The sequence below is a fragment of the Gymnodraco acuticeps genome, unplaced genomic scaffold (genome assembly GCF_902827175.1).
Source record: "Gymnodraco acuticeps unplaced genomic scaffold, fGymAcu1.1, whole genome shotgun sequence".
Taxonomy (NCBI): domain Eukaryota; kingdom Metazoa; phylum Chordata; class Actinopteri; order Perciformes; family Bathydraconidae; genus Gymnodraco; species Gymnodraco acuticeps.
In genome coordinates, this window is record NW_022990023.1 from 2,247,039 (window position 1) to 2,319,127 (window position 72,089).

The 72,089-nt window shown below is 41.1% G+C and overlaps 3 protein-coding genes across 6 annotated transcripts; all 3 read right to left on the reverse strand.

Annotated features, from left to right (window-relative positions):
- Positions 1–345: 345 nt before the first annotated feature.
- On the reverse strand, positions 346–6,180 carry LOC117545016 (DDB1- and CUL4-associated factor 7-like). The gene is given in 9 exon segments (XM_034214654.1): positions 346–1,494; positions 1,496–1,573; positions 1,576–1,604; positions 2,257–2,374; positions 3,061–3,270; positions 3,404–3,522; positions 3,603–3,714; positions 3,968–4,126; positions 5,725–6,180. Coding segments are annotated over 9 exon segments (1,029 nt in total). The 5' UTR covers positions 5,863–6,180; the 3' UTR covers positions 346–1,428.
- Positions 6,181–12,664: 6,484 nt separating this feature from the next.
- Positions 12,665–41,012, reverse strand: erbb2 (erb-b2 receptor tyrosine kinase 2). Of its 4 annotated transcripts, none has more exons than XM_034214578.1 (28): positions 40,705–41,011; positions 34,811–34,852; positions 32,387–32,538; positions 31,756–31,936; positions 31,404–31,544; positions 30,680–30,745; positions 30,457–30,572; positions 30,208–30,349; positions 29,781–29,909; positions 28,153–28,294; positions 27,502–27,575; positions 27,173–27,263; positions 26,070–26,272; positions 25,416–25,545; positions 24,352–24,442; positions 21,970–22,124; positions 21,837–21,884; positions 21,618–21,756; positions 19,784–19,906; positions 19,578–19,676; positions 19,308–19,493; positions 18,766–18,921; positions 18,598–18,673; positions 18,011–18,157; positions 17,723–17,820; positions 16,798–16,989; positions 16,307–16,697; positions 12,665–16,215 (listed from the first exon to the last, which is right to left on the reverse strand). In XM_034214578.1, exons 1-28 carry the CDS (start codon positions 40,775–40,777, stop codon positions 15,863–15,865), a joined length of 3,936 nt encoding a protein of 1,311 aa, XP_034070469.1. In that variant the 5' UTR covers positions 40,778–41,011; the 3' UTR covers positions 12,665–15,862. The 4 variants fall into 4 exon arrangements, with proteins under 4 accessions (XP_034070469.1, XP_034070468.1, XP_034070471.1 ...); XM_034214577.1 differs by having other exon boundaries at positions 16,307–16,700; XM_034214580.1 differs by having other exon boundaries at positions 16,307–16,700; positions 34,768–34,852; positions 40,705–40,723.
- Positions 41,013–43,445: 2,433 nt separating this feature from the next.
- Positions 43,446–49,156, reverse strand: pgap3 (post-GPI attachment to proteins phospholipase 3). Its single transcript, XM_034214655.1, has 8 exons — positions 48,745–49,156; positions 47,616–47,713; positions 47,339–47,491; positions 47,174–47,236; positions 46,818–46,879; positions 46,406–46,542; positions 46,036–46,240; positions 43,446–45,479 (listed from the first exon to the last, which is right to left on the reverse strand). Exons 1-8 carry the CDS (start codon positions 48,962–48,964, stop codon positions 45,416–45,418), a joined length of 1,002 nt encoding a protein of 333 aa, XP_034070546.1. The 5' UTR covers positions 48,965–49,156; the 3' UTR covers positions 43,446–45,415.
- Between the last annotated feature and the right edge of the window lie 22,933 nt (positions 49,157–72,089).

Here is a 72,089-nt window from a genome sequence, read left to right on the forward strand (position 1 = left end):
AGAGTGTTTGGGGCTCTCGCTACGAACCGCTTTCATTTAAAGACACTGTGCTCCAGAAATAGAACAGCACATAACACCCTGCAGGCAAGCGGTTTCCCTGTTTTCAGACTTTGAGATAAGCTGAACTAGGAAGTGGTATTAACCCTCCCATCTGGGTCTCCTTGAAAAATATAGAAAAGCTTGTCCAGAAATGTCAAACTGTTGCTTAAAATAAATCTGATCCTTTCTGTGGTGATATACATTTTCAATAATATCTCATCAACATTTTTGCTAAGTATCCATTCATTTAGAATATTACATTGCAGAACAATTTCAAAATGCGATGATCAGTGAAAATGAATCGTGAATGTGTTTTCTGACTTTATGTTGAGCAAATAATCACACATCATGACCCCGTACTGAAATACCTACAACAAGTAAGAAATAACTCCTGTTCACTCCCACGTCTTCACATCCCCTCCCAACCCCAAATATCACAACAGAACTTAATATCACAACAGGACTCACAGCATTTGTTATATAATGTCAGTTTTCTAGGCTGTTGGACAAAAATGTAGGATTCTCTAGTGTAAAGATGTTGGTTGATGTATTTCAGGCAGTGTTTTTCAGTTATGTACAGTGAAACCTTTTCTAACTGTAAATCTGTACTATAGATTCTCACCATTATGTTGATGATTGACAGCTCACTGTGAAAAGGTTTTTGTTTAAAAAAAAAGAAAGATCTGTATAATGGTTTGAACTGTGAGGGACGGTTTATTCATGTATAAAATAAAATTGTGATATGAATAAAATAAGTGGTGCACAAAAACAAACATGTGTTATGGTCAATACTAGTAAATTGTTGCACATATAATGTATGTATAACAGAGATGTTCTTCATATCACAAATGATATTCAGTTGAATAAAATAAGTATTTATAGGTTTTAAAAAAAACTACTGAATATATGAACACTTAAAAACACATTAACCACATTCAATCCACTTTTAAATGTGGCTAAACTACATTTTGCTGCATAATGAAAATGAATGGTTGAGGGCGTTGTAATGGGTAGTAAGAGTACTCAAACAATGCCCCGTGTAACATATAAAAACATGAAACTGACTAGCCTTATTGTCTGTGAGAAAACATGCTGACGCTAGAAGGTTTTGGACCTTTGTTCATGTCTGCACATGACAACAGTTTCTTGAGACTTTGTTACCATTTCTGTTTTGGTGCTCCTGAGTTTTCTGATACAGGACATCTTGATATTGTATCAAAAAGACAAGCGCAGAGAGACTCTAGTTCTCACTCGGTTGAAAAAGCTTTACACACATAATCTGTATCGACAGTAATCCAATGCGAGCACAAACTCAATATTGCTCTGTCCTTCTTTAACAGCGTGTTAATCCAACTGAGAGTGTTTTTGATTTGCCTCATTTCTTGGAGCTCAGACTCGGAGGATTTCCAGGCAGTTGTTGTAGCAGATAGCAATCCAGTCGGGCTGGGTGGTGGCCCCACTGGACGTTATTGATCTCTCCCTCGGCTGGTGTAGGCCGTATAGGGTCCTCGATGGCCCGCGGCATCTGCTGGATTTGTCCCAGATTAGAGCCTGGTGGTCCTCCGCTAGACAGAGAGCAGGGGAGGAAGTTTGATTTGTAATTGATTTGTCTTATTTAAACAGGAAGAACTAACAATACACGTTACTGGCCTGAATCTGGTAAATAACTTTTGTTTTAAAATCGGACTTTCTTTCTCAGCAGGACACCAAAAGAAGATCAGTAGTAAGAAACAGCACAGCAGTGTTTTGTAATACAGGCCGGTCTGATTTGGCTTCACTGTAGGCTTGTTTTGGACAAGGTGCTATATGGCACCATTTTAAGGAATTCTCTGTCAGTATGAGTTCAATCAGATCCTGTCGATCCATTCTGCTACTAGAAGAATGTCTGAACAGCTGCCTCAATGTAGAGGTTTGTTCAGTGATTCCTTAACCCTGAACAAACTCAAAGTAGATTTTGATCTGCTATTAGTGGGGATGGACTTCAAATACAAAGTGGTGGACACTACACTAAATTGCAAGGACACCTATCTCCCACAAACTCCTTTATCCAACGTGTATATTTACTCACACAAAGCTTTGTTGCGTAAACATAAATAGCGTAAGAGCGGCTCCCCCTCGTGCATATTGACAGTAATTGCAATAATTCATTGGCAAAGCCCTCAAACTGCAAATAAACGTGTGGGTGAATATTGCAAACTATGTGTTAAATCTGCATACCTGCTGTGCAGATGTGACAGGAGGAGTGCGGCGCCCAGGCGATGCCATTGACGCAGGCCCTGTGGTTGTTGAGTCTGGCCACAGGGGTACAGGGCACACGCACATCTAAGATCACCACCTAAAGAGAGAAGAAACAACAAATGTACGGTCGTTAAACAAAGAGAGCCTTAGTATGAAGACAAAGTAGTAAAAAAGTAGCTTTATTTAAGTAGATTTATTAGTTAAACGTTTAAAAACTACCCAAAGAAATTGAGATTCTCAACTATTAAATGAATTTGGCTTTTTAATGCAGTACGTGCTTACAAGCAAACTATTAACAAATGAGGAAAAAACTATTATTTAATATTATCTTATATCATCCTAAATTCTTGCTTTTCTACAGATGTACAATAACAAAGTCAAAGAGAAGTTTCTAGGCTTCAGCTTTGTAGCACTTAACCTGTTGCCCAGAATGAATATCTTCACTTCTAAAAAGGGGTATATGAATAATTGTTTTGATCAAAGCAAGAACACATCTGTGAGTTGGCTGTAGAAGTGTCAGAATACAATATAGATGTTGCTGTGTCAGAGTACATTCAGATGGAACATAGTAAACACATTTCAATTCTAATCTCCGCCTAAAAGAAACCATTACTTATAGTGAAAACCACCCTTGAATGCATAGTAGCCAAACACCTTTAGGGATCCAAACCGTATCTTAAGTACCCTGTGTCAAGATTGATGCTAATTTAGTGAAACTTTGTAAATATGAACTGGTTCTACATTTACTTATCTGGTTGATTAGAGTCAAATAAAAAGACTAACCTCCATGCTGTCCATGGCCATGGTGACCAGGTAGTTGGGGTCCTGCTTGTTCCAGCAGAGGCGGAGCAGCGGGTGGTGCTGCGGGTCTTCATAGATGATAGTGCTGTGCTCGAGGTGACGGAGGTCAAACATGCGGACCGAGCCGTCCGCTCCCACTGAGGCAAACATGTCCCTGCCCCCCCCTGCTCTGCTGAAAGAGATGTCATACACCTGCAGAGCAAGCACACAGTGATCAGTGAGTGACAACATTTTGACATAAAGATAGGAAACTTTAAGATTATCTTTAAACACCATTTTAATTAACAAAACATTCTTGAAGGTTTGATCTATCTATAACATTTACCTCTTTGTCATGGGCAATAAGCTGCGTCTTCACATGACCCGACACTAAGTTGACCCGGCCCAGCACCTGCCCAGTCTCCAGCCCCCAGATTGTACAAGTAGTGTCGATACTAGAAGTACCTGCACAGAAAACAATGTCATTTTCAAATAATGACTACTGTCAGTTTGTATTTTTCATCAAACCTACATTGAGTTTTTACCTAACAGATTTGGGTCCACCTCGTTCCAGTCAAAGGATGTGAGTGGTGCACAGAAGTCAGAGTTCTTGTTATTGTTGAGCAGGCACTCCAGTCGGGTCTCTGTATCGCCCACCTGTCAGCAGAAACACATTGTCTTTGTTAGTTCATACAGACCACAAGCAATACATCGTTGAAGTTTCCTGCTCTGGCATATAGAGCAGAAGTAATGAGCTGGACACTGGCCATGCACGATTCACTCTGAACCTTTACTGTGGATATAAACGTAGCATACTGTGTAAAATACACTACACACTTGGTTGTTCTCTGAAATGTCTTTCTATGACAAAACGAGTCCATGGGCTCAGGTGTGAGACTGGTCCTCTTACCCTCCAGATCCTCAGGTAGTCTCCGCTGGTGGCCAGCAGGTCAGGGTACGCTCCTTTGCTGTCGGGAATCCACATGACCTTGGTGGTGGGGTATGGGTGGTCGAAAGTGTTTCGACATACGAACTCTGAGTTCTCCTCCTCCAGACCAACTATCTGAACCTGTGGAAACAAAACAATAACTCAGCTCGAGTGGGTCCACGCAGCATTACTGAGGAAGAGGAGCAATACGGTCAGTGTGGGTCAAATAACTTCATTTCCATAATAAAACTGATCTGACTTATTCCAGTAATGCAAGATCTAAGAAAGCTAAAGGACAAATCTAGTCGACTAATGATTTATGAAACTAACTTTTTCAAATGTATGCAACTCACTAATGCCATTGCACTGGTACATGTTTACACTCATGATGCTATTCTCAAATGAAGGCACCAAAACATCATTTTATAAAAAGGACAGGGATATCAATGCTATTTATTCTAAATAATCGCATTAAAACAAAGTTGTATCCGGCATCGTTTTAATATCCATCCATCCATCTTCTTCCGCTTATCCGTGGTCGGGTCGCGGGGGTAGCAGTTCCAGCAGAGAGCCCCAAACTTTCTTTTCCCTGGCGACATCAACCAGCTCTGACTGGGGGATCCCAAGGCGCTCCCAGGCCAGCGAAGAGATATAATCCCTCCACCTGGTCCTAGGTCTACCCCTTGGTCTCTTCCCAGCTGGACGTGCCTGGAACACCTCCCTAGGGAGGCGCCCAGGTGGCATCCTAACTAGGTGCCCGAACCACCTCAACTGGCTCCTTTCGATGCGAAGGAGGAGCGGCTCAACTCTGAGTCCCTCCCTGATGACCGAACTTCTCACCTTATCCCTAAGGGAGACACCAGCCACCCTGCGGAGAAAACCCATCTCGGCCGCTTGTATCCGCGATCCGTTTTAATATCAATATAATATATATTTAGGTATTCCTCATTGGGATATGATTACAGCTGAGATTAAAACCTGCTCAGATGTTTACACTTTTTCCCATGGTGCAAACTAGTCTAGCCAACTTGAGAAGTTAGTTTAAAGGAATAGTACTAGTATTTATATTTTATACATATATATTGTGTTTTAATTGTGTGAGTCATAGGCACTAGGAAATGTGTAATGTGTGTACCTGGGACTGCAGATGGATATGAGCTATAAGCTGCCATATAGCATCTCTTCTCCTTTTGAGATCAATGTATTTGTATGCATGGTCCTTGTTCAATAAACACATAACATTATATATAATATCTATATACTATCCTTTGTATATGTTTCTGCTCCTGTAGTTTAAGTATATGTTTCTATTGCTGCAATATTTTGGTTTCTATATTATTTGTGATATATGTCTTTTTAACTGTAGATATGTTTGTATTTGTTGTTTTTTATTTGTCCACCTTTCGAATAATGTTATGACTGAACACACTGCTGCTCAAACTAAATCATTTCCCAATTTTGGATCAATAAAAATATCTACCTATCTATCTAATAATAATAATAATAATGCTTATCCACTGGAACCGTTACTATAAGCTGGGTGCATGGTGGTAAACAATTATAATGCAAATTAATATTATGAGAGTAAATCTCATCCAGTTTGTTATTATGTTTAAATCCCTGGTCCTGTCTGCCTTTAGAAAGCCCCATGGGACAATATGAAGTTACTTTGTTATTGTACCAGGTGAAGTTACCTTGTTATTTAAAGGTGCTATATAAATAAAGTGTATTATTATTACCTTGTTATTGTACTCCTCCACGAAGCTACCGAGCGCCAGGCGGAACCGTTTGTCCGGTCGGACGCTCCAGTTCATGGCGTACACCGTCCATGGCGCCTCGTACTTGTAGATTTCTTTACGTTTACCGTGTAGTGACATCTTCAAAGCGTACACAAATAAACCTCTACTGGAGAACTAATTACCTGCAGGAAAACAAGAGCATGAAGCACATATGCTAGCTTGTTTTAGCTAGCGTAGTGAGCTAACGTATTGTCTCTGCTAAGGTTGTGTAATTTGTATTACGTTGTAGTAGGCTCGCCAACGGTTGACTCCATGTAGTCAGGACGGTTTCCCGGTGGTGAAAGGCTTCACGTTATAAACAAAAAAGCACTTTAATGTATCCAATTATCTGCACACAGCTGCTAAAAGATGTTCGTGATATGGCAGCAATGGCGGCGACAGGAGGACAAAAATAATGCGACGATGAGCGTCACAGAGGCGGCTGGTGCTGCTTTCACGAGATGGCCCGAAAATCCTATATATCACGATAAAGCACAACAAAATGCACAACATGTATTTTTGTAAAACAGTATGTTTTTTAATTCATTTTACTGAGGGGTTTGGGTTATAGAGAGTCAATATATAACTAATGTGATGCCTGATTTGCTCACAACTTGAATGTCAACAACATCTAGATGCCCTCACAAGTTCACATCGGGAACGTTTCCGAGATACCCTGAATGCACCACCACAGCAGCTTTGCTCCAAATTCTGGGGAAAAAAGGCTGCCTTTGTGCCAGAAATGCTGAGTTTCACGGGGTTTTCCCCATTTGGGACATACATCTATTTTGAATCCAGAAAGAAACATCACTAGTGTTTATTATGTTCTCCCTTGGCCTGCACAGGCTTCTATTAAATCCTGTTAATAGAAGTGTGTGAAATGCATTCTCCTAGTAGTTTGCCAATGCCTACAGATGCTCATTTTCATTTAATTCAGTGACCTCTTATTAACCTAAGCAATACTTTCAGGATTCATTCATCAGCAATGACAGCACATCTGTACTAAAACAACCAAAATGTGACACCTACTTTGCCTATAATATCCAGGATGTTCAAATTACACCCTATTCCCCTCACCTGCTAGCAGCTAAAACAACATGAGTATATGTCAGGTATCACTCAAGGGTTTTATAAATGAGTTTCCATAACACATTGTTTGCAGAGCATGATGATTATTTGCATCACTTTTGACGAACAGAGGTTAATGGATTCTATGGCATCATTCATTCAATGTGTTCACTTAAACATTACAATAGTTATCAAGCAATGGTATTGAGATGCAATTTAGAAATGTTCATAAATATATGATTTGCAAAACTGCGCCTGGCATCAGCTCAATCATTTGTTAAAATCTACAAACACATGCAGCAGCTCCCACGGATGTTCGATCAAGGCAAGAAGACACAGTATCACGTTAGTACAAATTCCAGACTCTAAAGCCTCAATAGAAGCTACATTATGTTTACTATGGAAGCTTCTAGCTTGCAGTATTTTTTGAGCGTGTGTGGACTTCATATCAATGCTCAACAGAAGTATCATTTTCTTGCAGGTCTTTAATCTCCAACTTTTCCCATGATGTTGTTTAAGATCGATCTTTCTTTCAAGCATCATTCCAACAACTCTGACACACATGGGTTGGCAGACTTTTATTTTAAAGAGTGTAAAGAGCATGAAGAGGGCAAATATATTTGTTTGTTTTTTACAATATTGTCCTTTGTTCTTGGTTTTCCTGCATCTATTTCCATTCTCTGGGAGATCTTCAAGACTTACAAGAGAGGGACCCCTTTCACACTAAATGATTTCTTCATACTGAACCTGTCCATCATGGATGTTATCTTCTTGGCCTTCATCCCTCCCGGAATTTTGAATCACTTCATCTGGATTCCGCAAGCCGAATTGTTCTGGAACAGTACCTTTGCCTTGTCCAGTTGTGGGAGAACCCTGCTGATGGCTTGTATCTGTCTGGACTGTTACCTGTTACCATCAGCTACCACAAGAGGAAGGGTCTCACTCCCAGGGTTGTGATGGCTGGCATCGTTTGGATTTTTACGGTTGTTTTTGGTGTTTTATACATTATATACGACTGGTTACATGTCAGCGTGATTTATTGTGCTCCATCCACTATGGTACTAATAATTATCTGTGATATTTTCATCTTCCATACATTAATTAAGTCAGACCCTGGCAGACAAAACATCCACCCCCATAAGCAAAGAGCCATCAGGACCCTCGTCAACAGCCTGGTGATGATGAGCCTGTCTTACCTTCCTCCAGTGCTTCTTTTAGGAATTGGGTTTAATCTGATGAGTTATACTACATTTGTATGCATTATTGGTTATCTGATTTCTATTACTTCCATTTTGGGATCCGCTATCATGCCTATTATCCACCTACAAAATTGTGGGAAATTGGACAGTGTGAGGCTTGGATGCTGCAGGAAGTCTTAAATGATGCGTCCTTTGCTTTCTGCCTCTCTTTACAAAAGTAGTCGCTGTAGAAGCTTAAGAATATTTTACCTTCAGAAGTCATTTTTAGTTAGCTCGGATATGATAGAAAGTTGAGATAAATCCAACTTAATTCTCAAATAAGCCATAGTCCTGACTCAATAATGCTTTTATCATTTGCATATTTAGATAATGGAAAATGTCATGCTAGAATCTCATTACGACATGTTTTTAGTGGGATTTTTTCCTTGATTTTGCTTTGATGGACAAAGATTTCTGCATATTGTTTGATAATAACAACAATAATTGAATAATTACAGCATTTGATATTTATTCAGTTCAGGTGTCAAGATTAAGCAATGAGCAAGTACTTTAAACTTGCATTTGTCCTAATAGCCAGCCAATGGTGACTTCTCTGGTTGCAAATAGACATAGTTCTATAGAAGTCTATGAGAAAAAACCCTACTTCTCAGTTTATTTATTACCTCAGTAAACATTTTCCACTGACTATAGTTCTAAGTCTATTTCAATATGTCATGATTTGGAAACTATGGTCTCATTTAGAGTGAAATAACGATAAAGCAGGGCATGCTTTAGGCTGTGTGATTGACATCGGTGTTTTCCGTTCTGGGAGCTCACAATGTTTTCACCCCTCAAATGTACCATCTTGTGTAACTGCTGTTTGAAAAGAAAAAACAATAGTGACTGCCTGAATGCCTTGATTGAGACTTTTAAAAAACATAGTCCCCATACCTATTTTTGTCCTCACAGTTATTATGTCCACTTCTTCACATGTCTTGTTCAAGATCAGATGTATTGTTAACTTGTAAAAAGTCCTTTTGAGTTATTATTAGTGGCACATATAATAGATGTGATTATCATTTAAAGTTTTGTAGTGGTTCTTTTTAGGCCACCATGACATTCCTGGTCCCCAGAGGATATATTTATCTGACTTTGATGATTCTCTGACTCAAGAGCCACCAGCAAGTAGACAATTACGTGAAATATTCTAACAACATCTGGAAGGATCACCAAGAACTAAATATCCAGAGGGAGAATCCCACAGTACGGACCTTGGTGCTCCACTAACTCGGCGTCTACGTAATGGATTGGCACAACAATTACTGGATGGACTGCCATGAAATGATGTACATATTAATGCTCTCACTAGCATGAAACATGTTCGCTTTGTCTTGCTGTCAGGTCAGAATACATCTACTGACAGTGCAGTGCAAACAAACAAAAGGTTGTTTTGTATATATCTCTCAACATGGTCCTCTGCGGTTCTGCTCTTTTCCATAAGTACATGTTTTGCAAGAGTGCCACTAACAGGTCATAAGTTTGACGGCTGATATACATTCACACTTGCAGTGTCTCTCACAGATGTTTGATACTTCGTCCAGGCAACAAGACACAGCAGCACCTCAGTGAAAACATCCATACACAAGCTCAGAAAAAGGTACAGTGAGTCCTTTTCTTATGAACCATTGTGCAGTCAATCTTAAGCTGACAAACCAAACAAAGGCATGTTTTCTGTGTGTACGTTTCCAGCATTTGTGTCTCTTCTTTTACTATTTGTAATGTGTGTTGTCCACAGCATGTTGTTCATGTTTTTAAATTCATTTTTTCATTTCTTTCAGTTCTTCTATCCTCACAACAACTCGGCTCAATGATGTTGTATCAGATTGATCCTTTTTCCAAGCGTCTTTCCAACAACTCTGACGCATCCGGATTTATCTGGGAACAATTTGATTTTGATGTTTGTGAAAGCCGTGCAGTGGGCAGACATATTTGGGCTGCTTTTACAATATTGTCCTTTGTTTTTGGTTTTCCTGCATGTATTGCCATCCTCTGGGAGATCTTCAAGACTTACAAGAGAGGGACCCCTTTCACACCAAATGATTTCTTCATACTGAACTTGTCCATCATGGATATTGTCTTCTTGGCCTTCATCCCTCTGGGCTTTTTGAATCATTTAATCTGGAAAAATTGGCCGCTTGAAGCAACTTGGAACTGTATCTTTGCGTTGTCCACTTGTGGGAGACCCCTGCTAATGGCTTGTGTCTGTCTGGACTGTTACCTAGCCGTGGTTCATCCCATCACCTACCACAAGAGGAAGGGTCTCACTCCCAGGGTTGTGATGGCTGGCATCGTTTGGATTTTTACGGTTTTTTATGGGATTGTATACTTTCTTATTTACAGGTTCTACTTTAGCATTTTTGCCACCATTCCATTTGTAATATCTATGGTACTAATTGGTATCTGTGATACTTTCATCTTCCATACATTAATTAAGTCGGACCATGGAAGAAGAAGCATCCACCCGCAGAAGAAAAGAGCCATCAGGACCCTCGTCAACAGCCTGGTGATGATCGGCTTGTTTTACTTTCCTCCATTCCTTTTGTTTGCAATCGGGAGGCCAGTGATGAGTCTTGGTACCTTCATATGCACTATTGGCTATCCAATTTCTATTACTTCCAGTTGTGGATCTGCTGTCATGCCTATATTACATATTAGCACATGTGGGAAATTCGATTATTTGAGGGAGGGGTGCTGCAAGAAGTCCTAATTCATGTCCTTTGCTTCCTGCCTCTCTGTCTGAGCTGAAGAGCATTTTAAATTTCAGAAGTCGAGTTTCAGTCAGCACTGATATTATAGAAAGTTCAAATTACCACAACTTGGTTACTCAGGTGGTGAAAGGAGTACTCACATATCTTACTGAAGTAAGAGTAAGTCAGGATTCTTATGATTTGTCACGTTTGTAGTTTTGTATGTCTGGTTATGGGTATTTTCCTCCTTGTGTATTGTCTGGTCCTTCTTCCTGTGTTTTCCCCCTGTCGTTAGTTTCCCTGGTGTGTCTAATTGTCTGATTGTGTTCACCTGTTGCCCTTGTGTTTCTCCTCCCCTGCCGGCTGTTTCTCGTCTTGTGATTACCCCTCCCTGTATTTAGTCTGGTCTCGTCCTGTGTTCAGTGTTGGTTCGTCTTTTGTTTGTGAATGAGTTCACCGGTGAGAGTTCTGTTTTGTCCAAGTTATTTTTATTTTTATCCTTGAAATAAAGGCTTTTTTCAGCGTTATCTGCATTTGGGTCCTGCTTGCTTCACTCACCGTAACAGAGTAGCAATGCTATAATCATATATTAGATTACCTTATTATAATTATTGACACATTAATGTGTTCATCACAGGTAAAGCTAAGTTTATTTACTTTACACACTGCTGCTGGATATATTCTTAACCTATATATTTGTCATAGTTTATTAATTTGATCATTAATATTTTGTATTTCATAATCATTTTAATCAGTAACTAGTTACTAAAGTTGTCAGATAAATGAAGTGGAGAAAGAAGTGCAATATCTGCATTCAAAATATAGTGTAGTAGGATATAGCATGAAATGTAAATACCCAAAGCAAAGTACAAATACATTTCTTACCCTATAATTAATATTTGTAATGTAATGTTGTTGTTTTTCATTATGTCCTTTTGTGTGTGTGTGATGATGTGTGCTCTAATGATTTATTTTTGCCTTACATACAAAAATAAGAGTGGAAACTATACTGTGTAAAACATATATAAATACATTGATATTCATCAGGTGCTGCTTTAATGCTTGGGTGTCTGTGTATTTAAATGAATGTTGATATTGTGATTATATATCAGTAGTTGAATGTACAATAAAGCCGCTGAAGGCCATTGTTTTTCTTGTGATTATTGATGATAAACCACAATTCCTCCATAGTGGAGAACAGGCAACTTCTGTGTATAATTTTCTATAATTTCAAAACCTTAGAAATGGACATCAATCCAAAATCAAAAAGGTAATGAATAGTGACACGTTTTCTTCTTGGTTAAGGACTAAAAGTGTTTCCAAGATAATCTTTAGTTTCCTTTACATCATTTATCAATTTTAAAAAATGTGTCTTTCTCCTTAGAGTTTGCATAGGTCTTTGATCGGGGAATGTACATTTATATAATTCTTTCACATAAAATGAAAGATACAATTATCAGAGCAAACAGGAAAATAGTTTGTATAGAAAGAAAATCTTCTTTGGCTCAATACAAATATCTGAAAGTAGACGAACAATACCGCTGCAATTCCCTTGACCAGCACTGGGTGGCAGAAAACGTCCTTTTTAAACATTCAGGGTTTTTCATTTGTGCAACTAATGTGTCACGCGCCAAAACTTGTTAGACCCACACACTTAATACATTTAATCAGTATTGTGTGTCAATGTAAAGGTAGAATTGTTGTTTTAAATGACAGTCTTAATCATAATGGTGTTTATTTTTGTCAAAGAAATCCTGACTTTACTGTAATGGGCCTATTTATTTCCCATCAGTGCAGTGAAATCCAGTTTACACAAGAGGCCTGGTGTTATAAAGTAAAATAAAATAAAACTGAATACAGAACAATGCAGTTGTTCACACTGTAGAGGTTTAGAAAACATTGGAGTTGTAAGTTGTCGGTATGAGTTTAATGAGACACACAATGTATGCAAACAATTACAAATAAAATGACCATTTCTTCATAAATTATTTTCTTATGAATACAACTCCCGCCTCCCTCCACATTAGAGCCACTGGTCACAATGTATTCAATCAAATTAGCTACCAAAGTGATTGTTTTTATGTATGTACACTACACATTTACATCATGCGACTCACTGACCAAATAAGAAAGGAAACATTTTTTAAAAAAAATCTCCCAAAAACATGGTTGTTATAATTATTCATGTCCTGTCACAATCACACACACTGTGAACGGTTAAAAAAATATTCACATGAAAAGTATAAAAGATACATTTTCTTCAAAATGTATATTACAGGTATTTAATTTTATAAAACCTTCAGCACACTCTCATTAGTTCCTTCTTTCCTTTTGGGCTTATCTCTGGATAAAAACATGCAGGTTCTTACTTCGGTCACATTTGAGACTTTTTAACAGACTTTTGTCGATGTTTAACAAACGTACAAAACAGTTACAGGCCTCATTCTCATTCAGGTTAAGCTTCACAATTAAAAAAGCGACAAACAACCTTTTACTCTTTCCACATTTTGCCCGAGAAGATTTAACGTTACCATAAACCAAGTCACCAGAAACATGACAAGAATCAGCTCTCCAGATCTGCCTGATTTTAGTACAAATGAACAGTTTTTAATAAAAAAACACAGAAAAAAAGGACACGTGGTTTTAAGGAGAACAGCAGGTCGATCCTCAGCTGTGAGATCCATTGGTCATGTCATCTAAAAGGAACATGTTATACATGAAGACGATGAAGACACTACAGTGTAAACACCAGTACATCAATAGTGATTGTACAGAAGGTCTATTAATATCCGTGAACAAATATATCACATTCTTAAGGAAGCCGGGACGTCTTTTTTTTTTTTTAAATGAACGATAGCACCCCCTATCGCCCAAATGTCTTCACACAGTTCAGTTGAGAATTGCAATTGTTTATACAAATATTAAGGATTCACTGGTGTTACTGTGTAGTATAAGAAGACCCGGGGTGCACCTTTAATTTATTTTAAGGGTTGTAACCTCAGAGAAAAACGTTTTAATCAATCTAAAGTCTTTTTTTATTTGTAGATAGGAGGTCTTCACCGGACAGCTACGGTAAATGTGAAGGGTTTCATTCCAAAACACTATGTATATATATATTTATATAAACTGTTATACGAGTCCTATCACTCAAACATATTCAAATTCAATCTAAATGGTGTAATTATATGATAGTTGATCATTAAAATAAAGTCTTATCACGTTTTTAGAAAAATATGTTATATTTTTAAAGAAATTCTTATATAAAATCACTTATTCTGGAACAAAACTCTTCAACACCCGTATGAGAACATCAAGATAAAAGACTTTCAGAGTAGAAACCGATGTGTTGATGGAGGGTCGTACGCATTTCAACAACCCAGTCAATTTTTCAAGACTTGTTTCAGGATTTCAAAGCCCCCAAACACTGAACCAGGTCAAAACTTCTGCAGAAAATAAACTCTTACTTTCTTTGCACGCTGTGACAACAAAAGTGCTCGGGACGCACGAGTCAGAGAGCACTGAGTTTCCAACATGGACATGAGGGTGAGACAATGGCTCCATTGACGCGGGGTTGACCAGCCCCTACACCAGCTAACATAAAAAAAATGCTGTTGATTATTAACTGGGCGCTTAGTGTCTTCTCTCCGAGTGGAATTCTAGCCATGCATTGATTATCCAGACCCAGCGCAGCAATGCTTCTGCCTCCTCAGATTCAGCTCCAGTGCAGAGTGCATTGCTTACTTTTACACAAACAACACAAAAAGGCAGGATTGCTTTTTGTTCCATAACTGGGAGCAAACCCAATGTTTACATACATACATGCACATTCTTCTCTTCTTGTTGAATGTAATCATCAATAGCTTGTAGTGCGTTTCTTTTGCAAAGTAAAAGGCCACCAACATCGAATGGCTCATTGTGATAACACAAGCCTGGGGGACACACGCAGCATCCTGCCACGTAGTGCAGGATTCAAAATGCACAAAATATTCCCTAATTAGTTAAAAAATAATCCCTGATTCGCTGGCTCTAATTTAGTCATAAATACACTTTGTTGTTCAACACGAAAAACATAATTTCGGAGAGTTTCCCAGACCTCGTATCTCATGGGTCGTACCACAAAGTAGCTGCAGCTGAGACACACACACACACACACACACACACACACACACACACACACACACACACACACACACACACACACACACACACACACACACACACACACACACACACACACACACACACACACACACACACACACACACACACACACACACACACACACACACACACACACACACACACACACACACACACACACACACACACACACACACACACACACACACACACCAGTGTTGCACAATGCCTCTGTCTTCTCCATACAGGATGCCTTTCTTTCAGGGAGCATGCTTACTGGCCAGATGGGCTGCTGGCCACTCTCTGGCCAAAACAAAATGGCTTTGAGTGTGTTGAAGACCCCCATCAGGTCGGAGACAAAGTGACCAGAATACTAAACACCACTTTCAATACAACTCACTTTGTCAACGTGTACTATTCTCTCTTTTTAGCTGGGCTGAGTCATGACCTATAGCACCAGGGAGCTGAAGGAAACACAGACAAATGCTTCACATGTAGTAGAAACAACCACAGACATTAAAGACAAAACAAAACAAAGTGTCAAATGTTTGATTCTGTGACAATCAGACTCTTGTACCTTGTTGTGTTTTGACAAATGTGAACTCCTCTGCTTATCGAGTCCTGCGTTATACACAGAGGTGGAGGGAACTTCTTTTTTTTGGCACTTTACATTCACATAGAGAGGACAGATTTCTGAGAGGAAGACAGGAATACGAATGATGCCACAGACACCAGATTAATGCTACACGGTGTGTCACAGCTGGGGCATTTGGTGACTCTCACCGGACGACATCGACCGGTTATGATTCAGGTGCATGATTCAGTCACACAGGCACCTAATGTTCCAAATATAAAACACCCAGCTCGTTTGTGTCACACACATCTTCCCTTTCTCTCGCTCCTCGTTTCCCCTCAGTAGAACACAAGCTGTGGTTCCCCTGGAGTTCGTCACATTTCTCCCTCTCCTCAGGTATGTCCACTCCACGTGTCCGCTAGTCCCAGATACTCTGGATTCTCTGCCGTTGAGGCCATAAACCCGTTTAGCTGCCTGGGCCCTCCTCCGTCTCTCTCCTGTGACTCCAGGCCGTCCCCTGCAGCAGCGACAGCGTTAGCTTTGGCCACGAGGTCCAGGTAGTACGGGTTGTCGAAGGCTGGAGACGTGGGGCCCCCGGGGACCAAATACCCCGGGTTTTCCACGCTGTGCCCGGAGTTCAGGCCGTTGGGGAGGCGCCGGTCCACTCTGGAGCCTTTACGGGGCAACGTGCTTGGCCGGTCGGGAATCCCCGGTCTGAGATCCTGAATCTGATGGTTGACGTACTCTAAACAGATGCAGGAAGCAAAACAAGTCAAAACACGTTGGGATTTATTTATAAAACACATCATCACACATTACACGTTTCTCCCGCTTACCTGGCTGGGCTTGATTATGATTATATCCATGGTTCCGTCGGGGCAGTGAGTAATGATAGGGTTGGGGGTGATGGAAGCCGTTGGGCCCGTCAGTCTCCAGGTCGCCCTGGCTCCCGTTGGAGTAGGTGGGGTCTTTGCAGTAGCGCCCGGGGCTTGCCGGGGGCAGCGAGGGGTCGTCTGGGGGTCCGTCCAGGAAGACATTGTCAGATTGGTCCCCGGCTGAGGGACTGCGAGCCAGCGCTGGGTACTGAGGGACCCAGACCCCGTTGGAGGCGCTGGCTCCGAGAGGTAAGGTGGGGTACTGGCTGCGGCCCAGAGTGCTCACAGAGGAGTACATGCTGCGGGGGCCGCCGGCAACGGAGGGCTCCACGTCTAAACCCGTATCTCTGCTCTGCTGGGGAGAGGAGAGAGGAAACACACACACAAGGTGAACTCAAGTTTCCTAAGTCTCCATGGATGTGTACATTTAAACATCGTCCCCCGTCACTGACCCTGTACGACTGGTGTCTGGACGGCCCGTTGGTCTGGGCCCCGTCCCCCTGCATCCTGGGGAAGTGGTTGGGCTGAGGCACCAGATACTCCTCAGCATCCAGCAGCTCCCTCATGTTGTTCCCTTCCTCCTCCATGAGCATCCGGAAGAACTGGCTGTCCACAGGGCTGTTCATGCTCATGTGCTCTTCATTCTGCAGGACAGAAAGACATGGATGAAGTAAGAAGGGAGTTGTGTTACCAGTGGGCCTCATGTGATTTAGAAATGTTTCCCCATGTGTGTTTTCGTGCAGCGGATTTTCACAGGATGAGCGAAGGCTGTAACTCCAAATATCTGACATTTATCACCCAGATCTGGATGTCAGGTTCTACATAACAGTGTCTTAATTAAAAAGTAGTACATATTAAATATACAACAGTACAAATATTAAATAGGCCTTTTTATGTGTATATAATAATGTGAATGGGTTCCCATGCCGTGAAGCAAAGGATCCTACCTTTACCCAACTTTAATAAAAGCTCCAAAGAAAACAAAAAGGTTCTTCAAAAAGAAAAAATATGATTCAAAATCACAGAGATGAGGATTCTCACTGGACTAATATGACCTGTGGATGTGGTAAAATATGGTAGGTAATCTGCTGCGGAATTATTACTTGACAGATAACGGATATGCCAGATTTGTACAGGATTAACATTACAGACATTTATTACAACTATTAGAGGTCCCAAGGTAATACTAGTCTCATGCATATAGTGGCTTAGTCTTTTATTTATCTCTATGGACCAAAATATACTTTATCTCATTCAAGGAAAAAAACAACCGAAGGCATTAGACAAACACCGTGCTACAATGCAACATTCACATCACACAATAACTTCTTGTCACAAAAGTAAAACATTTGTAGCATTAAGCACACATTCACATACCGGGATGACTACATAGCGAGAAGGATCTCTGGCCATGGCAGAGAAATCATTCACCAGATCTGTGAACCTCGGTCTGCTGTCCGGGTCAATCATCCAACCTGCCGTCCACACAGGAAAACACAGGTGTCAATCAATCATCTTCATCACTAACAAACAATATGCCCACAGATACTGAGGGGCGGCTCACATTGTTATATTTATAGTTTGTGTTAAAGTTATAGTTCTTTGTGTGGCCAAAGTATCAACTATTGAATATGGATCATCATCAATAGATGTTTAACTACTAACATTTGACCATGATCATGTAGACGTCGATGGTGCAGATGAGAGGCTGGGGGAGCCGTTCTCCTCCCTCCAACACCTCAGGGATTTCTCTGGCTGGGATCATGTCGTACGGTTTAGCTCCAAACGTCATCAGCTCCCACACCGTCACGCCTAAAGAGGAAATGTACGATTACTTTTACTACTTAACAACAGATGCAACTAAGCCATACGTACATCTGTGTCAGTTTTAACACCAAATAAGGAACCACTTATTAGGAGGGGATTGATCAGCAAACATCAGGTGACATTCATTTATAAAATATGAACTAGCAGCAGTCTGGAAACTCAATAATTGCGTATGCTACTATTTGGTTTTTTAAAACTATTATTATAAATACTACTGCCTTTCTTAAGTTTTACAATCAGTACTACACACGCTATCACTTCAAAAATGAGGCTGCTGTTAAACATAAAAAAACTAAAACATTTCACTTTAGAGCTTATGCGACATGAACAAAACTAAGTTAAACAGCCAGCTCTAACCTCAGTGTTAGTGTGTTACTTTGACCATTATGTCTTTAATGTGAATTCAAGCACCGCGTGATACTGACCATAGCTCCAGACGTCGCTCTGGTGAGTGAACTTCCTGTGCAGAATAGACTCCAGGGCCATCCATTTAATCGGCACCTAAAGAAACAAATTAAGAACAGAAGTTAAAAATAATAAATGATTGATAACGACCCGGTGCAGAGGGTCCTACATTCTCAGCCCCGTCTTACCTTTCCTCCGTCAGCGTGATATTCAGTCTCATCGATGTCCAGCAGACGAGCGAGACCAAAATCGGTGATCTTCACGTGGTTCGGGTTTTTGACCAGAACATTTCGGGCGGCCAAATCTCTGTGGACCAGCCGGACTTCCTCCAGATAACTCATCCCCTACACACACATACACACACACACACACACACACACACACACACACACACACACACACACACACACACACACACACACACACACACACACACACACACACACACACACACACACACAGACACACACACACACACACACACACACACACACACACACACACACACACACACACACACACACACACACACACACACACACACACACACACATTTCCATGTTTCCACAAATATACAAACTGATACCACATCAAACATTTTAAGAAAAAATAAGGCCATGAAGGAATAAATGAGACAGTCACAGTGCTGTTTACCTAAGGAAAAGAAAAACACATTACACACATGTAATTCTACAAGCCATAGTATGTGTGTGTACTTCCTGTTACATACCTTGGCGATCTGGACACACCAGTTGAGGAGGAACTGGGATCCGATGCGGTCCTTGTTCTCCCTGACGTAGTCGAGCAGGCAGCCGTACGGCATCAGCTGAGTGACCAGCTGCACCGTGGAGGTCAGACAGATCCCCAGCAGGCGACACACGTAGGGGCTCGCCACTCCTGCCATCACATAGGCCTCCTGAAGGAGACAGAGGACAGATGTTGAGGGGCTGAGAACTGTGTTTATGTTTGGTGTAACTGTGTGTATCTGGTTTGCACTCACGTCAAGGATCTCCTTATTGGCCTTAGGCGAGGTGTTCTCTCGTAACACCTTGATGGCCACTGGTATTTTCACATTTTCCCCTTCAGGTGCCCACACACCCTAAAAAAACAAAAACAAAATAATTAGAAAAACTCAGCGGTGATGTAACACATTAACGTTTTCTCAAGTCAAATGCTATCATTCTGCATCTATGATGGCTCACATACCTTGTAAACGGTACCGAAGGCCCCTGCTCCGAGCACCCTGAGCTTTTTCAACTCTGTCTCTTTCAGAATACGCATCTGAGCCTGATTTGGCGACGCGCCGCTGGGTGTTAAAGGCTCCACCAGCTGAACACATGAAGGAAGCAGATGGCAAATTTCCTCATTACACACTACATCACCCAAAGGGAATCTAAGAGTCTCTTTTATGTTAACCATTTAACTTTCCGCTAATAAACTCCCACATGTTACAACAACACAAAACAAGTATTAACACCTCTGCAAAACCTCTGTGTTTGCAACTTTGATGCACCCATATTGATGCAGCAGACCGATACTGACTCAGATACCTGGATCAGGTATCGGTGACAATTGGGCTGATCTATGTCATTCCATTCAGTGTTTATATATATATATATCTATTTATACATAATATACTGTAATTTGTTCTTTTATAAGTTTAGTCAATTTGCTGCTGCATTAGGAAAGGAATACAATCCAGGTATTATAATCCCAGTGAATTGTGTAGATATTTTTACCAAGTTGCTGAAGTCCAATAAATGGGGCGAAGCCTGCGAGCTAGTTCAGGCAGTCAACTCGAGCACTTATGCTGCATTCATACATAACGCCCCCTTGCCACTCTACAACCAACCAATCAGAGTCTCCTTAATATGCAGCTCTATTTAACCTGCCAGATCTCTCTCCATGCATTGCTTGCTGCTGCTATTGCTGCAGCAACCTCTACGTCGCTGCTGCTTGCACCCCAGCTTCCACCTGTAGGCTCGGGGGTTAGTTATTTAATCATCACTCATCGTGCTTTGTATATCTATGGAGTGATGATGCCCGAGCCTAGTCGCCAAACTCAACTATATGCTGCTTCTAATAAACATGTTAAAGGAACACGTGAGTCGTCTGACTGAAATGTATATTGATGTATTTACTTGTTGATTTTCGTTATTTTAAAAGATAGGAAAGCAATGTTGAAGTCAAGGTTGATGTTTTCCGAAACAAAACGTATGAATTGAAATATGTTATCTGATCTGTACTCAATATCAGCCATTACCCAGACCCCATCGGTTTCAGGACTTAAAGGGGACCTATCATGCAAAATGCACTTTTATGTAAATATGTAAATATGTGTCACCGGTGTGTCGGGGAACTCACGCAGCGTCAGAAAATAAAACCCTCTCTCTTTTCCTCCGTACCCAAATCTCTAAAAACGGGGCTACAACGGAGCTGATCCAAATTTGCGTCCGATATGACGTAATTTCGGAAATGTAGGCTGGCTTTATCAGAAACGTTGCGAAACAATGCCCGACTGTTTTGGACGTAATATGGTCGGTGCATGTTTACATTAGCATCGTTAACACTCAGAGCTAACCTGTACGGCACAGAGCATGTGTGTGAAGAAGCAGGAAATAAAAAGGAACTCACCTTGTGGTATAACCGGCAAGAGAGAAAGCCTTTGAGCTCCATACTGTTTCAGAAATAATCCTTGATAATCCATGATATGGCGTTTCATCACCGCAGTATTTAGTTTAGACAGTAGCTGCCCGGTCCCGCATGAGCTCAGCCCCCTCCTTTTTAATTTTGTATGCATCTTTTATTTTTTTAAGCTGTATACCCCAAATCAGCACTTTTGAAACAGGAAGTGAAATAGAGGGATATGAGGCATGGCTAGAATGGGTGATCTGTTTGGTATTTTGAGCAAAACACTTCATAGACATGTTTTTAATATTTTTGTATATATCTGAGACCTATGCTATTGCCTAAAAATAGCATGATAAGGGTTTGATTGTTGCATCAATAATTGTATTTTAAAATGTTTCTCGGTGCCCACCTCGTGTTCTTGCAGGATCCTCCTCATTGTCTCTTTCCTCCTGAGCGTATTTTGTCTCTTCAGGTAGAAGACCAGCAGGGCCAGCAGGATGAAGAAGAGCACCACTCCACCCACTGCAGCCGCGATGGTTGTCCCCGGTCTGTGCAGAGAAAACCAGTGAGACACAGCTCCACAAAGAAAATCAACCATTTAAACATCTGACCAGTTGAAGCAGCTCACCCTGGCCTTTTATCCACGGGACAGCCTCTCTCATCCATCACCGTGCAGCTGAAACACAGAAGTACTGGGTGTGAGATAATTCCCATTGTGTGTGCAGCGTGTGTGTGTGTGTTTGTGAAGTGTGTGTACTCACGACAGCGTGCAGTTGATGTTGCAGGACAGACAGTGTCCTGAAGCGTTGCTGTACTTCCACACAGTTTGCTGATCCTCCTTCTCACCGCTGGGACAATGATCCACACATAACTCACCGTCCTGGAAATGTCTGCACTCTGAACAATGCTCTGCACCCTGAAGACGTAAAGAAGACACATTTCATCATGTCTCTACTTTTGCACACATCTAGAAAGGGGTTAATAGAGTTAATTTATTTAGATTATTTCAGGAAGTGTGGTGAAACAAATCTGCCAAGTAGGAATTGAACCCAGAAATAGTGGTTATATAATTTCTGACCGACTTTTAATTTTCATTGTATTGTAAAAGTTTTTGCTTTGTGTTGTATTAAGAAATGCCTGGAAATCATACTTCTATGTATATATTCAATCAATCTCCACAGATAGCAGAACCAATTCAAAAGAGTATTTTAAAGAGCTGCAACTAATGCTTATTTTAGATCATGTAAGGCAAGGCAAGTTTATTTATATAGCACCTTTCAACGCAAGGCAATTCAAAGTGCTTTACAAAAAATGAAATACATTAAGAAAATGGCATTTAAAATCAGTCATGAAAAAGAAAAGATAATAAAAGAAACATTAAAAGAAAAAATACAAGATGTGAATAGTTCAATTAAAAGCAGCGGCAAAAAGAAAAGTCTTCAGCCTGGATTTAAAAGTAGTCAGCGAGATACCTCATTCACACCAACGCAACTCCGGTTCAAGCTCCGTGCTAGAGCTTTTCAGGTTCAGAACCGGTTCTTCGGTTTAGCTCCGGCTCTTTTCACACCGCCCAGAGTCCGACTGGTGCTGCGTCATTGCGTCATCGTTTGCATCATGACGTAACCGTTTGCGTGCCTGCTTCATAAAGCCAAACCGCGCGGAAACCCCTCACAGCTGACACCGACAACAACAACAATGGCCGATTGTGCTCCAGCTTCCTCTGTACCTCTTCGGAAGACCAGATTCCCAGTAGGTAGCTGGTCTATTCAGTGGACCACTGCTGCTTGTTAAGTTTCTCCATCGTTGTGTACAAACTGGATACAACGCCGGCTTTTTCTTGTTGTTCAGGAGTTGATCCCGCCCCTGCCCCCGCCTCGACGTAAGCGTGACGTATGCGGTGTTTTTGCTCTGCCGGACTTTTTTTTGGTGCTTGAAACGAACCGGATTCCGGAGCTAAGAGGCTGCTCCGCTGCGGTGTGAAGAGGAACACCCGGTGCTTTTCAAGCTCCAGCTCCGAACCGGCCCTGAAACACCGTTGGTGTGAATGAGGTAGAGTTGCAACGGACCTGCAGGTTTCTGGGAGTTTGTTCCAGATATTTGGAGCATAATAACTGAACGCTGCTTCTCCATGTTTAGTTCTGACTCTGGGGACAGAAAGCTGACCAGTCCCTGAAGACCTGAGAGATCTGAATGGTTCATAATTTAGCAGGAGGTCAGAAATGTATTTTGGGCCTAAACCATTCAGTGCTTTATAAACCAGCAGCAGTATTTTGAAATCTATTCTTTGACACACAGGAAGCCAGTGTAAAGACTTCAGAACAGGAGTGATGTGATCCACTTTCTTAGTGTTAGTGAGGACTCGAGCAGCGGCGTTCTGAATCAGCTGCAGCTTCCTAATAGATTTTTTAGTGAGACCTGTGAAGACACCATTGCAGTAGTCGAGTCTACTGAAGATAAAAGCATGGACACGTTTTTCCAAATCCTGCTGTGACATTAATCTTTTAATCCTAGATATGTTCTTTAGGTGATAGTAGGCTGATTTAGTAACTGTTTTAATGTGACTGTTGAAACTCAGGTCAGAGTCCATGACTACACCTAGATTTCTGGCTTTATCTGTTGTTTTGAACATTGCAGACTGAAGCTCAGCGCTAACTTGTATACGTTCTGCCTTCGCTCCAAAAACCATTACCTCAGTTTTATCTTTGTTTAATTGGAGAAAGTTCTGACACATCCAGTCATTGATTTGTTCAATGCACTTACTCAGTGTTTGAATTGGAGCATAGTCTCCTGGTGAAATTGTTATGTAAATGTGTGTGTCATCCGCATAGCTATGGTAACTTATTTTGTTGTTTTTCATTATCTGAGCCAGGAATGTCCAGCTGTGTGGTGTTGTTGTGTTGTTGTTGTTGCGTGAAGGTTTTTAAATGTTCCTAAGACATAATGTTCTTGCAAGGATTAAAAACGTCTGGATACATTTAAAGAGCAGCTGAACAGTGTGAAGGTCTTTTCCAGAATCAACAACTATTATAAGCACAAAAAGTTTGATTTACTTTATCGTCAGTCATTATTATGGTTGAGTATACGGTGCTTTTTGCAGATTTTATTTTAATAAATAACGACTATAGGCTGCATGAACATCTTACCGAGCCACGGCAGGAGGCGGAGCCATTGAGAGGTTGACACTCTGAGTGACAAGCGACACACAGAGACTCAGCGGCGTATTCGCGGATGGACCTGCAACACAAGCACACAGGGATTTAACATAACGTCCAATAACACGACCTGGCATCTGTTAGGATCTTTTATCTAAAGCACCTGACACCATCATAAGGACAGACATTTTTAGAAACGGGGGCCCAGCGGACCAGATGACCTACACAGGATAACGTGTCCTCTGCACCACAGAGGGCTGGACAGCAATGTTTATTATTGTAAACAACTTTGAGTGGAATAGTATTGTGATCATATGATATATATTTTGACACTTAATCTCTTTCTTGCTGGGAGTTAATGGAGCCATTCTCTCCTCATCAGTGCAGTAAATATGAAGCTACGGCCAACACTAGTTAGAAATAGTTTGGCACATAAACCCTCAAAGCCTCATCATTACACTTAGTTTTTTGGACAAATGTAACAAACGGTTGGTTTCAACATTTGCCACATCATGATAAAAATAAATATAAATAATATGATATTGATGTTAACAATATTGATCAGCCCAAATATTAGACCAAAATGACATGGGCAACAGACACAAGTTAAGCATGCACGCATCATCATCAACTGCAGGGCAACTGAATAACCTTAAAAGGTATTATCTAAATGTGCAATACATTTACTAATGTACATCATATCAATGAATCTGCTCTGTTATTGTTCAAAGAAACTGAGTCTCCCGGTGTTATCAAACATATTTGCTTTGTCATTGATCTATTGTCGCTTAAGGGCACAATTTAAGTTAAAAGCTTTCCAATTGATTTGAATGAGACTACTTTGTTATTTGGCACTGGCTGCCATTCCACTTAACCCCACATAAATCCACCTGTTCACATCTTCCCTTTCAGTGAAAACATTATTAGTCGCTTTTCTTTCCTGGACAACTTGTTTGTGTATTATGACACACAGTCCTCTGTATTAAAAGGAACATTATCACTTGGCTTTTATTGATTTTGTGCAGCCACACCCACGCACACACAGACTCTCTTACCCCTGGTAGATGTCACACTGATCCACGCACTCAGTGCCGCGTTTGAAAGCCGTGCAGGACACACACTGGTTCGGCCCCGGGCCCCAGCAGCCCCCCTTGCACAGCTGGTGACACACACGCTCCTCTTCCTCTAAAGACACACAAAGAGAAAACAGAGCATGATGCACACCGTACTTTCTGATGGCCCCTCCCCTCAGTTCACTGCAACGACATACGTGCTTAAAATGCAATTAAATAAAATCGTGTTTGTTTTGCAGCTGCTTGCAATTGTTACAATAAATGTAATTGAATCTTGTATCTGATGAAAGATAATAAACTTGGTTTAAGTGACGTACACGATAAAGTAAGTGGTCAAAGTGCAACCAACAGTGACCTAAATTAGGGTTATAAATAAGTTATGTTGTGATACAGTATCATGTTCTTAAACTTAATTATTTATAATATGAGTCTGCTACAATACAATGTCATATTGATTCAATTCAGGAGACACTTGCCCATTTAACACAATAATTACAAAAACTAAAAAACAACAAAATATTATTTGAGAATTTGTTTACTCTACTCTGTACAGGTGTGCTTGCACAGAAAAAGACTAAATTGGATCAAGTCAACATTTTGAATGGACTTTAGCACTGCATCAGTGTGTTCACCCACCACAGAGCTGGGCGTCCTGGTTCAGGCTGACGATGCGGTGCGGCCCCTGGGTGGGGTGCAGCAGCGTGCTCCAGGGCAGGGAACTGGTGTAGCACAGCTGGGAGTTGTTGTGCAACAGAACCAAACCTCCGCTGACGCTGCGTAGTGAACGCAACCCAACAGAGCGGATGTGCAGATTCTGGATGGCGAGTGAAAACACCCCCCTGAACAGAGAGAAGTTGTGAGTGACATTAGAAACAACTGTGGAGTCAACGTTCTTAAGTCTGTCCCTTTATACTGAAAGTCACTAACTATTCTGTATCACTTTATTATTTAATAACTTACTATTGACTATGACTAAAAAACCTAGTCTCAACATACCTCATTTAGATTTTCCGTGTAGTTGAACATTTCAAGAACCTGCTGTATAGAACCTGTCTGCTTATGTGCACGATTAAGATAAACTCTAACCTGAAATTCTTGTATTTGTGAGAAAGTGTGAGAATACACAAATGAAGGAAAAAACGCAAAGTTAGACAATTAAGTTACAAAAAAGTAACAGCAATATTGTTTTTAATTACCCAGACAGCGTATCATATTGTTAAACTTTCTTGTAAATCTGTGTCAGACAAGTAGATCTCAATTAAGCCTGCTACACTAGATAGTGTTCCTTAGACTTTACAGTAATCCTGGCAGGTGTGTGCTGCAGCTGTGCAGGTTAATAATTAGCCTTTATTACACTGAAAGGGAACAAACGGCCTGAACTGAGACAAAATCAGAGCATAAACACAGCATGAGGTGATGCAACACACAGAAAGAAGTGGATACTCTACATTAACTTATATGCATTTTTACTCTTGTTTGAACCCTTTGAACCCTATTAGTTTGCTTTTTTTGCATTTAATAATTATTTCTATCATCTCTATATTTGTCTCATTGGCGCTTAATGCCAGATTATCTGAGTTATTCAATTATTATTTATTAATTTGCCCTTTTTTCATCAAGCTTAATTGTAAGGCTCAATTATAAGAGAAGACAACTATGTATAACAATTGGTCTAATGTTTGTTTCCAGTTTGTTTGTTGATAACATATTTAAAAGAAGACCTATAATAAAAGTCTTACTTGTAGAGCATCCTGCCTCTGATCACCTTCAGGTTCTCGAACACATGGAGGTCAGTCCACTCTTCTGGCCAGGCATCAACGTACAAATAACCTGCCAAGCACAAACCGACAATATATAAAACACACTCAAACAGAGGAGACACGGTATGCTCTGAATACATATCAGACTTGCATGTGGTGTTATTTGGAAAATCTGAATGCATTTGCAGGAAAAACCCATTCACAACCGTTATGAATGACACCGTTTGTTATATTGCATAACCTGATGTTCCTTTTCTTGGTATAACCTTAAAAAAGGATGCAACAAACATCTCCTCACTGTTCAGTACCTGTAATCTCCTCCAGAGACTTGAAGGCGCTGAGCTGCTCGAGGGACAGACCTGATGTGTTGCTCGCAGAGTCCCTGAACAATGACCGCATGAAGGTTAAATAACAATTTAACAGCACAACAAAAAGGAATATAACATTTGATTGTTTCAAGGAAACCGTCCTGTGAAATATTACATCACTGATCTGCAATCTCAGGCATGTGTTTACAACTGTCACTTTTACTGTGAACTGTTGGCACACACATGATAATAATTAAGATTATGCACGTCGGCTTCACGTTATACATTATCATTGTATAGACTGTCTGATACAGAAAGTCTCTATTGACTTTGAATAAGACTTCATGATGTTAAAAGACCTCTTTGTTGGCATAAAGTACTGTAGAAATAAAACACATTCATATCTGGGTTTGAAGTACATTTGAGTAGATTCATTTGAAGGGTTTGGCCAGGGTGGCGACTTTCCTCTTGACTTGCACAAAGAACCTTCCACAAACTCAAATACTCAAAGGGCTGAACAGGAGCGATAAGGCTTTGCAACAGTATAAGGTCTGCTATTTGATGTTACTGAAGCTTATTACTATATATTGTCTAATTTTGCATCTTTGTGAGCTAAATCCATGGGCTTGTATTTTATTCTGTGTCTCTTACCTTGCAAAGCTCTGAGGGAGGAAAGCCAGACTGCCAAATATCTTCTTGCACTTGTTGAACTGCTCCACATTAGTAGATGTTACCATGGTGACGCCGTGGTTGTCCATGACACCGAGGTTGTCCATACCCAGACCATAACACACTGAAATACAAACCATGACAACGGGTATCAAACAGTTTATCTAATATCCAGGAATTAAACAAAAGATGTCCGATATAACAGGGAAATAAGGATCAACAAACCTCCAAGCTTTATCTGAATAAGAGCTTCATAAGTGATTGATTGCAATTAAAAGATATTGGTGTTAAACATGTCTACCAACGAAGAGTCCCAACTTAGGTCAAAACGTATGCAACAGAACTTCTTTAACGATTAATTGAGAGCAAAAAGCAGGATTATTAAAAGGGTCCCATTATCCTTTTTGTGGTTTTCTCTGTACTGTAGTGTGTTATATAGGTTTGTATGCATGTAAATGGTCTGCAAAGGCTAAATGACCTCCAGAGCGAGTTTCTCTCCCACACACTCCCCCCCTCTCCTGCCTGAGACACCTCGAATTAGACTCCTTTGTTCACTTCCATAACATAGTGATATCACTTCGTAACACTCGCGTTTTTATTGGGTATTAGTGATGGGGATTATGGCTCTTTGAAGGGAGCCGGATCTTATGGCTCCGTTCCTTTGCGAGCGCCGTTCAAAAGAGGCGTTTTTTTCAAGGGGGCGGGGTTAATAGGTTTATCTGCGAAATATACCTTTTATAATTCAATCAAATGTAGCCCTTTTTTAACTAATGATTTATGTGTACACATATATCACTTAAATGATTCAATACATCCTTTGTACTGAAGTATTCAAAAGTAAAAATTACATGTTTAATATAAATGATTTGCTGTGGCCAATTGTTTTCATTGCATTTACAGACCCTTGTAACTCTGATTGTAGAAGCACGCTAAAAAAAAAGCAGATAGCAACACCTATACAAACTGACAACAAATCTTTGCTGAGCCTAAAAATAATCATAAATAAATAACATAATGAAAATAAATATATTGCAATGCTCAAACCAGCAGCATCCAACCGTCTCTAATCCTTGGATATTACATGTCACTGCCTGTATGCACGGAGCACCCGTAGCACGGAGATCATCATATCATTCTGTCTTGTATTAGTTAACAATCACAACAGAGCTTTATAATAAAGTTCGGAATGTTCCGAACCACGAGACAAATCGCGGTAACAACAACAAGTTGCTGCAGAAACAGGTCGGTTCACTTTCAACTACAGTCTGCATGTGATGCAGCAGAACATCCCTGCAAATCACAATAACCTGCACTGAAGCACCATGACATGCACAAGGAGAATGCAAGTTACTCAACAACATTACACATGAACGTTATGTAACATCTGAGCCAAAGTGAGAGGTAGTTTTTCCTGTGTTGGAAACATGGAAAGCTACTTTTTACACACAGTGGTTGCTTTATCAGGTAAACCTTTAGCATCACAGTTTCTGCAGATTTTTGCACAGCACATTAATGCTGCAAATCTCGTGCTTTACCAAATCAATGGAGGTGTTAAAGGATTCAGATTTACTCATGTGCAAATCTACCTACAAGCACTAAATGACTCTCACCTTTGGGACAGTCTCCTTCACACTTTTCACATTTCTGCTGCTCGTTTCCCTCAGGGTTGGCGACGATAACTTCCTGGTTGGTTTTGGGACAAACCAAAGTGCAAGCTACTTCCATAGCCAGGTAGTTATCTGCAGACAATAAGACAAAGTGATCAAAGGGCGTCTTTGTAGCAAAAAGAAAATCATTATGAAGTGAGAAAATTGTAGCCTTTAGCGTCAAAGTATTAGGAATAGAATTGTTAGAATGCTAGGTTTGTATTTCTGTATTTGTGAAAATCTTGTCAAGGAACCTGAATAAATTCTATTTTCTCCTCAAAACAAGAAGCATGATCATCAGGTAAACAAGTCAAACTGCACAGTGGCTAAAGCTGAGCACTGAGTGGAAGCTTCTCTGGATAAACACAGTTCATTTAAAATCATTTCTCACAGGGGCACGTCTTCACACATGTTGCTCCAAAGTTAAACTTCTTGTTTGGGTTGGGTTTGGTCTGGAAGGTGACAGGGTCGTAGATGGTGGGCGGAGGACAGTTCTCCTTACACACACCGCTGTCGTTGAAGTGACGGCAAGCCTGGAGCGAAGAGGAACGAGGAAATGATGATGACAGAAATTGCAGTAACCACAACAATGATCTGATAAATACATGTGTTTTGACGGAAAGTGTGTGTGTTTACTCACCAGACAGTCTGAGTCTTTGGGCCCTGTGCACCCGGCCGCACACTGTGTGTGACAGCAGTCATGGGGCTTGGGACCTTTACAGCGCTGACAGCCAAACGCACAGTTTATCTGTGTCACTTTAAACGGAGACGACAAAATCAATTTTCTGCACCTGCTCGGGACTTTTTCCAGTAACGATTATTTAATGTCACTGCCATGCTCTGCACATGATTTTATTACTCACAGGTCTGGCAGTCCTGTGCCGTTTCTCCCCAGCAGCCTTTCGGACAAACAGAGGCACAACTGGGACCTGAGCCATAAGGAGCACAACAACAACAAATCAGAGCGAGCACAATTTAACAATTTAACAAAATAGAAACAGGAGAAACTAAGTGTCTACTGCTCGGCCTGCAGCTAGTCGCCAGTGTACTGAATCAGAACTGCTACGCGGATGTTCAAATAGAAAAGTGTAAAATAGAATAGCTAACATTTTATTTTTAAAGAATCAAAATACGTATAAGGGGGTAAAGCTGTGTGGTATTGGCTCATCAACATTGTAGCAATAAAAGCAATACAACTAACAATAAAAACTAAAGAAATGCAAAAAATACAATCTACAATACAATATTAATATAAATAAGTTGCATATACTGCATACAAATAAATACGTAAGGCGTTTTGTGTATGCAGATATTTACATACTGTTGTTTGCCTGGGTGTGTTTTGTCAAGCACAGCTAGGTCTGTGTGTGTGTGTGTGTGTGTGTGTGTGTGTGTGTGTGTGTGTGTGTGTGTGTTGTGTGTGTGTGTGTGTGTGTGTGTGTGTGTGTGTGTGTGTGTGTGTGTGTGTGTGTGTGTGTGTGTGTGTGTGTGATTAACAGAGAGACTGGTTTGTGCATACTTCATACAGACAATGACAACACTAACACTGATGTTTAACATATTTCAATCAGTCGGTCAGCTGCTCACAATTGGGGGCCCGTCCCTGCAGTCGGTGCCGATCGGCGTATGTGTTTGGCTTATCTAACATGTCCCTCCAAACAATGTTTTCGGGGTCAGGGTAGCACAGCTGGGGGTTCCCCCAAATATACACAGCTCCCAACAGGATCTCTGCAGGACAGACAATACACTCATTAACACACTGTTAGAGTAGAAGACAGATGCTTCATGAAAAGAAGGCACAAAACTCCTCTGCGCTACAAATCAAACAATGAACAGAAGCCCAAACATGTCTTATCCCATTAAAGCTGAAGATATTGATAAAATAAACAAGTCCAGGAAACTTGAATACACACTGATCTCTACTTTCTTATGATCTGACCTGTGAGGCTACGTAGCCGCAGCGTCCTGAGCCCCAATCCGCCCACAGTGTTATCGAGCACAGCCAGAGTGTAGTTGGAGTTGTACAGCTGGCTGCCTCGGATGATGCGAAGGTTGTCCAAAGGCAACACACTCACTGACAAATGGGCTATAAGTACATAACCCTGAACCTCCACGATCCCCTGCAGAGAGAAGAAGAAACACTAGGATGAGTGTCATGTGGAAACAAAAAATTTGGAAAAATCATAGCTAACTCAGCAATGCAGTTTAATACTTTCCTTAAGTCTACTTGCACAATTAATAATAAACAAAAATAATATAACGTGCAAGAAGATGCAGAAAAAACCCATTGGGCTTATTTCAGCCCAACATAAATATTGTAAACCATTCACAATGTGATAGATAACAGACTATACAGAAAATAATTTGACGAAAAAATGACAAACTATTGGATCAAGACATAATAATCAACAAACTATGTCTTGCTTTTTTTATAACTAATGGGTCTATTTGTGTCATTTAATGCCGTCATTATTACAGACAGAAACCCCCACACTCTTAAGGAGAGGTCTACATGCGAATATGCCTATTTTGGACTCAAATACAGCCAAAAACCCACTCTCCGTATTTACCTCTAGGAAGGAGAGGTCCGGGTTTCCATGAAGGTGAGTGATCTCCAGGTTACCGTGGACGACCTTGCAGTCGGTGTAGAGCAGCTTCAGGGTCTCGTAGTGATTTTCCAGGCTGGAGGGCAGGTCCAGCTTCATGTCTGTACCCAGGCATACTGCATAGACAACACATTTAACACAAAATAATGAATAAAATAAACATCCTGCACCTAAAACACTGTGAAAACCTATATTCATGCTGTTGTTATTAAAAATGATTTGGACAGCATATTCAATATACAATAATGTTTAAACACACCAAAGGAACAAACGCCTAACTCTAATCAACTGTAAATGTTTCTATACACTGGGGTTGGGTGATTAAATGACTATATCAGCTTAAGTCAATTTGCTGGGTACGTAGATGGTTGTTTTTCTTAGGGGAGATTTCTGTCATTTTATTTTTCGTAAAAATAAAAAAGTTCATCTCAAAATACTGATTGGTTGTCTTTCAATATGTTTGAATTTTGACAGAGATCCCACTGTCAATGGAAAATGACCAAACATCTCAGTAACTCAAAAGTGAAAGTGAAAGTTTTTGTTTAATATATAATTATATTTTAGACTAAAATATTCATTAATTCAAATCAGAATAAAACAAATAGTTTTTTTTGCAGCTATAAAATAGATTTTGGCAGCTCTCACTTTGCTGTGATACATAATATATAAAGTGACCCTGCTGACTCTAAACTTCAAGTGTAACCTTGGAAAGTAGCAATTTATAGACAAAATCTTTAAATGCAGATTCATAATAACAGCCAGAGGACCATGTTGAATCTCTGAATAATGACTGTTAGAACTCCACATATGTTGACTATGTATCTATACGTGGCCAAACCACATGCACGCCTCAGTCCTGTCTCTTAGTGTGTGTGATATAGTTTCCACTTTCAGCACAGAGCACAGATTCACACACACACACACACACACACACACACACACACACACACACACACACACACACACACACACACACACACACACACACACACACACACACACACACATAGCTGCCATGCTTTTAGCAGGCATTCACACAGTGGACAGACCCTCCTCTGCTGAGGTTATAAATGACTTCCTCTGGCTCCCCTCCAACAGTCTTTCAATAGTCAACCCACTTTCTCAATTCAAGCCCCCTCCCCCCCTGTGCTATCTCCGTCCCCCCTGGATGGATGGACATCACCGGAGGAGCGGGAAGTTCAGGCACGTGTGAGGAGTTTGATTGTAATGATACACTGGGGTTCAACAGAGTTCAGAAGATATGTGCTCAAGACATGCTGGTATCACGTCTGCCACTTATTTAAGAAGTAAAAGGTGACAAAGTGTCAATAGGGTCCCCATTAAAATCTGACAACTACTGCGGCAAAAGGGTCTAAGATTAATTGAGCAACCGGTGGCCTAAAATACATACCCAGCGGTTGCAGCTTGTGTCAAATATCAAATCAAATGATGACTAATCACTGTCTCCTCCAGTGGTGTCATCATGGAAAATAGTTTTACAAGTCTCGCCAAGAGGGGAGACAAGCTTTAATTCTCCAGCGTTTAAATCGTTTTTAACAAGACAGAATATCCAAACAGAAACAAAATCTGACTCCACACACACACACACACACACACACACACACACACACACACACACACACACACACACACACACACACACACACACACACACACACACACACACACACACACACACACACACACACACACACACACACACACACACACACACACACACACACACACACACACACACACAGCACTGGGGATTAGGTAAATGTACCGTAAAGTACAACGGGGCAGATTTTCCATTTCTAAAAAGTGTGTAAAGCCAGTTCTCAGCTTCCTCTCCGTTTATTCTCCTCATTGTTTGCTCTCCAAAAGTCTCTCAGCAACGGCTATGTGTGTGTGTGTGCGTGTGTGTTTGTGTGCATTAGTGGCCTTGTGAGGAGCTGCCCACCCCTTCATCCCTGTGGCCTAAAATTATCCCTCTTTTATCACTAACTGTGCTGCTCACTGTCATGACACTATCACTGCCTTACTCTTTCAAAATCACTCGCAACTTATTTGTATTACCTTCTTTAAAAGCCATTCATCTTAAAACTTCCCCCCTCTCTTCCCCCATTCATTTCTTTCTCTCGGTTTCACAGAGTGTACGTGTCGTTGCCCAACTCTCTTTGGACTCTGGAAAGTGTCATTTCACAGGAATGTGTCTTAGCATATCTAAAAGATGACACACATAGTTGTATTCCCCCAGTGAGTTGGGGGGAGCATGTTGTAGTTCAGTTCAGATCTCTGTGTCCGGCTCACACACACACACACAACTAGTGACTGCCACTGACATTCAAAGTTAAATGAGTTAGAGCTGGCTTCTGCTCAGCGTACCGCGGACACCTGGCTCTGGAAACGTCCTCTGGTCAGGTGTTTCTGTGGTTAACAAGACAAAGAACGAGAGAGAATTTCTACTTTGATGCCTTTTTTCTTTTACATTTTAATCATTTAATTGATTACAGTTGTGAATGTCTGTGTTCAGTAAAGCTTCTCAAGCTTCTAACAATTTACATTTTTTAAAAATCATTTCCAATTAGTCTTCAATTACAACAATACAGCATTCATGCAGAAGCAGGTTTTATGCATTACAAGAACTTCAAACAAAGACAATTATTTGTATTATATGCTGTCCAGCATTGTTGAGCAGAACATGTGTTTTTTTGTTTTTCCAAACTACACTTGAGGACGGGAACGACACAGAGGTTTGTCGTCATAAAGAGCTCGGGAGACGCTTTATGTTTATATATTGGGGTAACTAATATTGTGGTTATTTTGCAATACCTTCAAGGAGAGATTCACTGTTTAGATGTTTTTTTTCTACATTATTGCAGACATTGCTTATTTTGGTATCTTCTAAGAAGTAACTGTGACTTGAGCTTTCTTCAAGAGATGAGACAGCGACTTTAATCTGTGTCCTGAAACACAGGGGACTGTCTGCAGACTGAAAGCCAGCTTGAAGCCACACCTGTTAGTGGCGTAGTGCCAGTTAGCACAGGGAGTGTGCGTGTGTGTGTTTACCAGTGTGTGTACGCTGGTAACAGAAACACGGCAGCAGCGATGCTTCTGCAGGACTGAGACTGCACCATGGAAGAGCAGCAGTGTGACACAACAGAAGAGTCAACAGGCTCTAGCCTCCTCTCTGATGGATCAGATCCCTCCAAATATCAACACAACCCGAACAGGCTGATCCACCAGGACTTTCTCCGTCACTTTGTTATCCTGCAGATTAACACAATGCTATTCCTAGCGCTTCTTGCATAAACTTCACATTTCTCCTCCCTGAACACATTATTTTCTTCACTCTAAGGCCGAGGAAGAGAAAACAGGTATTGCTCAACAGACAAGCAGAACAGGATCCGCACTGTATCGGAGCCCCATTGAACTGCTCTCTCAATCAGCCTGTCACGCGTAGACTCAACCACAAACACTATTGCATCACAATGTGTCCCGCACTGTTTTACACCTTTACTACAGCTTTAAAGCATCTGCATTTAAATTCAGTGCATTTCAAAGGGAAGAAAACATCTTCTGATGCTAATCACTAGGGATGTAACGATACCAAAAACTCACGGTACGATAATATCGCGATAACAAGTCCACGGTACGGTATTTACGAGAAAGAAAAATGGTTTTACTTGTAAATAATAATAAATCTGATTTGTACAGCATTTTTGTAGGATAGTAGTATTTTAAAGTGTCAAAAACAAAGTGACAGTAACAGACTGGAACAAAAACAACCAGTGTTTCTTTACCTACTAGTACTACCAAACAAAGTAGGCATGTTCTTTGTGTCACTGCATCTCACAAACAAACAAGGACATTTAATAATCAGACCCTGCCAGTGGCGGTTCTAGACCAATTTGACTGGGGGGGCCACTGGGGGGCCAGTTATTTTCTGAGGGGGGCACAATAAATGCAGGACGAAAAAGAGAACTAGACAGTATGAAGTAATTGCGCATAAGAAAACAATGCAATACAGTTATTGGTATTTGTTTCAGTACACTTATTTATTTCAGATAGATCTTATAGTTATTACTGTTAGCTTCAGCTTAAGTTATAGTGCAATGTTTGCACTAACACCATATTTATATAAAAATAAAGGCAATGAACAGTTACATCTACATAAGGGTGTCTGCACAATCTCACATTACAGCAACAAAATCCTGCGTTTTTTGGCAAACCGAGTACCAGAAAATATACATTTAAAAAATAAATAAAAACTTTTCATTGTTAGGGGGGCCACAGGGGGGTCAGAGGTCAGTGTTAGGGGGGCACTGGCCCCCCCTGCCCCCCCTAGAACCACCCCTGGACCCTGCAATAAAATAAATCAAGTTTCACTTTAGTTTTTCAAGTAACTCAACTAAAACTCACTAACTCACTCACTCAGCATCATCAGACAGGTTTTTAGGAATATGATCATGTCCACATTTCCAGGTAGACACTGGGATGTTTGGGCGTTTACCATACCCCTGCTGTGGAAAAGACTTTCTCGCTTGGTACTGATGATGCTGGGACGTTAACCGAATATCTTTTTTAACAATGACGGAAAAATCTGAAAGCAGTCTGTCATTTTGACAGATTAGAACAAATTCGGAACAGCGCCAAAGTTTCCCCGCAGCGAGGCTCTGGTTTTTGCCGTGTTATGCATGCCCTCCAAAAGGAAATGATATAGTTTCCAAACCGTACTTTGTCGTACAGATCATTGAAATGTCTTGAGGTGCATGCATATCTCAGTGGGCATAACACGGCATAACACCGTTATGCCTGAATAATCAGATGTATATCTATGCACCACATTGGCAAGTAAAACTTTATTCTGTCATTTTCAAATTGCAGTCTTACTGCAGTCTCTAAGCAAAGATTTGACTGTATGATTTTTTTGGAGGGTAATTTTAGAAAACCATATTTTATGTCATGAGAAATGTTTAGTTTTTTAGACACCAAAAACAAGGCCCTATTTGTAATGGCTTTGTACCAACATACCCCTTCAATGGACCATTTGAACACAAGATTAGTTGTATTAAGTATTGGAGTATTATTATAAATAATATATATGAATCATCATTATTATCAGAAAATGCTTTCAGCCTCTTAAAAATGGACATTTCCTGCTTTTATATGATGTATTATCTTTATGGATTTGGACTGACAACGGAAGACATTTAAAGACAACCCTATGGATTTTAAGAAACTTGAATGGATAGCTTTAACAATTATTTTGACTTTATATAGACCATATGATACAGATTGAGAAAATAGCCCTGTTTATAACTCAAAAACCCTTGAAAAACATAGAAAAAGGAGTTGAAAGTCTCCGCTCTGGTCCACTGCCCAGCGGAGTGAGTTAGATCACTGACACAGAGACTGAGGGTCACAGCCGGCTGGTCTGACCTGCTACTGAGGGCCAGAAGGACTTAATCACTTCACTGAGTTTCACTCTGTTGGGGCACTGGAGTGTGACGAGGACATGAACTCTGTGGATGGATACTGGGGCCAGTGAACACACACAAAACACACAGACACAAACACAATGTTCTCCCTCATGAACAGGCTGTGAAAGGCTAAAATAATTAATTCAAACGACTGGAAGAAAAAACACCAAACACGAGTCCTGACCTTTGAAATGGTATACTAGTTGGACACGGGGTGTGTGTGTGTGTGCTCGGTGTGTGTGTGTGTGTGTGTGTGTGTGTGTGTGTGTGTGTGTGTGTGTGTGTGTGTGTGTGTGTGTGTGTGTGTGTGTGTGTGTGAAAACAATACTTGATGACTGAAAGTAAGACTAGTGCGTGAAGCGTTGTGGCCGTTACAGAGCGATCACAGGACGCTGAACTGATGCTTCAGAAATCGACACGATTGCACCAACCTGTTCGCACAAACAATGCAGTTGTATTTGGAAATCACTTCAGATGAGACTATTGGCTTTGTTTGAGTGTTAAGTTGTGGTGGGGGTAGCAGCAAATGAAAGACAATGAAGCGCCACTACAATACTATTTGTACTCAGATTGAGGACCAAAACTAAAACCTGGTGCGTTTTTCTTTTATCATGCACTGGCCTATTTCCTCACAGGGCATGTTGATAAAAGCTGACCAGTATGTCAATAAAGACCACAGAAAAGATTTTCAGCGTTATTGATGTCAATATGTTTGCCAATAGCTTATGATGTATTAAATGCTTTTAAAATCATCTGACCCAGCGTATTGTGTGTCTCCACTTAAAATAAATGCCTATCAATATGGAGGACTGTGCAACCACTAGTGCTGTAAATAAACATTATTTGAATGGTTGAGTTTTTTGTCAATAAAACTTAACATATAAAGCTTACTGCATTGTAAGAGAAGGAAACGTAGCAAAGCATTACATTCCTGAGGCTGAAATCATGAAATGTTTGGCATTTTGGCTTAAAAATGAGTTGTAACGCTTAAACCATTACCAAAAATGTTTCTGTACATGGACTACTCACTTACTGGACCCTGTTTTGAAGCTCTTAATGATAATCTGATGTTAAAATGACTAACTGCAAAGATATTGTAAATCAGAAAAAAAAACCGTAATGCAAATACTTTCATAAAAGCTCTTTTGTTAACCATTGTAACATTTATACATCCAATAAAATCTGTAAATAAGTGTAGGAACATCTTGTATATGCACTTTCAGTTAGCTCTTGTGTTACTGGCATGCACTCAGGCTCAGAGTGTGACAAGTGGCGCTCTATCAGACAATGTCCTCTTTAGAGCCAGAAGTGAATAATTGACATCGTCATGATCCTTGGCACACAATGCCCTGTCTGTTATTGTTGTTGTTTGTTTACGCGCTGAGCAAAACAGCATAACGTTCGCCTGCACGCACAGTCCCCAGCTGCAGAGCAGGTTCTCATATTTCAGTTTTACTGCTTTTACTACTACACTATTTATTTGTGCAACAAACTTTTGCAACATGGATGTTTGAGTTCAAACAGTGCATCTGGCTGCAGGGCTACTTTGTGACAGCTGCAGTGGTGTAAAGTAACTAAGTAGATTTACTCCAGTACTGTACTTCAGTACCATTTTTAGGTGTTTGTACTTTATCTGAGTATTTCAATTTGTTACTGCTTTGTACTTCAAAGTAATAATTTCATAATCATCACGTTAATAAGACTTTAGTTACACCTGGAGTCAATTCACAAGCTACCCTGCAGTATACAACGTCATTTAAATTAGCTGCACCTTTACCAGCTTTGAGAACACTTTAATGCATCAATATTTATAATCAAAACATGTAATATATATTTCTGAAATGGGCCAATTTGCAAAATGAGGACTTTCTTTTGGAGTAACTTAATTTTTGAACTTTTACTTGTAACAGAGTATTCATACACTAGTTATACTGTTACTTAAGTACAATATCTGAGTACTTCTCCCACCTCTGCTACTGCTATTTGCAACATGGGAGTTGAAGTCCAAACAGTAAGTCTGGCTGCTTTGTGACAGGTGGGTTTTTCTCCTAATCAGCGCTACATAAGTCCCATGAGCCTCGAGGACGAGGGCTCGCGCAGGAATGTCGTCCCAGCTAGAAATATCACCCTGTGTGGATCGAGCTGAACCTCCAACATTTACTCAAGTACAACCAACATACTCCACTTTCTATATTACATTTATAAAGAGTGTGGTAGAAGTATTCATACATTTAAGTAACAGTAGAAGTACCAGTGTAGGAATACTCTGTTACAAGTAAAAGTCCTGCATTCAAAATGTTACTCAAGTGAAACAGTATTAGCATCAAGATAAACTTAAAAGTAGCCTACCTAAAGTAAAAGTAGTCATTGTGCAAATTGCCCAATTTCAGAGTAATATATTAAATGTTTTAATTATAGATATTGATTCAAGTGTTATCAAAGCTGGTAAAGGTGCAGCTACTTTAAAGGACTTTGTATGCTGCAGGGTAGCTTGGGTTTTCCAGGTGTAAATAACGTCTTATTTAAGTGTTGATTATATTTCACATTAGTTACTAAAGGTATTGAATAAATGTAGTGCTGGAGTAAAAGTACATGATTTACCTCTGAATTGTAGTGGAGTACATAGCAGCAAAAAATGACTCAAGTAAAGTAAGTATCTCAAAATTGGACTATACAGTTAATTCACACCAATGAGTATAACCAACATACTCCACTGTTATACTCCCTTTAGAAAGAGTGTCTTTAATGCTTACAGTGGAGCTATTTAAGGCTAGAAAAGCTCTGGAAGTCACCCACCTTCTCTACCCAGAGCTCCCGTCGCTGCAAGCAGCACGGCCCCGACGAACACCAAACTTCTCGCCACCTCCATCTGCTGCGACCCGGCGCGGCGGCGCCTCTAGTCCATACTCCAAACTTCAGATGGTTCTACTGTTCCCAGCGAGGAAAGGCCGTATTCCGACTTCTTCACGTATCCAGGGTTTGTTTTTCCTTTTCGTGGCACCTTTTACAGTTGTTGTTCGTTTTCCAATCTCAGTGACTTCCTCCCTGGAATTCCGTGCCTGTTGGTAGTAAAGCGTGACAGCCGCGCGCAGGAGCAGAGGCGCGCGCCCGTGAAGGCCTGAGCTGGGAGTGGCAGGTTGACTCAGCCCGCCCTCACTTCAAATATACAGTCAGGGATCCAAACTCACTTATCTGCAGGCCGGGCACTGCTGCTCCAACTTCATGCAAAAACACTTTGAACATTTAGTGTTGGAAGAATATTTTTACTTCATACTTCTGCGTAAAATAGCCCACTCTATTACAGGTAACAGTAGGCCTAAAGAGTGCGAGACAATAAGAATGGGAAGAATCCTGAAGTAACAAAAGTAAAGTTACTTATTATGCATGTTTCAGATTCATATCATATTCTTAATTATGATGTATGAGTTATGTTGCCGTATTGCGTTATACAACACTTTAATGTTGCAGCCAGTAAAGGTTTTACGCTTTTTTATTACGTTTCTTTATTAGCAAACTTGGAGATTTGTCTGCAAAATAAACCACAATAATCAGCTAATCCTATCTTCCAGAAGTAGTAGGCCCACATATGTCTTCCAAATCAAAGTAGTATTCAGGTATAGTATAATACATCAAATACTGTACTTACTTAAGTAAAGTTCTTGAATAAATACTTATTAACATCACTGTTCCACAGTAAACTTGTGTCATGCAATTAACCATACAAAAGTATGGCTTATCTATTAAGCTATTATGTATGACTGTATTAATCATTAATTTAAGGAACAATGCTTCAAAGCATCCATGGGCAAATAGGTTTTACAATAATCCATCAAAACTGTATTCAAACACATCCCTCAAACCCCCCCTCCCTCACATATGAGGCCCCCTAGCTGCATTGCAATGAAAGGTTGTGCTCTTTATACTTTTATATTGAATGTTCTTCCTCTATGTATGTGTGTGCACAGCTGACTTTTTAAAAACGGAGATGCATCATACTGACTTGGAGCATCTTCATAGTTCTCATGCCCTTCACTTCACGGTCACAAATCAGGAGTTGAGGGAGGAAGAATAAACTCTATTCATCCAAATCTATCCACTCTCTCCACCCACAGCAGCCAGGGTCAGAGTCCGACATATTGCACGGAGCTATCAGGAAACAAAACTAAAAGCTACTCTCTTAGGCATGCACAACACAAGTTTTCACAATAATTACTTATCCTGCGTAAATGTTTGACTTTTCCACAGAATAGCCTAAGTCACTGAGGCAGTTTCATGAGGAGTTTTCAAGTATTGGAAAAAGTTAGCAGGCTCTGTGGAAACATGTATAACCTCATCTACTGTATAGTAATAGATGAGGAAGTCAGCTGTGCAGATATAACTGTGGATCAATGTATTATTTATTTAAAAATAACAATAAACAACCTTGTAACATGACAAAACCTGTAGCTAAGAGATGCAAGAACTTGGTTGTAATTGTCTCTCGTAAAAACATGAATAATTGTTGGGGGTCAACAAGTAGGTGAGAGATACTGTGTGCAAGTGAGAGGACAACACAGACTGCAGATACTGTAGCTCCTTCAAGTGTCAGAACGCTTTGTTTTGGACAATGCATATCAACGAATATAACATTTTACTCAAATCAGCAGACGTAACATGCCTAGACAAATCTGTCTTGGTGCTTTTAGAGACAATATTAACCTCTACAAAGAATGTGTGCATATGATACTGGCACAAATGGTCCAAGGTCAGCAGCACCTTCAGACTGAAGAGGGGAGGGGGGAATCACAGACTACATGCCCCTTCATTTGCAGTCATGTTCGCGTCGTGAATAGGTTTTTATTCAACCAGACAAAAAAACGTTTTGGATACAAGTCAGGCGAACTTTGATTACTTTTTTAAATACAATCAAAACAAAACAATACATCAAAACTGGTCCAGAGTAAGCTGAATCAAGAAACAGCCTGTGAGCAGAGAAGTATGTATGTATTGAGAATACCATAACTTTAATCTGTATGAGAAGCTCAGTTTGAACTTCATTTCTTGTTTAGAAATATAATGTAATGCTTGAAATTTGGCTTTTTTGTCAAAGAAAAAAAGAAAACGTAGAAACTGGCTGCAAAAAGGATACCGGTCAATGAGTGCATGCTGCAATTTGTTGAAGTCTGCAAATTGGCAGATGCAGTCTCAAAAGACAAGTGGGTCACAGACAATTACATCACCAGGGCAGCTTAATATCAGGGTGCAAAAATGACACTGTTGAAGTGGTGGATTCCTAAAGTGCCCCTTTGTCTTGTGGCTCCTAACAAAAAACTGTTAAAGCCCCTTGCTATACTTCAGATGTCTTGAGTTGTATTCATTTTCTTTAAAAAGACACATGCCCTAAACCTCTAAAATCAGTCCATTGTGTTTTGAGACAGAAAGAGGTCTTTATAGTGTAATACCCCACTTGAATATACATTTGGAAATGTGTCAAACCACAAATCTTTTATTTGTGAAACAGATTCATTTTAACAGGTGAAAAAAGACACAACAAGCCCTAATGCTCATCAACAAAGAACACTTTTATTTGTTCCATTTTAGATTTTTTGGTCAAACATCAGATGTGAGGTGGAGGAAAGTGCACTCAGGAGGTGATGTGCGCAGGGCAGCAGGCAGAGGGCAGCAGATGAGTGAGGGAAGAAGAGGGCAGTGGTTATTGGTGAAGAAAAGAACAATTACATGATTCTCAGGAAATGTTCAACTTATTATAACAGATGTCAAACTAGTAATGTTTGTTATTATAGCTTTTTCAATGTACAGTATGTCATCATTTGGCCCCAATCATAATACTATGAATGTCAGTGGTTTATCATCAATAGTTTGGTCTGAAAAAATATATGTACCATATAATGCTTCTTATCTCATAAGGCCAGCATCTCTGCCATCATTTCAGGAATCTTTATGCCACCCAAACCTACGACAACCTCTCCCTGTCTTTCTTTCTTTCTCCCCCCCACCCCTATCACAGGCTGTCAGCAAAGCTACATTTACCCGTCGTCTCACACACATTCACACACACATGCTCCTACATCAGTAGTTTTACAAAAGGATCGAGCACAATCTAGCTCTCTCTCACACACACACAGTGATTCAGTTTACAATGGCAAAAACAACATGCTGTTGAGTCAAGGCAACGTGTACGCAGTCATTGTTCTCGCACAGAAATACAAAAGGCATGGGCAGAAATTCGGACAATAAAATGCACGTAAATGTTCACACACTCGTAAAGTGCCCATATGGAAGGGAGACTCTGAGGGGTGAAGACATACAGGGTATGAATTCAAGAGTTTTGGTGTGTAGTGGAAATGAAAGAGTTGATAAGAAAGAAGAAATGTTCTCATTGACAAATGTTATGAGGGAGTATTTCACATGCAGTTATCTGTACAGCAGCTGGCAGTGTGTGTGTGTGTGTGTGTCATTTTGGGGGATATTACAGCAAGAATTGCAAATCCAAATAATGGGCTACATCTAAACACTCACACACACACACACCACATAACCCCAGAATGTATTCAAACTCTTGATGGAAATAAAAAGGCCCCAGCTTCCTGTCGCAGATTATTTCCCCTACCTCTATCATTTTCTCCTTCTCCTCACACTAAAAGGCAATCCAGGTGAATTAAAATAATATTTCCATTTGATGTTCATCAGGCATATCCCAACCCAAAATTCAAAATCAAGTCATTAAACAGGGTAAAGCAAACAAATTGGTCGCAATATAGAATTAAAACGACTAAGGTGGCTGATAAAACTGGAAATATAAATGATAATGAAGAGTATGAGAAACAAAAGCAGCAGTGGAAACAATGCAGGCACAAAAATAAAAGGTGTGATGGTGATAAAAGAAGAAAAAAAACACAGTCAGCTCGAATGGCCTTCAAACCCCCCTCCTCTCTCTCTAGAACAATCCGCTGGCAGACCCCACCTGCCCACTTCACAAGGGGCTCGTCGTCTCTGTGTCAGCCAGTCCACTTTTGGCTCAGATGGACCCTGACACATGCTGAACCAAACACAGAGATGGCCTGGCAGGGGATCTGGTGCCATCTATTGTCAGCCACAGCAAACTGCCAACAGTGCAACGCTCAGCGAGAGGGACATTAAAGTCATGGGTTCAGGGGATCAATTTCAGAAACGCAGAGAGTCGGAAAAGCAGGATATGCATCAAAAATATTTCATTACGAAGTCAAAAACTGTGTCTGCTGTGGTGGGAGACTTTCTTTTGCTTATCCTGTTTTGCATTGATGTTAAAAAGGAAAAAAGTCGTGGAGCAATCGTCATATCAACAATAGAGAAAGTAAAGCCCAAATAAATTATTTAAAATAGAAATTAAAAACATGTAAACAGTCTACTCTGATGGATGTCATGCATGTCGTCCGTGGGGCAGAGCCACTTCCGTGTCCGAGTGTCCGGCTGCTCTGATTGGAGGGGTGCGAGGGTGTTCCCGGGGTGAAGAAGTGACGAGGTCCTCCTACTCCACTTTGACACCCATCTTCTCCGTGTTCAGTAGATAGAGGCTGTCGTCTATCAGGAAACTGGAGGGAGATAAAGTAAGGGTAATGTATCAGGTTATTATATTTAGGAGAAACAATTATAAGTGTAACCATTTTTCGAATGATTTTAAAGTTGCGATGGGATTCACGATATTAGAGGGAATTATCTTTTGTTTGAAATTGTTTACATAATCATTGGAAAATACATAAAAATGATAATGATGTTTGTTTTTTTAAGAGGATCTGTACCAAACAATGATTTTTATAAAAATCTGTGCAATCCTGTTTATTGGCTGGGACTTCTCTGGAGCTCCGAAATAATAAGCCTCAAATTATACTTTCACTTGTTTTGCCATTACCAAATATTTTACCTAATCCAAATGTGAATATTGCACTAGTTCATATTGTGTTTCCGATAAAATGTCTATTAATGTGCACAATTATTATCTTTTTGTATATGGTATTTAATCCTCTCTTTCCACACTCTAAGCTAAAAGCAGCAATATATTTGAATTTCAAAACTTCAATATAGTCTTTTTCTCTCTTCCGACAGTTCTTATTTTCTGTAAAGCTGTGACACAAAGGTGAGTGGACAAACCTGTAGAAGAGGAAGTGCACTGGTACGGTGCTGAGGTGCCACACAGCGTGAGCGTCCAGGATCCAGAACATCGGGGGGAAGTCGAGCAGCTCCAGCAGAGCCAGGCCGTGGAGCAGCACCACCACCAGGCCGCACTTCCACCAGTAGGGCAGCGTCCGCCGGTTCTGCCAGCACCAACACAGCCACCACAGCAGGTTCACCATGCCTTTAAGACCAAACAACAGTACACAAGCACGGAGAAAGATAAGAAAGACAAGGAGAAAAACGTCATGACCAAGGAATAATATTCTGCAAGTTGCTCAAACTTCAGACTGATTATGACCAAACCAAATACAAGCTTTAATATGATTTTTTTTTGCATTCACTGTACCGATGGATGTGTTAGCCGCCATGTTGTAGCCATAGTCGAAACTAACAAAGGTCAAGTAGGACACATGAGAGGTAAAGGCCAAGATGAGCAGGACCCCCACCATGCTGGAAACCCCCGGTCGCTTCAGACCCAACGTTCTGACAGAGAGTAAACAGAAATCATGTGTTATAGATACATTATACATTCACCAAAATATTTCCTTGTCTTGCAACTTATTGATATCATCAGTGACAAAATTGAGATTAGTATACTATTCACTCGTTATTACAAATATAAAAGCCTAAGACTAGTTTTCCTGCCACGATATTTCCATCTGCATTAGAGGACAAAAAAAGTGATTTATAATAATAATAATAATACATGTTATTTATATAGAGCTTTTCCTGGTGCTCAAAGCACTTTAAAAGCTTACCTGACACAGCATAGGTAGATTGAGTAAAGAATGACCGCTGTGGCACAGAAGTAGTCCATTTTCTGGAAGAGATCATCACATAGAGACAAAAAACATGTTTACTGACAACAAAAACCAACATCTTGACTTGTTTGTTACTGAAAATATGTGGCACGCATTGTGAGGGCTGTTTAGTAATGGCATTAAGATGTAACTGACTAGCTATGCTCATTAGCCAATAATACAGAACTAAATAAGGCTGGAATGGGAGACTCTTTATTCGACATCAGTCAGGTAGAGAACATCAAATCACATACTCTCTGCTAAGTGGTCGGTCATAAAAACCTGATGATCTAATTATTATTAATAATCATTACCTCAGTGAGATAGGTGTCCCGGGTGTGAAAAACTGTGGACCAGAACCAGGCATTAAGAGAAACCTAGAGAAACACACAGGCTCTTGTTAATATGCATATGAGTGTTAAAACATAGAGGTATCAGTGTATTTATTATGATAAATTCTTTCATGTTGTCCATCTCACCAGAGAGAAGGCGTTGATGGTGTGGTACATGGGGCTCTGGCGTGGCACCGTGCTCCGATAGCGCAGCAGCATGAGGAGGCAGGCTAGGCCGTTCAGCAGGGAGGCCAGAGCGGAGGCTGGGTCCTCAAAACACAGGAAGCGCACAAACGGCCACTATGAGGAACAAAATACAGCAGTTATATATCCACATATCAGTCAAATAGGTGAAACTAAACCAACACCGGAGCACTTTGAGTGTTTTTTAACTACAGATCAGTGTGATGCATTGAACACAAACCTTGCCATGGAATTGAGGGACACTGTACCCCTCGGCCTGGTAGAGACCCACCGTGGTCCACATGCACTGATAGCGACAGTCATCGCGACATGTCCAACCTGGAACAAAAAAAAGCCCAAACGGTCTGAACATGCTACAGTAAAATACATCTGGGAAATGTTTTTTACAATTGTTTGGGACCACTTTACAATAAACCTACCCTTATAAAGGGTTTATGAATAGTTTGTAATTCATTTATTAATTAGGTTGTGAACACTTTAGAAATCCTTAATAATCTTTTATAAGACATGAGATAAACAGGGCAACTGTGACCGGTTGCTTGCCAAATAGTGAGCCCACATTTATCTGTACTGCTAAGCCTTATATTGGCTACTTACTTGGTTCCAATTGTTCAAATAGAGAGCTAGAACCACACATTTAATTACGTTTTTTAAAGCTTAAATTGAAAACATTATCCAGTTGGCTTCTCCAATATCAGAATTGGTATTGTTTCTCTGTTTTATGTCATATATCATATATATTAAAAAAGTATACACATACAAGACTGTTTTTGGTCAAACAAAATAAGACATTTAAAGATGTCGTCCTTTGGGCCCTGGTAAATTATTAAATGTGCTTTTTAAAAACAATGTTCTTTATCTGACAGATCAAGTCAACTGGTTACTGGTAGATTACATAATTGGTCCCATTTATTTGGGAAATGGAGGCACTAATTCTCGGTTTCTCTTATCTGATTGTATTACTGTATCGATTGCTTATTTTCTTCAAAAATGTAATGTCTTGTTTACATTCTCACACAAACACACTATACAATTGTTAATGATGGGCCATGGGTGGAGTCACAATAGGCCTTTTGTGACTGACACCTTACTTTTCCAGAAAAACTGGCTTTCCACTTTCAAAGCTGTTTCGGTTAATGAACCAGTATCACATGTTCCATCAGAGGTGAGAAAGTCACGTTGCAGCCATGAGCCGTGACACAGAGTAGCTTAAGATACTAGGATGAGCAACACATACTGTTAAATAACATAAAGGATATATTTATATATTACCTCTAAGTGTGCACTTATAATTGTAGAGACTGCTAGCAAGTTAGCTAACCCACCTAACAACAATAACAACATCTCACCTGTCAGTGCCATGTACTGCGGCTGGCTGGACTGGAAGCTCCGCAGCCGAGCTCCGGTGCAGTTGCTCCCGACGCATTGCTTCACACAGTCCCGGTAAACTGGCTCCTTGTCGCCTTGGGATGCATGCACGGTGCTTATATACAGCAGCAACAGGACGGCGGTGGCCACAGCGGGGAACCGGACAGATGTGCAGCGGGCTAACATTACCGCTGAGGCCATGTTGGGGAGTCTGGGTCGGTCAGGACTCACAAAGGCACGGCGGGACGGGAGCTTCCACAGCCGACGTAGAGCATTACCAGAGTCATTCCTGGAGGGAGGTGACGCCGGGCCGTAAGTGTGTTACAGTGACAGTACAGTGTCTCCACTATTCGCATGGACTCTCATCAGGGGCCAGGGGGCAACAAGTTTCACACTCGCACACCATATCTGGTCAACGTTTTTCAAAATAAAACACTCGCTGATAAACGTTTGTCGAATCTTTTGTTACTTTTCAGTGATAAAATACAGATTTTTAGATACATTCACATCTACGTTATGTGAAAACCTGCCACTTGTCTAAGATTGAAATGAGAATTAACTGTTAGTCTTCTAGTTTGTTTAATTCAGACTAGAGCCGGTATTGTAAAGCGACATAATGGAAGCTTTTGTTCTGAAGGAAGAAAGTTTTGTTGCAGTCTTTTTACTTCCTGTTTTGAGAATGTCACGTGATTTCTTGATCCATTGATTTTTTTGTGCATGCTGTAAATATAGTTATATTATGACAGCTCGATATAATAAAATATAATATATTTTTTTGTTTATTAGACAATTGTTTTTGAATCTAGATAACAATAATAATAACAATAATTTAAAAAAAATAATAGTAATAATAATGTTTACAAATAAATCACTTAAACCCCACATTAGTTGAGTATCAAGTAATGAAACATGAAGTTTTCAATTCAGTGTTACATTAACAGGTTCCCTCCAACTGTGAACTGTGTTTTGAGTATGTTTTGAAGTATTCTCGTGTCTTACTCATACGAACAAAGTTACAATTAGCTAATTATTTATAGAAAAAGCACAACCCAAGCACCCTTGGTTGGAAAAAGTAGCACATTTATATTAATTAAGTCGTGCACTAAATTGCATACAGGTTATGATCCAGCAGTGTGTTCATCATAGTGGAAATAAGACCTGGTACTCTAAAGTTTTGAAATAGACATATTACATACACAGACATGTCACAATGATATACAAATATTGAAAACCAGAAATAAAACAATATGTCCATACAAATCATAAAATGCAGTTGCATTAAAAATACAACTAGTTTTAAAGGCCTTGTGATGTACTTCTTTATTAAGACCTGAATATATTACAGCATGACATCTAAAAGGATTACCACGGCAACAGTTTAAAAGAAAAACAGATATCATCTTGTCAAAATCTATGGCACTTCATTAATATCCTGCTGCCACAACAATTAACATGGACACAGTGATTTCACATAAAAACATGAACATTTGCATACAGAAAATGAAAAACCATCAACTAAACACACATTTTACAACTAAGAAAGTAAACCAAATAGAAAGTAATACAACACTAATATAATTACATAAGAGCCGTTCTAATCTGAGGATCTCAGCGGGCAGGAAGCGACAAAGGGCTGTAAGTCCAATAAACAGCTCGGAGCAATGCCAAGGGCTTTCTAAGTAATCAATTACATTTAAAAAATGGATGGTTATGATGAGTTTTGAAATGCTCCGAAGAGGATGGAAGCATGATTAAATCAACCCGGATTAAACCACTGATTTTAAATTAAGCTGACGTGTTGGTCAACTGAACGAACAAAAGGTTGAACGAGGTTCATTTATGCTGCCAACATTTTAGCCAATCCAGTTTTCCCAGATTGTTTAAATGCAAAATGAGGGACACTGAATTTCCTAAATTAGTGATGCCCATCATTGGAATCATCATAAGACATTGAATGGTTCGGTCATCAAAGTGCAGACACTTTGAGAAAAGACAAACAATTATTGGAGGAAAATAGGAAGTAAAGGTAACTACAAGGTTGTTGATGATGATCTGCAGAGCCTTCTTCTTCTGGGGGTGGACTTCTCCTCCTCCAGGGTTAGATCTCTTCAGGGTCCAGAGGATGGAGAAGTCACAAAATCCAATTACAGGCAGAGTCAGAGAAAAAAACAAGATCATGGTGGGGTCAGTCAAAATCGCACTCTCTATGGTAGTAACATAAAATCCATAAATTAGTGTCACAGCCCAAACACCAACAGCCATCGAGACCCTCGGAGTCAAACTCTTTCTCACTCTATACGTAACAGGATGAACTACCGCCATGTAGCAGTCCAGACAGATGCAGGTAATAAAGAGAGGCCTCCCACACAAGTTACATTACATTACATTACATTGCATTTAGCTGACGCTTTTATCCAAAGCGACTTACAATAAGTGCGTTCGTCCAACAAAATACAACTTGAAGAAAACAGAATCATATAAGTACATCAGGTTTCATAGAGCAAAAACATTTCAAGTGCTACTCAACTGGCTTTAGAAAAGCCAGTCCTTTATTAGTATAAAAGTGCTTCGTTAATAGTTCTATCGCTCGAAGTGGAGTCGAAAGAGATGAGTTTTCAGTTTGCACCGGAAGATGTGCAAGCTATCTGCCGTCCTGATGTCAATGGGGAGCTCATTCCACCATCCTGGAGCCAGGACAGCAAACCCACGTGTTTTCGCCGTTGGGAACTTGGGTCCCCCTCGCAGCGAGGGCGCAGCGAGTCGTTTAGCTGATGCAGAGCGTAGTGCACGCGCTGGGGTGTACGGTTTAACCATGTCCTGGATGTACGAAGGGCCAGATCCATTCGCAGCATGGTACGCAAGTACTAGTGTCTTGAAGTGGATTCTAGCAGTTACCGGAAGCCAGTGAAGCGAGCGGAGGAGCGGAGTGGTGTGGGAACATTTAGGAAGGTTGAAGACCAGACGAGCCGCTGCATTCTGGATGAGCTGCAGAGGTCGGATGGCACATGCAGGTAGACCAGCCAGGAGGGAGTTGCAGTAGTCTAGGCGTGAGATGACGAGAGCCCTTTCTGTGTCAGCTGGGGACGTATCTTCCTGATGTTGTAAAGCGTGTATCTGCAGCAACGGGTTGTAGCAGCGATGTTTGCAGTGAAGGACAGGTTGTTATCTAGGGTCACACCCAGATTCCTTGCAGTCTGAGTCGGGGAAACAACTGAGGTGCCGATGTTGATTGTTAGGTCAAGAGTGGGACAATCTTTTCCCGGAAGGAAGAGCAGCTCAGTCTTGTCAAGGTTGAGTTTGAGGTGATGAGCAGACATCCACTGAGAGATGTCAGCTAGACAAGCAGAGATGCGTGCGACGACCTGGGTCTCTGAGCGGGGAAAGGACAGAATTAATTGGGTGTCATCAGCGTAGCAGTGGTAAGAAAAACCATGCGGGCTAATGACTGATCCGAGCGAGTTTGTGTAAAGGGAGAAGAGGAGGGGACCAAGAACAGAGCCCTGAGGGACCCCCGTAGTTAATTGACAACGGTCAGACTCAGACCCTCTCCAAGTCACCCTGTAGGTACGGTCTTTCAGGTATGAGGTGAGGAGGGAAAGTGCAGAGCCTGAAACTCCAAGTTTTTGGAGAGTGCGAAGGAGGATCTGATGATTCACCGTGTCGAATGCAGCAGACAGGTCCAACAGGATGATGACAGAGGAGAGGGATGCAGTTTTGGCAGTGTGCAGTTCCTCCGTGACAGCAATGAGAGCAGTTTCTGTGGAGTGACCTGCCTTGAAACCAGACTGGTGCGGATCCAGAAGGTTGTTCTGATTGAGATAACAGGAGAGTTGTTTAAAGACAGCGCGTTCAAGTGATTTAGACAGGAACGGGAGGAGAGAGACAGGCCTGTAGTTTATAACATCAGACGGGTTGAGAGTGGGTTTCTTTAGGAGAGGGTTTACTCTTGCCTCCTTGAGACTGTTCGGAAAGTGACCAGAAGTTAGAGAAGTGTTGATGAAATGGGTGAGAAACGGTAGAATATCAGGAGCGATAGTCTGAAGGAGGTTTGAAGGGATAGGGTCCAGAGGACAGGTGGTAGGGCGGGCAGAGGTAATGAGGGTAAGAACCTCACTTGGAAAGAGAGGGGGAAAGGAGGTCAGTGTGTGGGTGAAAGGAGGGTCTGGTGACCCAGCGGTGAGTAAAGGTGAGTCAGAAAAAGAAGAGCGAATATCATCAACCTTTTTTTCAAAGTGGGTAACAAAGTCGCTTGACAGAAGTGAGGAGGGGGGAGGAGCTTTTGGAGGGTCCAAGAGGGTGGAGAAGATGGAAAATAGTTTTTTAGGATTGGAATAGGAAGATTGGATCTTATCTTGAAAGAAAGTGCTTTTTGCCTGAGAGATCGAAGCAGAGAAAGAGGAGAGGAGAGCTTGATAGGTTAGGAGGTCGTCACGGTGTTTGGATTTCCACCATTTCTGCTCTGCTGCCCTAAGGACGGTTCTATTAGCACGCAGTGCATCATTTAGCCAGGGAGCAGGAGGGGACTGACGAGCCTGCCGAGATGTGAGAGGACAGAGCGAGTCCAGAGTGGATGAGAGAGTAGAGAGGAGAGTTTCTGCAGCAGAGTTTGGAGGCAGGAGTTGGAACGAGTCAGAGGAAGGGAGGGCTGAGAGCACCGACGAGGCAAAGGTAGAGGGGGAGAGGGAGCGAAGGTTACGGCGGACAAGTGCAGGATGAGAAGAGATTAGTTTGTTATGTTTGGAAAGGGATAGAGAGAATGAAATGAAGAAGTGATCGGATGTGTGGAGCGGGAGAGGTTAGAAGTAGCGCAGTTCCTTGAGAATATGAGATCAAGGACATTGCCAGCTTGAAGTTGAATGAAAACGTGGTGTAAAACAATTTTGCATACACAGAGTTAATCTTGATTGATATGCCACCTATCTTTGGCAGTAGAACAGTCAAATAAAGCGCATCCATGATGGGGAGATTTGACATAAAGACATCATTGGAAGTGAACGGGGTTCCCTTTCTTCTTTTCTGAAAAAGGTCCAAAACGACGGCCACAGCTCCAGGAAATCCCAAAACAAAGGAAACTACAGTGGCAAAAGCCCAGAATATATGACCCTCCTGTTGGCTTTCACACGTGATATCCTCCGCTGTTGCATTAGTGTCGTTAATTAACCAAGACATTTAGATTGCTGCTAAGGAAAATAACCAATACGTTCTATCACTCTCCTGTTTATCAATTAAAAGCAGCAGCAACTGAACAATATAAACCGACCTCTCGCTATAAGTAAAAAGACAATATGACCAGCTGTGTTTCAGAGGGCATCCTTATTTGTATAATGTATGTGTGACAGTGGATGTTTTAGTTGAAAAGGCACACCATTATCATCCGTCACACCTGTCAATGGACCACAATTTTCCACAGAGATTTGAATGAGTTTTACTGTCAAATCAGGAAAGGGAAAACATTCATTTTACATAACATCTGTTCAAAAAGTGAACGAAGTAGAACCTGTGTCAGATGTGTCTTACATGTTTTTAGACACACTGGTGGACCAAAAGCCCACATGAAGAACTTTAAAAATAAATAAAGAACATTTAAGAGAAACTCAAATTCAGGACATATTGAACGATTTCGACTCATAGACTGAAGCCACGCTAGGTCTAAGTCAGGGGTCGGGAACGCGGCCCTTTAAAGAGCCTGTGACAGCATCCCAACAACTGTTGTGCAATGAAATATTGGGCTACTAGTAATCTCGAACCGTCAGTTTAAAAAAGAAAAAGCGATACCGTTCCGTTAAATATCAATAATTTCGAACATCGCGGGAAATTCCTTCGACTCATTTTGAAGTTTTGGGGGAAGCCGGAAGTGACGTCAATGCGGGAACGCTTCACTGTGCGGCGAGAGAGCCAAACACGGACAAAGTGTGTTGTCATGCGTAGAAATGGTGAATTACTGGGTTTAGGCACGTTAATAACGTTTTAATGAAGTTGACTACAGTATATTCATATTTGTCAGTGCTTTCATGTCAATTCGGCGAACATAAACATAAATGATCGTGGTGAAGATGATGATTACATTAGGATTAAAAATCGGTAGTGAGAGCTACTGAATTTCCTCCCGTAGGATGTGATATAAAAACAAATCGATTATTTTTGTAGTTGTAAACTCAAGTGGATGAAACTACATTTATTAGTGCTTTCATGTCAATTCGGCGAACATATGATAGATTAAATGATCGTGAGAATGATGATTAAAAATCGTTTGTTTGTGCCGGTCTGCATTTCCTGATGAGAAAACAAACCGATGCTTTTTGTAGTTGTAGTACACCAACATGGATTAAACGTGTGGTTTTTTCACCACAATGTTGGGGAAATTAATGGATAAAATGCACGGATTATTATTATTATTATTCCCACTCCGATCGGGACACTAGGGCTGCTTCTCAGGTCGACTATTTTCATTTCCTCGCTCCTCGGTCCTCGGTCTCACCGGAAGTTGATTTGCCTGCGCCATCTTGAGTACCGTCCCATGGCTCTTATTTCTGCCGGAGGACCGAGGATCGAGGAGCGAGGAGCGATCATGGAGGAGCGATAACCGAGGAACGACCAGACCATCCTCCGATGAAATCCTCAGATACTCACCCCGCCCCCTTACTGTGTATCGCTCACTGATTGGACGAGGCAGTGCATGCACTGATCTGATGCTTCTTGACATGAGAGCAATACCCCAGCGGAGTGAAGAAAATACATGAACCTCACGGGACTCACTCCTCAGTTTATACCGTGTTTTGTTTCAATTAATGTATCATTTAGTTACAAATATGAGATATATCTGAACAACAAAGTGGTCAAAAATCATTTTATTCATTTATTGGAAACATTTTCATGATCGCTTTTTTCGTTTTACATTTTCATTTATTGTCATTTCCATTCAGTCATTCATTAAGTACTATTTAAAATATTAATTTGCTCCACACAAACAAACAAAGTGTGCAGTCCAATGAATGTTAATCTAACTGGGTTTTGATAGATAACATATCTCTTTTTGTTCTCTGAATAATTGTATTCCTATTGTGCACTCTAATCAATATTAATCACGAATCTATTGTTCATTTAAATACATTTTAAGAATGGCGTTTATCTTTTTTGAGAATGACTTCTTATTTTATTTCATGTATTTGGATCTACAACAGATGATACTAATGTTTATGTCAGTAAATGTGCACTAACAGAGGCGGGGGTGTTTGTGGAAATAACGGGTACAGAGCTGGCTGCTGCCAGACGAACAGCTGTGCAGCGTCATCACAAACGGACGTCGCTTCACGTGACGCTCCGGAGGAAAGGACGTCCCATTGCTCTTAAAACTCATTTCCCTGCTTCTCGTGGTTTCCTTGCGTCCCTCCATGCTTCCCTGGTGGGAGGGACTAAACGCAGGGAAACGACGCAAGTGAGGGAAGCAAGGATTTCATTTAATCGACCTGAGAAGCAGCCTAGGTCCACCGTTTCCCCGCAGCGAGGCTCCCCCCGTTGACAGTTTACGTGGGCTGGGTGCAGTCGCGGACTGGCCATCGGGACGAATGGGCCGGTCGGATAAGTCACTAGCACATCCCCCATAGGCGGCGCGTGAGGCTCAGGTTTGGGAAGGCTAAATAACTTGTTTTACCTGACGCTGCCCGGCTCCGGCGTCTATAGAAAAGAGATCAACTCAGTGTGCGGAGTTTAAATCTCTCAAGTCATATTTCAGGATAAAGGAAATACAGTTTAAACTGCCGTAGGCCTATGCAGAGAAGACGCCGACGTGTCGCACTTATCATTCATATTACATCATCAATCAGATCATCGATCATATAATATCATAATATATCATATATTTCCTTATCTGCCGTGTCTGGCCGTGCAACACTTACAGTGTCACATACTGTATGCAGAAGTATTATTTTAAGCAACACATTATGTTGACGAAACACTCGAGTCAAATGTAATTAAAGTCAGATCCACTCGTGTCTTAGACGTGAACGCGCTCTCAGCTGGAGAGAGAAACCCTGGCTTGATTTACCGAGTTGATAACCAGCGTCGTAGGACCGCTTAGCGAGATCTCGTTTGTTAGTTTGTTGTTGTTAGTTTGTTTGTTACTCAAACATATCCAGGGTCTGTTGAACTGGCTTCGTAGTACAGGGCACAGGTGGCTAGCAGCGCTAATGTCAAAGACACAGACATTGCATTATATTTGTATTTTACCAGGATGCAGTGACACAAATATTTACATATTTACATTTACTATCTACAGCACCCGCCGCCCCTGACATCCCCCACTCCCCCCGTTGACAACTTACTAGCGGTACCGAAGTGGGACGGTCGAGAGTCCCGGGATGATTTTTAGTCCCATTGCTATGGAAGCAAACAAGAGACAGAAGTATTTAAATTGTATTAGACACCGAATTTATAGCATTGAAAATAATTACTTTGAAAATCATGTATCTGAATGTTTTTGCTCCGAATTTACCTATGTGAAATAAAAATGTAAAAATTCAAGTGAAAAAAATTCGAATGTTCAAATTCAGATCCCAAAAATTCGACGTCAAAAAATTCGATGTCAAAAAATTCGGTGTATAAAATTCGATGTCCAAAATTGCGATGCAGCATCATCCGGGCTACTCAGACAGGATAAGCAATCGAGCCCTAATGCAATCAAACTGACTTGGCCTATCAGAGCACGGCTTTGTCAGTCATGTGATCACAACAACCCGGGAGAAAAATGACGGAGAACAGCGGGGCTCGCCGCTCGGGTAAGTAGTCAGTTTGTGCTCTTTATCTTACAAGCAGTGAGGGCTCGACAGCATTTGTATCTTACATTAGCTAAATGAGTGAAGTAGCCTTGTGCCTTGCTGTTAGCAAGCTCCGTAGTTATCATTAATTCTATAACACATAGGTGTGAGCAGGGCCGTATCTAGGATTTCCTAAATACCGAGTTCCAAACCTTCTAGGGGGGTTCGGGGGTATACACCCCCGAGATTTTTGGGATTTTCATGATCTAGTGAGGTGCTTTTTAAGTCCTGTGGGGGGTCCGAAATTGGATAATATATTGATTTCAAACTAAGTCAGTGGGCTACAATATAAATTATTTTTGAAAGTGTAATGCATAAGAATCAGTTGATTGACAGTTGACAACATAAATAATGGAAAGTAGAGCTTTGCGATTGATCCCAACCTTCTCTGCATATGCATCACTCAGAACAGAATTAATGCTTTTCTGTTGCCCTTGGCTACTGACAGAAAATGTTCAGCCAGCTCCGAGGCATGTAGGTGTGCTGGACTACAACTGTGGTTAGAAATGATGCCCCGCTTCTCTCCAATGGCATTTTTCCAGTCTCGAAATCCGTCATTTATGAAGATTGTGTTCTTTTGTTTTTTACTAAATGACATACAAATGGAACAATAGGTGGAATCTTCTGAAACAGAATATCTTAGCCAAGGATATTTCTCCTCCCACTTCATGTTATAGCGTAATTGCTTTTCACCAAACTTTGTTTTGGGGTAATTATGTTCATGTTTGAACCACTTTTTTTTGAGAAGGCAGTACTTTTCTTCATCAGTTAGTGCTTTATTTTTATAATTGGCTCGATCAAATTCATGTAGAATTGTCTCTCTTTGACCGTTATCAGCTCTCTCACCCCTCATCTCTCTCTCATCTATTCCTGCTACCTCTCTTCCGGCCTGGTCTACTCTAGTATTGGTATTTGGTCTCTCTTGTGTCTCCTGTGCTATTTCCCTCAGTCTCCATTTCCATAACCCGCCTCCTCTCTTCTATCTCTTCCATTACTCTCTCTGTCCTCTACTCTTTCTCTTTGTTCAATCTCTCCCTCGTTGTTAAATGTTTGCTCCTCCTCACTTGTCGCTCCAGCCAGTGAATTAAAACCAATTCAGTTCATTTCACTTGTTTGTTTGCATTCTTTTTTTTACATTTAAATCTGTTTTGTTTGATTATCAAAAGAGAACAAAGATGTAAGCAAATTGTGTTTTATACAATTGTATGTTATTATGACATCATAACTGCAATAGATATATGTTGTTTTAAAATGCTGCCTATTGTCTATAAATGAAGACTATTGTTATAGATAGATAGATAGATAGATGGATGTTGTGTCCCGTCAATTATGTTAAGTTTTGTCATGTTAGTTTAGTTTATGTTCCATTTCCTGTTTTGTTTTGTACTCACCTTGTCTCATTCCAGGTCCCTTTACTTCCTGCTCTGGTTCCTTTTCCCGCCATCATCAGTGTCTGCCCCGCCCCTGATTGTTTCCACCTGTGCCCACTTACCTCATGTATATATTGTCCTGTCTCCCCTTGTTAGTTGTCGGTTCGTCTTGTTCATTGCTCCAAGAAGTAAGATCTAAGCCATTGTTTAATGAAAGTCAGTGTTTTGCCTTTACCCTCCACGAGAGCGCTTTACGTTTGTCAGTTTGTTCATTCCTCTAAAAGAGTGATTTTGTTTGTTGCAAGTAAAGACTATTTTTTCTTCAAAAACCTTTTTGTCTCTGGGTCGTGCATTTGAGTCCTCCAAGCTATTGAGTCAAGGTTCCTAACAATGGATGGATAGATAGATAGATGGATGGATAGATGGGGTTATTAACAGGGCTGCACATAACTGGTGCGCAGGTGCGCATGCGCACCTCCACCAAACAAAGAGCACCGGGTCATTTGAAACAAAGCGCATTTGCGTACCAACATTGAGAGGGAGAGAGAAAAGAGAAAATAGAGGAGAGAGGAGAGATGAGAGAGAGAGAAGAGAGAGAGAGAAAGATATTTGCGAGTTGCATATGAACCATGATATGAACTCAGGGCCGGCCCGTAGCGCTGGCTAGATGTTCGCCTAGGGCGCCAGATCTGGGGAGGTGCTGCGCTGGCAGTTCTGGGAGGGAAAAAAACATTTTGACCGTTGGGGCTCATCCTAATTTTCGGCCTTGATGTAACAATATTCACAATTAAGTAAATGTAACACCCTTTTCACCCCGGTTCCACCTTTCATTTGCCCTGTACGATGGGCGCTGTAAGTGATGAAAATGGGGGATGTTGGCTTATCTGGCGCCCGCAGCTCACAGACAAAATGCGAGTGAGCGAGGGAGGGTGGTACAAGCGCTGTTGTTATTATAATCTGGTGCCGTGCTAGCTGCTCTAACGGAGATAAGAATAATATGTTTCTACAATAATGTGGAGGGAGAGTCCTCTCCAGTCAGACTGAGAGGCTGATAAGTTAACTACAGCTCAGTGAGGTAAAGGACTCTTAGTCTAAGTTCAAACGGTTTGGTCACAATTTATGTAAACACATATTTCCAAGGCACTCCTTTATAATTATTGGGATAAACAGGTTTGAAATCATTCCAATGTATACTATAGGACAGTAACCAAAAATATCCTTTAAAACTGGAGAGATAAAAAAAATGCATAAATAAATAAATGTTAAGGTAAAATAAGATATGAATGAACAACACAAATAAAATAAGTTACATTAATTTGTTATTGGCTATGGTAGGCTATTGGTTATGTTCACATACTTATTTGATTACATCCACTTGTCTAAGATGACAACAGAGACTTTCGACCCAAAACTAGCTGTTGACTTGTGGATGCAAGCAGCTAATCGCAGACTCAACCAGAGAGAAAGTAGTAGACCTACCTACATCATCAGCTACCATGTCTGACAGCGAGGAGAACAGTCAGGAGGGTAGTGATAACAGCTTGTAGGATTACTGGTCGTGCTAATGTTGTCTTGTGTTCACCTCTGCATGTGTGTTCTGTGTTCACCTCTGCATGTGTGTTCTGTGTTCACCTCTGCATGTGTGTTCTGTGTTCACCTCTGCATGTGTGTTCTGTGTTCACCTCTGCATGTGTGTTCTGTGTTCACCTCTGCATGTGTGTTTAGTGCCGTGTGTCTGGCAAATAAAGTCAAGACCCCCTCAAAAGTTATGGTTTATTTCATTTTAAGGATGAGCACCAAGCAACATCTCCAGGTGCTCCTTTGAGAACCAGGGCAAAAAAGTTATGTGCACCCCTGGTTATTAAGCCTACATTATTTTTGTGTGACTGTACCTGCAGTTCCTCCCTGATCTCTCTCTCTCTCTCTCTCTCTCTCTCTCTCTCTCTCTCTCTCTCTCTCTCTCTCTCTCTCTCTCTCTCTCTCTCTCTCTCTCTCTCTCTCTCTCTCTCTCTCTCTCTCTCTCTCTCTCTCTCTCTCTCTCCTCTCTCTCTCTAGCTGAGCTTCGACTGACGTAGTCTTTTCATTATATCTGAGTCAGTGTAAAAAGAAAACAATATAATATTATATCTTCAATGTTTTTACTCAAATTGAAATGAAAGAAAAGCATTACAACGTTTGTTAAAAGGTAATCCTTCTGACATTGGATGAATGTAATTAACTGTAGCTCTCTAACTAGTTTATTCACGCAATGTAAACCAAGTATAGCCTATAGCTGCAATATCAGTTAGTGTGCATGTTGTCGGACGTCCACTGACTAACGTACAGCGTTCACACAGGATCTGCTGGTCCTATGATGTCCTGATGAACAGAAACACAAGCAGCCCGCTGGACTCAGATCTCTAGATACCTCCGCCTGTCCTCCGCTACAAGCCCGGGCTGCGGTGGTTTGTTGATACATGCAGTGGCGGCGGGTCATTAGGGGCAGGTGGGGCACAGCCCCACCTAGTGTCAGAAGAAAGTATTACAAATAATGATTACAAAAAAATACTAAAAAATAAATAAAAAAACATATAAAATATATTTTAAGGTCATGTTTAATAATCTGATTCGTCTGTACATTTCTGTTTTAGTCTGTGTTCTTCTAATTAGTGTCTAGAGTGCCGTTTTGAGCTGTTTAGAGCCATGTGGGACAAAACTCCCTCTCACAGTCTAAGTCAGGCATCCTCAAACTACGGACTCTGGTCCGGATCCGGACCGAACCACCACTGTCTCCGGACTCTGAGCAAATTATACTTTTCATATGTATTATCTCTCTGTATTATATGTGAGACATCGCCACAACGCATTCACAACGAGTCAAAATTCTCCGCTATGTCCACTGCAAACAGCGCTCTGCATGTCTGACTGTTCCACTGTGTTCCACCTGTGTGTGTCAACGCTTTGGTCCAATCACATTCAGCATCCAGTCAGCGTTTTTTCCCCCCAAACAATCTGCGAATCAGAGCCACAGTAGGGCGGGTCTTCGCGGAATGCGGGTGGGAACAATGGCTGCTTCTCAGGTCGATTAAATGAAATCCTTGCTTCCCTCACTTGCGTCGTTTCCCTGCGTTTAGTCCCTCCCACCAGGGAAGCATGGAGGGACGCAAGGAAACCACGAGAAGCAGGGAAATGAGTTTTAAGAGTAATGGGACGTCCTTTCCTCCGGAGCGTCACGTGAAGCGACGTCCGTTTGTGATGACGCTGCACAGCTGTTCGTCTGGCAGCAGCCAGCTCTGTACCCGTTATTTCCACAAACACCCCCGCCTCTTTTAGTGCACATTTACTGACATAAACATTAGTATCATCTGTTGTAGATCCAAATACATGAAATAAAATAAGAAGTCATTCTCAAAAAAGATAAACGCCATTCTTAAAATGTATAAACGAAAAAGCGATCATGAAAATGTTTCCAATAAATGAATAAAAAATGTTTGACCACTTTGTTGTTTAGATATATCACATATTTGTAACTAAATGATACATGAATTGAAACAAAACACAGTATAAACTGAGGAGTGAGTCCCGTGAGGTTCATGTATTTTCTTCACTCCGCTGGGGTATTGCTCTCATGTCAAGAAGCATCAGATCAGTGCATGCACTGCCTCGTCCAATCAGTGAGCGATACACAGTAAGGGGGCGGGGTGAGTATCTGAGGATTTCATCGGAGGATGATCTGGTGGTTCCTCGGTTATCGCTCCTCCATGATCGCTCCTCGCTCCTCGATCCTCGGTCCTCCGGCCGAAATAAGAGCCATGGGACGGTACTCAAGATGGCGCAGGCAAATCAACTTCCGGTGAGACCGAGGACCGAGGAGCGAGGAAATGAAAATAGTCGACCTGAGAAGCAGCCAATGTGTGTGTCTCTTTCAACCTGTCTAAGTCAGAGCGAGAATTAAAAAAAAAAAAGATTCAGAGCGAGAGTTAACAGCTCATCTAGTTCCATATGTACTGTAGCTAGTAGCCTAGTTTCACCTACCGGGGTGGCAACTGACACCCTAAAAATAGGCCTTGCCACCCCAGTTGGCAGCTTTGTTTTGAAAGAAAAGTTGTGGCTCATCGGACATTTATGAGAGAAAGTCTCTAATGTCCGAGTGCAAGTGAATGCAGCACAAGATGCACGTCATGTAACCCCGGTCCTGGCGCGAGCGTGGACATACGATTGGCGGCGATTTCATTTTGAACTGGACGGCGCAAAACGAGAAGCATTCGGACCCAAGCACTGAAGGAATGAGGTATTTGCGGTCTACACTGACAGAGAAGAGACTGTCAGTTTGGCTGTACTCAGCATTGAATCAAAACGCACTACAGCTGTTGATCTTAATACGTTTGTGAGGCGTTTTGCTGAACAAAATGGTAATCGCCGCATTCAGCTGTAATAGACATGTCAACTTGATGCTCTGCTCACGGATGAGCATACCAAACTATTAAGATGATGACCTTACGTGTGTAAATATATTTTTTTCTTTGAGGGGGTCTGCCCCCAAAAAACTGTTTTAAGTCCTGAGAAAGTCAAATAAGACGGTGTGTAAAACTACACTGCCCAGCCAAAAAAAAGTAACCACTTTGATTTAACTAGGCCAGTAGGTAAGGACTTTCCACTGGATAATAACTGAAGTATAAAAGAATGCATGACTGAAGTGATGGAGACCATGTTGAAGGCAAACAAAAAGAGGAAATAACAGGTCAAATCAAGCAAATCCCCCTCTCAGATTCCACAGCAACCAGAAGAACATAAATACTGGCTGGTGATTTGATTCATCAGCTTTGTGATGGAATAAAAAATGCACAGTGCATTTCCACTGACACCACTGACAATGCTCAGTTGCTGGTGTTTGTGAGTTTTTATGATGAGGCAAAGGGGGAGTTTGTTGAAGATGTGTTGGGCCTGACGAACCTCAGTGGACACACAAGGGGGAATACATTTATAAAGCAATAATGGGAATGCTGAATGAAAGAGGGTGCGGCTGCCTTTATTCATAACTGTGCAGCTCTTACACTGCAACTCTGAGGGGTCAAGCACAGACACAATAACAATGAAAACTGCTGCATACAGATTATTTTTGTTTTTGCAACCTCGTGTTAAGAATCTTGTTGCAATTGTTTAAAAGTTTGAATGACCGTAATAAACGGACCTTTGTCTAATTGAAACATTTATTTTGGACCTTTAAGATTTGTATTTGAGTACCCCTGGTCTAAGTGAACGGTGATTGTAAAAACTACACTGCGCATGCTCAGAGTATTTTTCTATTTAATGTGTGTGGCAAAAAAATAATGACCGTAGGGGCATAGTGCTCCCATCCCCACCATACGTCATCTCACATAATTCAGAATTGATTGGCTGTAAGTACTCACGTGTGCAGTGCTGCGAAACGTCACGTGTAGTTTGAAGAGGAGACGAGAGAGCAGCATATAGCTAACATCACCAGCGATTAAAAGAAGTAAAAAACTGAAAGAAAATGAATGAAGTTGACCATTTACTGGAGCACACATTTGAGACACTTAGTCTCGGAGAGAAACTGGAGGTAAAGCGCCTCGGTGCCCACCATCCACCGGATTTCCAAATGGTCCAGACTGCGGGCAAAGTTAAACGTGGGTTTAACGCTGAGTGGTTTGCTAAAAAGAAATGGCTAACGGCGAGCATCCAGAAGAATTCCCTCTTTTGCTTTCCTTGCCTGCTTTTTGGTGAAGATCAAGGTACTTGGTCGAGGACAGGTTACAAGGACTTAAAGCATCTTTCGGAGAGGACAATGAAGCATGAGAGCAGCAACAGTCATTTGGAAAATGCCGTAAAATTGGGATTACTTGGAAGGGTGAATGTTGCAGCTCAGATTGACAGCGCCTACAGACGCGGCATTGATTCTCATAATAGGAAGGTGGAAGAAAACAGGTACGTGCTTGGTCGGATCATCACCTGTATTAAACTGTGTGGGAAATGTGAGACAGCACTGCGGGGCCACAACGAGTCGGCGGACTCTCTGAATCCAGGGATATTCAGGTCAATTTTCGAGACAATGTGTGAGGGCGATTCCAGGCTTCAACGGCACTACGAAGCTCAGCTTGTTTTCAAAGGGACATCAAGCACCATACAGAATGAACTCTTGGACTGCATGTATGATGTGTACAGGGAGGAAATAGCCAAGCAAGTGGACAACACATCATTTGTTGCCGTTCAGGCCGACGAGACAACCGATGTCTCCTGTAAATCGCAAATGGTGATTGTGCTGCGATACATTATGCCTGACCTCACAGTTACAGAGCGTTTTTTTGGAGTTTGTGGAAGTAAAGGACAAAACTGGTGTAGGTCTCTCTAACAGCATCAAGGCTGTTCTGGAACCCCTGAAGCTGAAAGAAAAGCTAATCGCTCAGACCTATGACGGGGCGGCCGTCATGAGCGGTAACGTGCGCGGGGTACAGACGGTGATGAAGGAGACGTACCCAAACGCTCAGTTTGTTCACTGCTACGCCCACCAACTGAACCTGACCCTGCAGCAACTGTGTTCAGCAAGGATGAGCATCCTGAAGGTGTTTTTTGCAGATCTAACTGCTTTTTCCACTTTTTTCTCCGGTGCTCCAAAACGTGTTGCAGCTCTTGCAGAGGCAACACAGAGACGCATCCCACGGCCACCGGCTGTGAGATGGAACTTTAAAAGCAGAACTGTGAACGCGGTTTGGGAGACCCGAGATGCACTACTTCAGTGTATGAAGCATATACGCGCACAACCAGGATGGGATGCGGTCACCATAAGTGAGGCATACGGCCTGTCAAAGAAACTGCGGGACCGAGCATTTATGCAGCTCCTGGAGTTGTTTTCGTTGCTTATGCCAGAAGTGGATGTTCTATACAACACTCTGCAAAAACGAAGCATCGATGCACCTGGGATCAACAGCGCGCTCTGCCGTTTCAAGGAAAATGTTCAGAAAATGAGGCAGAAAACTGATGCATTGGCCGCCACTGCTCATGATGGAACAGACGAGCCAGGCCGACGAGTCAGCAGCACAGCGCCGGTGATGAAGGAGGCTTGTGACACAGTCATCTCACAGGTGGAACAGAGGTTCTCACAGAGTGACCATTTGATCGCTGCAAAGCTTGTTGACAGCTCATTCTTCCCACAGCATGTCCTGTCATTTCCTACACCTGAGCTTGACTGCGCCGTGAAACTGTGGCCTGCGTTGGGAAACAAGGAGAAGTTGAAGTCTGAGCTGACCACGCTCTACCGCCACAGTGAGCTTCACACTGGAAACACTGCCCTGTCTCTGTTGAAATCCATTCACGAGAACAACTTGGAGGAAACGTTTGCTGAGACTGTTATTTTGGTCAAAATAATAGTGACAACTCCGATGACGACATCCGAGTCAGAGAGGAACTTTTCCACCCTCAAAAGGATAAAGACTTTCACTCGCAACACCATGGGACAGCCGCGACTTAACGCATTGGCCATGCTTTCAATTGAAAGCCAGTTGATCCAGCAACTACAGGACTTCATCCCCAAAGTGATAGACACATTCTGTCAGAGGAAGGACCACCGTGCCGCTTTTCTTTTCAAGTGAGCCTTCAGCTTTGGTAAATTCATTTATGTCATATATTTTGTTGATCTTCTGTGTTTTGCCTCTGCTGGATCGATTGATATTGTGACCTCGATGATGAGTGTCTGTGTTTTCCTTATATTTACAGTCTGGTGTTTTAATGCTAAAGCATTACGGTTGTTGTTATTGTTAAGAATTACTTTGTGATGGTGACCTTTACTCCATGTATGAAGGTGCATTACTATGACATCCCCACGCTGTGTACGTAAATGTATGCGCTCACAGTGTTGCTCCTGTGGTCTTCAGTATGTAATTTGACACTCCCCCTCTCTCTCTCCTCCCCCCCTCTCTCTGTCCCCCCTCTCTCTCTCCTCCCTCTCTCTCTCTCTCCCGACCTCTTTCTGCCCCCCCAGTTTTGTACACCTAGAAACGCCACTGGATACATGTTGTCTTCTTCTGTTTGCTTTAATCGAGACTGCGTAGTTATGCAGCGCCCCCATGGTCAGTAAATGGAAGTACTACAAAGAACCCACAAGTTTTGTATACACAGCTCGAAAAATATTACCGAGGTCCGGACCTCGGTGACCTCAATGGTAGATACGGCCATGGGTGTGAGCAAGCTCTCTGATTGGTCAATAGGCGTGTTTGATTCCACGATCAAACAACGGTCAAATAGAACGTGCCTTTTCACAACAAGTCAGTATCCCTCCGCGTCTGAGAAAAACGGTATACCCTTGGCCTGAAAAGCAAGTCCAGTCCAGTCCAGTCCAGTCCAGTACAGGCGTACGGACCTCGGAGCAAGCGCCTCGGTCCTGCCGCAGTACTGTCGTACCAATAATGACGTTGTTATTACCGATGCACGAGTTGACTTAACTGTTGTAGTTGGAGCTCATTTGAACAATGAGCTAACTAATTATTACTTTCATAATGGTGTAATGTGCCGACTATTTTCTACATTAATAGATGAAGGTCTGGTTTGTTCAAACTCTCAAAATAGTAGGACCAGAGCCCGAGAGACTCTAGGGCTGAGTAGGACATGCTGTCATAATTACCCAGAGTCCGAAGTGACACCTTTACAATGTTAAAGCTGTTGGATAAATGTAGTGACGTAAAAACTAAAGTATTCAAGATAGTGTAGTGGAAAAGAGATAATGTTTGTTTTTTTAAATGTTACCAAAACAAAATCTCTTGTTTTGGACTGACAGTAATGATTCAAGAAATAGTAGATAAATAAATACACACACATCAATGTGTTGTGGATGGAACACAACACATGGTGCTCTTACCTGTGATGCCTCCTCCAAACATTATAACCAGACAGTATCATTCAAACTATAAGTAACAGTTCTAGCTACTTGACTTCAGACAAACAATTCAAAAGACAAAATCAACACAATTTATTGAAAGACCAATCTTTATTTCTCTCCTTTTGTTTGTATTATTAAACCCTGTCAATCTAAAAAACTGAGCAACTCAACAGTTAACTTTATATTTCTTATTGTCCAAAGCATCTATTACACTATTTGTTCCCCTCTCATATTCACAGGATGGATGATTAGAGACTTTGGGGGAGACCTCAGCTTTATGAACGTCCTGTCTGTTGCTTTGGCCGGAGAGGGCTGAGGGTCTTTCCCTGCGAGGAGTCCTCCTCGCAGGGAAAGACCCTGCAGACCTGATGGAGGAGGACTTACACCAGCTGCACCTACAGAACTTAGCCCATGCTGGGCATAGCTGTTACCACCTGCACAGGCCTAGCCTGTCAATTAACAGATTAACATTGAGTGTAACTTATGTATATTATTTCGTTTTTATTTAAAAAAAAATGGTGATGGTTCATGCTTGATAACTTTTAGTTCACATATCAATAAATTGTATTTGCACTCCTTTTGTCCGTTATTCTTACTGAAAATGTTAAATTACACATTCACATCTGACTGAAGATTGGCACCATTTATTTATGACGTTCCAAACTCGGCGGCACAAGTGATGTGAAGCTCATAAAGTGAGGCAAATGCATTTGATCAGCTGACTTTTTTTTTGCCAAACTTTATAGGCCTGACAATCACACTGTCTCTGAGGTGCAACGTAAAACACAAAACAACACAAATGAAGTTCCTGTTAGACTACAAAACTAGTCAGTGTGCAGGTCTTTGTGTTACAATATAAGTGTCTCTTAGTGAATGTCCTGTACTGCTCTTAAATCTCATCACATCAGCTTCTCCTTTCCCTCTTGGATGTTCTTCTGGACCCTCAGAGAAAGAGAACATGGTGAAGCAGTCCTGTCTCTCAGGCATGTCCTTTCCTAACAGAAATATCAAAAAACATATTATTGCTGAGCAAGTGTGTTATTTAAGAAAGAGGTGTGTTTGTTTGTTCATAAATATAATGATTTTTTTATTTGAATGTGTTTTTTAAATCCAACAGTGTACTACAAAGAGAATCAGTTTATGAATAAACCGTTCTAAATTCATCAACATTGAAATAAATGTATTATTAAAATAATATTTAACTGTTATCAAAACTTAGTGCAACTGTGGAAGCTTGCTCTGTCCGGTTGTCTCACTGAAAGACAAAGGGTCGCAGCTCTCACTATGTGATGTTGCTTGGTAAAATGTAACCTTTTGCTAAGAAAGTCCACTCAACATCACTGATGTGTAGGGGATCTAGTATTCAGCCATGTTTAATGGCATGTATATCAGTGTATTGGAGTCATTACTTTATGCATTCTTTGCAAAGTATGAAAAAGGTGTACCTTGGAATCCGTGCTGAAGTTCTCTGCTGTTAGGACTCCAGATATGTCTCTCCTCCTCTGGTCCAGCCTGTCTGGATCACCTTGAGGACACTTTGAACAAACAGATGTAAAGTTACATGCATGGGTTACAGACTTCTTTCCATGCAAACAACTGTTTATCTTCTTTTAAAAACAGGTCATAATCTTATTGTTATACTTCAGAAATGGCTGGATATCACAGTCCTTCTACTGTATCAGTTTGATTGAGTATTATTGTGTAGGTCCTTTTTATTTTACTGTTACTTGGGATGAGTTTTTCATGAGTCAGTCAAATTAATTTGTTTTCATATGCCATATTCATATGTATTACACACGTAAGGGTAAGACACAAACCTATTGAACAAATGCAATGCAATGGATAAGCTTAATTTCCACTGAAGTCACAGATAACGTCATATATCATATTTAAACAAATCATTTCCTTGTCACTAAAGCATTGACTACTACGCTATTCATCGTCCTTAAATGCAGGAATTAAGTTACATGTTCTGTTCTACAGCCACGATAAGGCTGTTTCTCAAGTGTGAGGATAATACAATTAAAAGAGGCATTGGTAATAATATTAAAAACAACAATGTTTGGGTCGTTCGTCGGATAGGCGGTTAGCTGCAATAAATAACTCCAGTTCAACAAACCATATTACAATATCTAAGGGGGCGTTATTATCTTGAAACGTGACGTTCATATTTTAAAGATACACATATTTAATTGTGAGGTTGATTTAATATACACTAAGCCTCTCTTCAACAATACGTTGACGTTAGCTAGTCTATTTTATGCTATAGTAGAGCATAGCGAATTTAAATGAACCTTAACAATGCATACAGTAACCTAAATAGCAAACTAACTATCTAACGTACAAGGATGACCTTATTTTAGCAACCTCGCACAGAAGCCTTTTGGTATACAGTAGCATCCCACTTAATGTTTTACACTCTTGGATGCTACGCATAGCATCGTTAGCACAGATGGAGCTACGATTGCTCAAATGCTAACCCAACTCTAAACATTCATTAACGTTAGCTTAATAAAAACACCAGTAACATAACATAAAGTACGCAGGGTTGACTTACCGAAGAAACTGCATTCATGAACGGTCTGTTTCAACCGCAGATAAATCCTATATTTGCATGACGAATAGTCCACCAGGAGCCAACACAACAAACACGGCCGACTTCAAGTAGTGTTCTCCTCATGCGCTGAGCCCCTGTAGCATCACAGAGCTAACAGAGCTAGCAGAGAGGAGCTAGGAGCAGCAGTCCCGTTGTCATGAAGGGGGAATCTAACTATATACAGAATATGTTTTTGTAGATCCAGGCTAGAAACATGTTCATTTTCTGATGTTAAGTTGGACATTTTAACAAAGGGTCTACGGGAATTGCTCCGATCTGCATCCATCGCCTACAGTTTGCAGCATTGGGCTTCACCGCACTGTCCCGGGGTTTGCCGCTTGGCTCTGATAGGCCAGAAGTCGGTTTGATTGCATTAGGGCTCGATTGCTTATCCTGTCTGAGTAGCCCGGATGAGGCTGCATCGCAATCTTTGACGTCGAATTTTACACACCGAATTTTTTTACATCGAATTTTAAACACCGAAATATTTGACGTCGAATTTTTTTCACTTGAATTGTTGGGATCTGAATTTTAACATTCGAATTTTTTTTACTTGAATTTTTACATTTTTATTTCACATAGATAAATTCGGAGCAAAACAAATTCAGATTCATGATTTTCAAAGTAATTATTTTCAATGCTATAAATTCGGTGTCTAATAAAATTCAAATACTTCTGTCTCTTGTTTGCTTCCATACATTTCACCACTGGCTACATGACCGTATGATCGCCCATATTGACGCACCTAATTCCTAAACTTCTAACAGATACAACATAAACCGATCCTTCAGCCTCATGAGCTCTCAGACACGTTCAAAATGAAACTGTCTGAGCTGTCTGAGCTTGCTGCTGTGTGCGCCATCGTGCGTTTACATGCAGATGCTGGGATCTTGAACGGTGCAGCTGGAGCGCTGTGCCCGCAATGACGTCACACGTAATTTGGCGGGACTTGAAGAATCCCCGAGAAGATCCAGGAAATGGTCAACATTGAAGGGCAGATTAATGGTTATCAAAGTACAAATATCCAAAATCAGTTCAGTAACGGTTTTCAAGGGGACAATATTTACTCAAATTGATGGGTTTGGATGATGGGGGAAACTCGTGTCACAGGCTCTTTAAGCCCTCTGCTCTGGCTCCCTTGAGTTTAGACAAAAATAAGAAGGAAATAAAATAAAAGTATTTGTAGGACTATTTATATTTTGTTGCATGGTTGAAAATGTTTCGTATCTTGTATTTTGAGGTGATACTGTGACACATAAATAAAAACAAAACGGTTTTAATTAGGTCAACTAAAATATGCGTCACATCCTGCTACGGTCCCGCGCGAGCGACTTTTCTTGGAGGCGAATAACCTGACTCCCGGCTCGATGAGCGAACTATGGATAAATCAAAGAAAAGTACCGGAGGAACACAGGATTTAATTCTGTGTGGACAGAGTTATATGCTTTCACAGCAAACGATGCTGGTTTACCGGTATGTTTGATATGTAGAGAGAAGTTGTCAACGGTGGTGCAGCCTTTACGTATCGAGGAACAACAAGGGAGAGGAAGACAGCTGACGATCTTCAGTCATAATTCAATGGGGTATGTAATTTATTTCAGAAAACACTTTTTGTTATATTCCATGGAATGCTCTTAACGTCCCGATAGCAATGAATATATTAAATGCTTTGACAATA

Bases quoted from the DNA above. Each gene is read 5' to 3' on its own strand.
- erbb2 (XM_034214577.1), bottom strand. From the start codon at position 40,777: ATGGAGGTGGCGAGAAGTTTGGTGTTCGTCGGGGCCGTGCTGCTTGCA. The intron at 26,273-27,172 runs GTAAGACTTTTA...CTCTCTGTTCAG, and splicing joins AGAGGCAGGATGCTCTACAA to GGGGGTGTTTTCACTCGCCA. The intron at 24,443-25,415 runs GTAAGAGAGTCT...CTTGTGTTGCAG, and splicing joins CAGTGTGACATCTACCAGGG to GTCCATCCGCGAATACGCCG.
- pgap3 (XM_034214655.1), bottom strand. From the start codon at position 48,964: ATGGCCTCAGCGGTAATGTTAGCCCGCTGCACATCTGTCCGGTTCCCC. The intron at 46,543-46,817 runs GTAAGCTTTTAA...ACTCTCTGTCAG, and splicing joins ATCTACCTATGCTGTGTCAG to AACGTTGGGTCTGAAGCGAC. The intron at 46,241-46,405 runs GTACAGTGAATG...TTGGTCTTAAAG, and splicing joins GGCGGCTAACACATCCATCG to GCATGGTGAACCTGCTGTGG.